Here is a 72089-nt window from a genome sequence, read left to right on the forward strand (position 1 = left end):
GCAGAAATCAGGCAGGCCCAGGCTATTTTAACTCCCGGGCATCATTAACACGCTGCCGCTCCACTTCCTGCATGGAATGGGCAGGGAGCGGCTTCTGGCCTGTGGAATATCGGCTGAGGTGCAGATAGGTGTGGGCAAGAAGGGAGGGGCTCAGGAAGGTCTTGCGGGAGAGAAGGGGATCGGGGAGGGGTTGGGGAACTTCTGCTCCTCCTGGGCCCGCAGACAAAAGTGACTTCCCCGTTCAGGCCAGTGTTAAAATTGCAGCCGGGGCCCGGTGACGTCATCTGACCTTAATCTACATATTTAAAGAAGGACCCCGCTAGCTTTGGCGGCTTAGCCACCCATCCAGACGCCTGCATACAAATCGCGGTTTCAGGTATCGAGGCTCCTCAAGGGCAGGTGAGTAATCTGGCCGATTTCACCTGCCCAGTATCAGCTCCCCCTCCCAACTTTTTATTCAGAGTCCAAATGGAAAAAAAAATAGCAGACAACTTGGGAAGAAAATGTGAAACAGTAATTTCAAATAGGTATTAGATGTGCAAAATGGGCCCTAGATATTAATGTCGCGAGGATGTGAAGCATAATTGTGAAAATGTTTTCTTGATATAATTTTTCAGCAGAGGAAGTTAAAAACCTAACAGGTAGAGATACTTAAAAGCTAGGGAGGACTTAAGACGAACAAATCCCCTGAGCCAGATGGTGCACAACCGAGAGTAATGAAGGAGATTAAGGAGGAAATTTCGAGCATTTTGTTTGCCACCATGAAGGAATCTTTAGGCACAAGGGAATTTCCACAGAACTGGAAGCAGGGGCCAACATAACACCTATATTTGAATAGGCCACAAATTGCATCCAGGCAACCATAGGCCCATTAGCCCAAACTGATAAAATACTGGAAAGCATTTTGAGGAGGAGGATGGAGAGAAATTTGTAGAGGAATAATTTAATAAGATACGGCCAGCATGGATTTAAATGGAGAAGACCTGTTGCAAAAAAACCTCTGTGACTTCTTTGAGGACATTATAAATGAAAGAGTTTGTACAACTCGTCGTTACATCATTTTGTTTCAACGTTCAGGAAACTTTTTACAATGTTCCACGCGAAAGGCTTCAAATTCAACTATTAGCCGTAGGGAATCCATGGTGAAGATGGGACTGAATAAGGAGTTGGTTGAAAAAATAGTTAACGGAGAGTAATTGTGAGAGGTCTAATGTTACACTGGGGGAAAGTGTTGAGTGGCGTCTCACAAGGGGCCTGTCCTGCTGTTTCTAGTCCACATAAATGAGCTGACTACTGAAACTAATGTAACCGTACCAATTTATCGACTACACTAAGATAGGGAGAACAATGAGGCAGAGGACACGGTAAAAGATTTGCAGAAGGATTTCGATCAGTTACGCAACGGAGAAAAAAGCAAATTAAATGCGTTCCTTAGAAATGTAAATTATTGCCCATCGATCAAATATTGGACAAGTTCGGTAGACAGTGAATGGAACTGAAATATGATAGGAAGTAACATTCGACTCATCACATTCAATGTCCCAAGACAGATAAGCAATTAAACAACCAAATTGGTTCCTACATTACAACAATGTATACACTTTAAAAAGTACTTCATTGGCTGTAAAGCACTTTGGGACCTCCTGATGTCACGAAAGGCGCTATATAAATGCAAATCCTTTCTTTCTTTAGCAATCAAAGCCGGAACCTACCTCAGTACCGCACGCTGACTGAAAACAAGCAAGATGTCGGATAACTCAGACATTTCATCGCCCTTTAAATAACCTGAACGGTGCAATTACATATTATTTGCTCCCGGCCCATGTTTGAGGGCTTCCGGATCGAGATCTGAGGGAGGGAGGAGTGTGCGGAATTCTTGGCAAAACTCTCTAAAATCCCCGACAGCACGGAGCGCCAATCATGCAGCTCATTGTCGAGGAGCACATCTTACCTAATTAGCACTCAAAGCATCGGAGGAGAGAGCGGGCACGGCTGGAGAAGAGGGCACAGCTGTGGATGTGTCAGATTTTTAATTGGTTCCTTTGCCCACCAGCTGAGATTTTAACTACAGCTACAACAAGTCAACTTAAGGTCTTGATGTGCTTGTGCCCGTTTACCAGATTTTCTTTGCCTTCCGAGCAAAAACGCTCCTTTCTTTGCTTTTGCAGCTCTCTCTCCCTCCCTTCCTAAAAGGAGCTGACACAGCCCACGGTCCAGCTTCGCCAGGGTGCCCGCTGTCTCACCCGATTTACCGTTCATTTGTGAGCCTAAACAGCTGAGTGCCGGCAAGCTATTCGACCGCAGGGGTCATTACAACCGAGCCTGCTCGTGTCCTCTCTCAATATCTGCGCATTCTGCAGCAGGGAGATGCTGGATAGAGATCAGGAGGTGGGGGGAGTTGGAATCCTGTCTGATTTCTCCCTCCTTTAGCCCACCGTAGCATCCAACTGCTGTCCCCAACTGAGATGAGCAAACTCGAAACAGAATGGGCATGGGCTCTGCGGTTCAGTGCCACAAGGAGTGGCACATTCACACACCGATCCACGGGGCATGCTTTCACAGGCTGCCAAAACGCCAGCCAAAAGAACAGTGACTTGTGCTCCCGCATTTTATGGTTTATGTAATCGCCTCCTCTCTTTGACTCAGTTCATTAGCCGTCATCATAACTTGTGCAATCTTGGGCATTCTCTCAATTTCATTACCTGTCAACGGTGTCATTTACATACCAAGTACCAATTAATCCTCTCCTGCAGTAACAAAGGACTTAAGTACCTGTTAATCGTCCTTTTGCATCACACCAGAGAACTCTCTGGTGCATCATTTTTATCCCCAATTTCACACATTTACTGGGATTGATAATCTCTGCCCACGCAAATCCTCTTCACTTCCTGCTGCTCGGAGTTGCAAGCTCAAGATTTGGTTTTTGCCACATTTATGTGAATTTATTGAAAGAAACAACATGTACTCACATACAATCCAGTTCTGACGAAAGGTCATCGACCTGAAACGTTAACTCTTGTTTCCCTCTCCACAGCTGCTGCCTGACCTGCTGAGTGTTTCCAGCGTTTTCTGTTTTTATTTCAAATTTCCAGCGTCTGCAGTATTTTGCTTTTGTTCACGTACAATCAGTCAGCGAAAGAATTCACACCTCTTTCGCCCAGACGACCGAGGCCAATGATATCAGCTCACTCAGCATCGACAGGGCACCAAACCTTGAATCTTCATGGTCTGTGTGGCTCAGCCCTTCGCTGCTATTACCAGCTGAGCCACTAGGGAGGAGAAGGGGGGGGTTTGAGTGCCCCTCCCCCCACAACTCAACGTCTTCGCCACTTTTCCAATGGCAGGAGTACAATGTCCTGCAAGAGACCCGGATGTAACATAGAAAAACTGATGGGAATTGGCACTTTTGCTGTAAAGCATATTCTCTGAAAGTTATGACTAATCTTTTGAAGAATAAAAAGATATATATATCGCCTGCCTCGGTGTTGACTTTGAGCTATTGGCGTTCTTTCATGGGAGTGGAAGTACCATAATTCAGCCACAAATGACTTATGACAGCCTTCGGGCCTGGTGAGAGGAGGCCACTCACTCACTGTCACTGGCAAGTTATTCTGTTTATTCTATGGGAGTGAATGTTCCCGGGAATCTTAGCTCAGCATTCCAATAAATCCCAGAGCGTTCTGGACCAGCAACATGCAGGTGATAACTCAGACCAGTGATAATCAGTGTGGGATGAATTATCACTTCATCAGGGCACTGAATATATTGTTCGCCCTCACAGAGGCACATGAAAAATGTCATTTCTATTGAATGTGGTTTCTTACAGCACACCAGTAGGCTCCGTGTCCTCGGGACCGGCAACCACACCAAGGTAGGAAGGATTTTTAAAATCAAATACATTTATCTAGGTACTTTAACCACTAAACTTTCACCTCTTGATCCCTGGATTCAAATCCAGCCCAGATTGATAAGATGTCAGATGAAAGTTTCCATTTTTCTAAGGTTGAAGTTGGGGCTGAAGCACATTGTTGGGACAGTGTAGAGGGAGGTTAACTCTGTATCTAACCCGTGCTGTACCTGACATGGGAGTGTTTCATGGGACAGTGTAGGGGGAGCTTTACTCTGTATCTAACCCGTGCTGTACCTGGCCTGGGAGTGTTTGATGGGACAGGGTAGAGGGAGGTTAACTCTGTATCTAACCCGTGCTGTACCTGACATGGGAGTGTTTGATGGGACAGTGTAGAGGGAGCTTTACTCTGTATCTAACCCGTGCTGTACCTGGCCTGGGAGTGTTTGATGGGATAGTGCAGAGAGAGCTTTAATCTGTATCTAACCTGTCCTGTACCTGACCTGGGAGTGTTTGATGGGATAGTGTAGAGGGAGCTTTACTCTGTATCTAACCCGTGCTGTACCTGGCCTGGGAGTGTTTGATGGGACAGTGTAGGGGGAGCTTAACTCTGTATCGAACCCGTGCTGTACCTGGCCTGGGAGTGTTTGATGGGACAGTGTAGAGGGAGCTTAACTCTGTATCTAACCCGTGCTGTACCTGACCTGGGAGTGTTTGATGGGACAGTGCAGAGGGAGTTTTACTCTGTATCTAACCTGTCCTGTACCTGCCCTGGGAGTATTTGACGGACAGTGTAGAGGGAGCTTTACTCTGTATCTAACCCATGCTGTACCTGCCCTGGGAGTGTTTGATGGGACAGTGTGGAGGGAGCTTTACTTTGTATCTAACCAGCCCTGGAAGTGTTTGATGGGATAATGTAGAGGGAGTTTCACTCTCTATCTAACCCATGCTGTACCTGGTAAGTATATCCTCTCAGTTCTGGTGTCATCTTTGTGAATCCTTTTGCACCTTCACCAATGCCCCGATATCCTTTTTATAATATGGAGACCAGAATTGCGCACACTACTCCAGATGTGGTCTAACCAAGGTTCTTTACAAGTTTAACATAATTTCTCTGCTTTTCAATTCTATCCCTCTAGAAATGAACCCCAGTTTGCCTTTTTTATGGCCTTACTGCGTCGCTACTTTTAGTGATTTGTACATTTGTACCCGAGGTCCCTTTGCTTCACTGCTCCACTAAGATTCGGATTATCCAAGCAGTATGTGCCCCCTTATTCTTCCTACCAAAATGCACCACTCACTCTTAACTATATTGAAATTAATTTGCCAATTGCAGGCCCAATGTTGGATTAGCTTTGTTCATGTGAGCACAGTCGGCCGTGGGGGGGAATTGCTGCCAGGAAAGCCCTCGCCTCGGAGAGCAATGGCTGGTTTGATTGGCAGATCAAGTAGACAATCCCTGGACATAGAGAGCTTGAGATAAGCTCTTGAATTTATGCTGACAAGTTTCAGAGAATTATAAGTCAGACAAGTGAATTTAACCCACGAACAGGGATAATTACATGGAATGTACAGCACAGAAATGGGCCATTCAGCCCAATAGGTCAATACCGATGTTTATGCTCCACACGAGCCTTCTCCCTCCCTATTCCATCTACCCCTATCAGCGTATCATCCTTCTAATCCTTTCTCCCTCGTGTTTATCGATGTGGCACGCTTTGTTATTTGCTCTGTTATGAGGAATGTTACAAAATAGATTAAAATTCACCAAACATCATTCTGCTCATTTACGCATTAAACGTAAAATAAATCAGCTTGTTGTTTATTAATTGGCCTCGTCTCACAACAGTGTGTATCAGTCCACCTTCAGGAAAATAGAAGAAATGCAAGTGGGAGATGACAAGATTGAGTATACATAACGAGGGGGTTTCATTCTTACGGTCCCCGGGTCAAGCTAACGTACGTCTAGATACTGGACAGTAAAGGTTAAACACCTGATCGTAAGGGACATGGGACCTACTTACAGGAGAGACTGGCAATACCTAGCCCAACAGATATCCAGTACAAATCTGTTATAGTTGGTGATGTTCCCCTCCAATAAATCTCCCTGTTGTAAGTTAAACATTAGAATGGAGTGTATTAGTGGAGCTAGAGTGGAATGTATTTTTGCTGATGAATGTATCCTTTGATTTTTTTTTTCTTAAGAATTATAAAAATTTTATTTAAACTGAAATTTGCTGATGGGTTAAAAGGTTGGAGTAGCTGTGGGATATTCCTGCCTGAATCAGATCAGTAGGAATTGTGCTGTGCTTAGAGCTACAGAATTTGCTTAAAGGTTTAGCTTGTCAGAGTGAGAAAAAGGGAAACAGAAAATACAACGACAGATCTGGAGCTTTGCAAATGTACTTTAAGTATTCTGAGCAGAGCTGTCAAACATTGGGAAAGTCCTCCGTCTGAGAGCTCAAGTTATGAGCCAAATTCCTAAAGGATCACCCTGTGCTTGAAACATAAACATGGTTAAAATATGGGGGGATGGCCAAATGGTATTAATTGATCTTACCGACAGTCCAGTGCAGTACTGAGGGAGTGCTGCACTGTCAGAGGGGCCGCCTTTCAGATGAAATGTTAAACCGAGGCCCCGTCTGCCCTCTCAGGTGGACGTGAAAGATCACACGGCACTATTTCGAAGAAAAACAGGGCAGTTCTCCTGACCAATAATTATCCCTCAACCAACATCACTAAAGAACAGGTTATCTGGCCATGATCACATTGCTGTTTGTGGGACCTTGCTGTGTGAAAATTGGCTGCCACTTTTCCTACATTACAACAGTGACTACACTTCAAAAATACTTCAATGGCTGTAAAGCGCTTTGGGACATCTTCAGGTCATGAAAGGCACCATCCAGGACAAAGCAGCCCGCTTGATTGGCACCCCATCCACCACCCTAAACATTCACTCCCTTCACCACCGGCGCTCTACAAGATGCACTGCAACAACTCGCCAAGGCTTCTTCGACAGCACCTCCCAAACCCGCCACCTCTACCACCTAGAAGGACAAGGGCAGTAGGCACATGGGAACACCACCACCTGCACGTTCCCCTCCAAGTCACACACCATCCTGACTTGGAAATATATCGCCGTTCCTTCATCGTCGCTGGGTCAAAATCCTGGAACTCCCTTCCTAACAGCACTGTGGGAGAACCTTCACCACACGGACTGCAGCGGTTCAAGAAGGCGGCTCACCACCACCTTCTCAAGGGCAATTAGGGATGGGCAATAAATTCTGGCCTTGCCAGCGATGACCACATCCCGTGAACAAATAATAAAAAAAGGAGCAGGAGCAGGAGGAAGAGAAGGAGCAGGAGCAAGAGCAGGAGTAGGGACAGCAGCAGGAGTAGGAGCAGCAGCAGGAGTAGGAGTAGGAGCAAGAGCAAGAGCAAGAGCAGGAGCAAGAGCAAGAGCAGGAGCAGGAGCAGGAGCAGGAGCAGGAGCAGGAGCAGGAGCAGGAGTAAGAGCAGGAGCAGGAGTAAGAGCAGGAGCAGGAGTAAGAGCATGAGCAGGAGTAAGAGCAGGAGCAGGAGTAGGGGCAGGAGCAGTAGTAAGAGCAGGAGCAGGCGTTGGAGCAGGCGTAGGAGTAGGAGCAGGAGCAGGAGAAGAGCAGGAGCAGCAGCAGCAGGAGCAGGAGCAGAAGCAGGAGCAGGAGTAAGAGCAGGGGCAGGAGAAGAGCAGGAGCAGCAGCAGCAGGAGCAGGAGCAGAAGCAGGAGCAGGAGTAAGAGCAGGGGCAGGAGAAGAGCAGGGGCAGGAGAAGAGCAGGAGCAGCAGCAGCAGGAGCAGGAGCAAAAGCAGGAGCAGGAGTAAGAGCAGGGGCAGGAGCAGGAGCAGGACCAGCAGCAGCAGCAGAAGTAGGAGCAGGAGCAGGAGCAAGAGCAGGAGCAGCAGCAGGAGCAGGAGCAGTAGTAAGAGCAGGAGCAGGCGTAGGAGCAGGCGTAGGAGTAGGAGCAGGAGTAGGAGCAGCAGCAGGAGCAGGAGTAAGAGCAGGGGCAGGAGTAAGAGCAGGGGCAGGAGTAAGAGCAGGGGCAGGAGTAAGAGCAGGGGCAGGAGCAGGACCAGCAGCAGGAATAGGAGCAGCAGCAGCAGAAGTAGGAGCAGGAGCAAGAGCAGGAGCAGCAGCAGGAGTAAGAGCAGGAGCAGCAGCAGGAGCAGGAGTACGAGTAAGAGCAGGAGCAGGAGCAGGAGCAGCAGCAGCAGCAGAAGTAGGAGCAAGAGCAGGAGCAGGAGTAAGAGCAGGAGCAGGAGTAAGAGCAGGAGCAGGAGTAAGAGCAGCAGGAGCAGGAGTAAGAGCAGGGGCAGGAGCAGGAGTAGGAGCAGCAGCAGGAGCAAGGGTAGGAGCAGGGGTAGGAGCAGGAGGAAGAGTAGCAATAGGAGCAGGAGTAAGAGCAGGAGCAGGAGCAGGAGTAAGAGCAGGAGCAGGAGCAGAAGCAGGAGTAGGAGTAGGAGCAGGAGCAGCAGCAGAAGCAGGAGTAGGAGCAGGAGTAGGAGCAGCAGCAGGGGTATGAGTATGAGTAAGAGCAGGAGCAGGAGTAGGAGTAAGAACAGGAGCAGGAGTAAGAGTAAGAACAGGAGCAGGAGTAAGAGCAGGAGCAGGAGTAGGAGCAGCAGCAGAAGTATGAGTAAGAGCAGGAGCAGGAGCAGGAGCAAGAGTAAGAGTAAGAGCAGGAGTAAGAGTAAGAGTAAGAGTAATAGCAGGAGTAGGAGCAGCAGGAGTAAGAGCAGCAGGAGTAAGAGCAGGAGTAGGAGTAGGAGCAGCAGGAGTAAGAGCAGGAGTAGGAGTAGGAGCAGCAGCCGCTCCAAGGAAGTTCCCAGCCAGAGATTTTCATCCCACCAGTCTGGGCTGAATTTGAGCCCAGCTTCCAGCAAGCTAAACTCTACCCCACTCACTCGTACTCATCTCTTCCAATAAACCTGAAAGCAACTGAAGAAAATCCCTCAGTGCCCCCACGAAGCTAAGGTGCTGTGTATTGTCTGAACTCATGTCCATATTCTGAGATGTAATTGCCTTGTGCTCTGGTGGTACCCTGGGTAATTACGTGTTATTCAGCACTCCATTATTTATTAATGTGAATTTTCACTTTGCATTATTAATGCTAACTATTATGACTAGCTAAACATTGCCACGGGGACCTGAGAAAATCTGTGCATATGGCATTGCATCAAACTGTTTGATGCCATTTCATCAACAGAGGTAAATTAAGTTTGTGTCTCTGGCTTTTCCTGTTCTCTTTTGGCAGACTGCGTCAGAAAGGATAGAACACGATGAAACGCCCGAGGCCCATTCCCAGGACTAACGCACTGAGTCATGAAGAAAGGCGAGACACACTCAGGCTCTTCATCTTTGAAAAGGAGTTCAAGTGACAGGGGACTCTACAGAAGATGCCAAGTGGAACAGGAAAAGGTAATTTCAGGGCACTGTTTAAAGTTAATCCATGAGTTTAGGAACACGGAGAGGCAGGCACGAATTGGTAAAAGGGCAAGCTCAGGGCTGATGCCAGGGAGCAGTCCTTCAGGCACAAGAGTGATCAATACCTGGGATGGTCGTCTGGCTGGAAGAGTGGAGCCAGAAACTCTGGAATGATTCATTACTCACCGAGAGCCTGTGATGTAGCGGGGGAAGGACGGGGAACTGTAAATTTCCATCCAAGGATGAGCATGATGGGCCAAATGGCCTTCCTCTGCTCTGCTTATCTTTATCACCACAGAGTGTAATATGAAACAGTGACATGCAGCTTTGCAATATCTGTTGTCTTTTCTCTTTCTGCTGGCTCCTTGTTGGAAGGTGCTTCTATGGGTGCCACCTCCTCTGGGGTACCTCACCCAATTAATGATGTATAAGATTAGACTGCGAGTGTTGACCAGCTATTTAACTATGGGGGGCATCACAGACTAGCCTGATGCTGTCCACGCACCCAGGCTGGATTTTCCTTTCAGGGATGGAGTCGTGTTCAGGAGGGGACCTCCGCCCACCCCTCCAACTTCACCTCATCACCCCCCCACCCCGACCCATTTTGCTGGGTCGGGGATAGTTAATTTACCACGCCCCCCCCACCGGTGCGATTCCCGTCACCAGGAGGGGAGCCCACCGGTGCAACCGAGGAAAACCCGGTGCTCCTGCACCAGGGACCCGAAGAGGCGGCGAGGGACCTTCAAGGGGCCGAGGGGTCCCGAAGGAGGTCAGCTGTCGGCCTGGGCGGAAAATTCAGCCCCCCGCCCAGCGCCCCCCCCCACCGCCGAACTGGAATGGAAGCTGGGGCTTTCTGTATGGTTTAGGGCTACAACAGTTGGCATCTTAGTCCATTCGGTCGTCGTGGAACATCGAGTTATTTTGAAGTCACTTTGAAGTTATTTTGTTTACCACTTCCTCTTCTGAGAAATTAGATCCGAAGGATAGAACACAGAATAGATGTAAAGACAGGTTCCTCCTTCTTTCTTTTGACTCCTGACATGCTGGTATTCTGCTCCCGTCACTCCACCACTGCTGGCTACTGTTACAGCCCTCTGGAACGCCCTTCCTAAGCACCTCTGCCTTGCCACCTCCCTCCTTGCTTCCTAAAGACTCATCTCTCAGACCTGGCTTCCAGCCACTTTGAACCACTCTGTTCCTCCTTCCCCTCTAGCTCAGATTCCATTTTTATGCTCCGATACATCCTTCCGATACGTAGGTGTCAGCCGTGGTTCAGTGGGTAGCACTATCTCCGACTGAGCTAGAAGGTCGTGGGTTCAGGCCCCACTCCAGTGATTTGAACACAGAAATCCAGGTCAACACTTCCGTGCAGTACCGAGGGAGCGCTGCACTGTCGAAGGTGCCGTCTTTCAGATGAAACATTAAGCCGAGGCCCCGTCTGCCCTATCGGGTAGATGTAAAAGATCCCATTGCAATATGCACAGAAGACAAGGGGAGATCAATATTTAATCCCTCAACCAACATCACTAAAACAGACTATCTGGTCATTATCACACACTCTTTGTGGGACCTTGCTACGTGCAAATTGGCTGCCACGTTTCCTACATTACAATAATGACCACACTTCAAAAGTACTGCATTGGTTGTGAAGCCTTTTGGGACGTCCTGAAGTCGTGAAAGGCGCTATATAAATGCAAGTCTTTCTTTCTTTCATGTGAAGAGAGCTCTAGAAACAGAAGCTGTTCCTGTTGAATTTGGAGAGATGATTCTCCCCACCATTTGCCATTAAAATTCAACGAACCTGTCATCAATTAACGCTCACGAAAAGCCCGTTAAAATAAAGCAGAGAGCGGAAACTTCATTTATAAGGAAAACAAAACACAATGAGCTTAAGATAACGCCTTTCTATCACCAAAGTCAATATATGCTCAATCAACAGGAGAAAAATAAAATACCTTCAAACCATCAATAAAATATCTTGTAACAAACAGCAAGATGACACAGTTGAATGAATTTGTAATCTCCTGCATCACTGACTAGTTATCAATAGGTTACTGTACCACACATGCTAGGTAGACAGAGGTTAAATTGTAATAGAGTCGGGCCTTCCCTGGAGGCTTTGCTTGATCTACAAATGCCTAGCTGCAATCACATTCTTTTTCTTGCAAGCACGACAAGGAAGAAAGTGCTGAATTTAAACCTGTCGGCTGCCCTTGGTTCGGACTCGACAGCAGGAAGGTGACCGAGTGGACAGGCTGCATTCTGGGTAGGTCGCCCGGTGACACGTCCGAACAGAAGTCGGTTTCCATTTGATGCATTTTTTTTGAAAAAACCCTGCTGTTTGCCGGCGTTTCAAGTTTGTCTATTCCAAAGAGTTGCACAGAATCCCCCTCTTCGTCTAACTTTCCTACATCCCAACACTGACCGCACCTCAAAAATACTTCATTGGCTGTAAAGCACTTTAGGACGTCCTGAGGAGGTGAGAGGCACTATATAAATGCAAGTCTTTCTTTCTTTCTTTTAGTTCTATCTGCATACCCTTATATCCTTTCTCCCCCTTCTACTTATCTAGCTTCCCCTTATGTGTGAGCAGGCCCATTTCACATTGGCCTTTGCACGTTCGGGCCAGTTTTGTGCAGTTTTTTCTAAAAACCAGCTCAGCAACCTGTTCTGCCCTGCTCCAGTTTTGCCTTAGGGAAAAGGGCAGGGCGGACCACTCCCCTTCACAGGATACAAAATTCATGACTCACAATTTAATGTTATAAGCTGACTGATCTCCCATGGACGGCACTGGGCACGGCTCGGGACTCTCTGCTGCTGAATAGATGATTATATTAAAATCTTTTAAGGTTATTGGGGGAGATCTTCAGCTAAAGCAGAGCGTTGGAGCCCCGAAAATGGTGCAGAATGACTTAAGGCCCTGTTCCCGGCATTGCTCCAGCCTCCGGAGTCAGCTGGAAGGCTGAATCGTGCGGTAGGCCCTTTCAACAACCAAAACAGGGCCCTACGATGTACCTAAGACTCCGTTAGCTGTTTTATGGCACTGCCAGCTGATGGAGCAGCCCAATAGGAGCCCACAGCTCAGCTTTACTGTATTTCTGTGACGCTGGGGAGATTTGAAGTGCCAAATGAAGTAACAATAAAAGTTAAAAGAAATGACTTAAATTAAAACAAATTCTACATCAAAATGAAAGTTTATGCTTAAACTTTAATCAGCATAAAATGACCTACATTGGCTCCCAATCCTCCAAAGTGGCCAGTTTAAAATTCTTGTCTGCGTGTTTACATCCTTCCATGGCCTCACCCTTCTCTGTCTCTCTAACTTCCTCCACCCTTCCAACTCCTCCCTCCGAACTTACCGTTCCTCTGACTCCGGCCTCTTGTGTATCCCCCCTCTCCTTCGCCCCAACATTGGCAGCTTTAACCGCCTAGGTCCCACACTTTAGAATTCCCTCCCTAAACCTTTCCACCTCTCCCACCTCCTTTAAGACCCTGCTTAAAACCCACCTGTTGGACCAAGCTTTTGGTCACCCCTCCTAATCTCTTCGTCTTTGGCTCGGTATCTATTTTCTTCCCACACCTCTGAGAAACAATGTGAGACTTTTTTTTACATTAAGGGCACTATAATAAATGCAAGTTGTTGTTGCAGGAACAGGAACAGGTCATTAGGCCAACAAGATATGGTCAGTAACATGGAGCGCTGACTGGAGTAAATCACTGGGCCCAAGAGTGTGAGGGAGCTGGATTAACATCAGTAGAGGTACAGTCAGTAAATCAGAGTGCTTCAGGATCAACTATGTATCTTAATTTATCCCTCTCAAATACAGACCCATGACCTAGAATCATAGAATCATAGAACCATAGAAGTTCACAACATGGAAACAGGCCCTTCGGCCCAACATGTCCATGTCGCCCAGTTTATACCACTAAGCTAGTCCCAATTGCCTGCACTTGGCCCATATCCCTCTATACCCATCTTACCCATGTAACTGTCCAAATGCTTTTTAAAAGACAAAATTGTACCCGCCTCTACTACTGCCTCTGGCAGCTCGTTCCAGACACTCACCACCCTTTGAGTGAAAAAATTGCCCCTCTGGACCCTTTTGTAGCTCTCCCCTCTCACCTTAAATCTATGCCCCCTCGTTATAGTCTCCCCTACCTTTGGGAAAAGATTTTGACTATCGACCTTATCTATGCCCCTCATTATTTTATAGACTTCTATAAGATCACCCTGAAACCTCCTACTCTCCAGGGAAAAAAGTCTCAGTCTATCCAACCTCTCCCTATAAGTCAAACCATCAAGTCCCGGTAGCATCCTAGTAAATCTTTTCTGCACTCTTTCTAGTTTAATAATATCCTATTCAGGGGTCCCACTCTCTCGGTGTTTGCTCTTTTGGGACTGTTGGAAGCCCAATAGGGATGGAAGCCCAGGCTTTGCACTGTCTCCAATGGCTTCTCTCTATACCCACAAAAATCTGGGCCCTTGTCTTCAGTGGGGACGTAGAGTATATCTCAGGTATCTGGAGGGTATCATTGTTAATAGGCGTGCTTACTTTATGGGTAGTGTCACAGGGCGAATTATCAGCATTAAAACTACCATTTGCAACCCTTCCAAATTATTAGTCTCGACAATGACAGCAGCAGTCACTGTGGGAACAAAAAGATTCCGAAAAATTCCCCAACATGGAGGAAAACAAAGCTGAAAATGTTCAAGTTAAGCACATTTCTTGCAACAATTTGACCGCTGATTGTAAGAAACCCGCTTTAAAGGGGGGAATACAGTCTGGGGGGGCTGGGGGTCAAGAGTTCTATTTTACTCCCAATGATATATTGAAAAAAGATAAATGCTCATAAAATATTGCAAGATATTTTTTAAGGACTGGCAATTTGTCACCACTGTACTGGATCTCCTTGCCTGCGTTCAGCTCTGATCGTCGTCAATAGAGGGGAGCGTCCGAGTCGTGGAGAGGTTCCAATTTTTGCAAAGGGGGCTGATCTGCAGCCAGCTAACTCTGGCAAGGCACATCACTAGCTGGCTGCTCAGTTGGTAGCAGGCGTTTTCCAGGGTCAGGTAGGTCAGGATCAGCTATTTGCCTAGGCCTGTATCACCACCCTTATTACTTTCAATCGAACTACTATGGAACATGACCCCATCAGTAATGTCACAGAGTATCCTAGAGGTGTGGAGATCCGAGACGGCAGGTCTCACAGAGGGGGGGATGAGTAACGTTAAACTATCAATTTGTATTTTTTGAAAGTATATGTGCTATTGTAATAAAGAATGGGGAATATTTTGGATAAATACTGCTTGCCTAGATGCTTCCTTCTCTTCACTTACCAGTTCATCACTACAACAGGCACCCTATCTGAATAGAAGGCTTGCATTTTGAATGAACCGGTTACACACTAAAACCAGTATGTGGCAAAAGGAGGCTTGTGCATCTTCAAAAGACTGTCCCAACTAAATATCTGCCAGATTATTGAACTGCGTAAGGAATATGGTCCAAAGAAGATATTATAACCTTTGTGGAATGATACTAACTTACTTCTTTTCTAGGTATTTGTACTCTCAGCAATTTGCTGTGTCTTTCTGTTTCTGTATAATTAACTTATCGGTAAATAAATCTATTCATTTTAACCTGAGTTTAACAATCTAATTGTGTGGTGGTTGTTGCTTTTCAGAGAAGATGGGAGACCATGGTGGATATGCCACTTCATCTCAAGTGCGTTATACCAGAATTGCACAGTAACTGCTCGTCCTGAGGCACACCAGCCCACTCACAGCATGTATAAAGACACACATTTCAATTCAGAAGAGATTTAGTCTACTTGGGGAAAGTTCCAATATGCTGAGAGCCCAAGTCAAAAGACTTGGGTAAAGGCCCAAACTCTAACACGATACATTAGTCATAGAGTCATAGAAGTTTACAACATGGAAACAGGCCCTTCGGCCCAACATGTCCATGTCGCCCAGTTTATACCACTAAGCTAGTCCCAGTTGCCTGCATTTGGCCCATATCCCTCTATACCCATCTTACCCATGTAACTGTCCAAATGCTTTTTAAAAGACAAAATTGTACCCGCCTCTACTACTGCCTCTGGCAGCTCGTTCCAGACACTCACCACCCTTTGAGTGAAAAAATTGCCCCTCTGGACCCTTTTGTATCTCTCCCCTCTCACCTTAAATCTATGCCCCCTCGTTATAGTCTCCCCTACCTTTGGGAAAAGATTTTGACTATCTACCTTATCTATGCCCCTCATTATTTTATAGACTTCTATAAGATCACCCCGTAACCTCCTACTCTCCAGGGAAAAAAGTCTCAGTCTATCCAACCTCTCCCTATAAGTCAAACCATCAAGTCCCGGTAGCATCCTAGTAAATCTTTTCTGCACTCTTTCTAGTTTAATAATATCCTTTCCATAATAGGGTGACCAGAACTGTACACAGTATTCCAAGTGTGGCCTTACTAATGTCTTGTACAACTTCAACAAGACATCCCAACTCCTGTATTCAATGTTCTGACCAATGAAACCAAGCATGCTGAATGCAGTGATTTCTCATTTTTTTCTGTAAAAGTTAAGACTATCCCAGGGGCCACCATTAGATTCTGACACACTCCTGTCCTAGCTTCTGAAAGACAGTGCCAGTCACCCAATAGAAGGCAATGCTATCATTGTAAACAACAAAAGGAATAATGCACTAGTTAAGTCAAGAAGTACAGAAAAAAGTATAGAATGCAAAATACTCGAGAGACCATGGATGTGTCTGGCCTTGGATAAAAGTTCACCATCTCTTGAGCACAAGTTTAAAAATATATGCATTACTTAATCTTAATCACTGAGAATGCAATGGTTACGGTTTGCCAGACTTTTCTATATCTCACAAAGTAAGTATATAGGAACAGGAGTAGGCCATTCAGCCCCTCGAGCCTGTTCTGCCATTCAATTAGATCATGGTTGATCTTAACTCCATCTACCCGCCTTCGTTCCATAACCTTTCACACCCTTGCCTAACAAAAATCTATCAATCTCGGTTTCGAAATTTTCAATTGAGCCCCAGGCTCAACAGCTGTTTGGGGCAAGAGAGTTCCAGATTTCCACTACCCTTTGTGTGAATCATAGAATCATAGAAAGGTTACAGCATGAAAGGAGGCCATTCGGCCCATTGAATTCGTGCCGGCTCGTGCAAGATCAATCCAGTTAGACCCACTCCCCCGCTCTATCCCGTAGCCTTGCAAAATTTTCCTTTCAAGTACTTATCCAGTTCCCTTATGAAAGCCATGATTGAATCTGCCTCCACCACCCTCCCTGGCAGTGCATTCCAGATCCTAACCACTCGCTGCATAAAAAAGTTTTTCCTCATGTCACCATTGGTGCCAACCACCTTAAATCCAAGTCCTGTGGTTCTTGACCCTTCCACCAATGGGAGCAGTTTCTCTCTATCTATTCTGTCTAAATCCTTCATGATTTTAAATACCTCTATCAAATCTCCTCGCAACCATCTCTGATCCAAGGAGAACAACCCCAGCTTCTCCAGTCTATCCACGTAACTAAAGTCCCTCATCACTGGAATCATTCTAGTAAATCTTTTCCGCACCCTCTCTAAGGCCTTCACATCTTTCCTAAAGTGCGGTGCCCAGAACTGGACACAATACTCCAGTTTTTAAGGTGATTAGCAAAAGAACCAAAGGTGACATGAGGAAAAACCTTTTTACACAGCAAGTGGTTAGGATCTGGAATGCACTGCCCGAGGGGGTGGAGGAGGCAGATTCAATCATGGCCTTCAAAAGGGAACTGGATAAGTACTTGAAAGGAAAAGAATTGCAGGGGAAAGGGCAGGGGGAGTGGGACCAGCTCGATGGGCTGAATAAGAACATAAGAACATAAGAAATAGGAGCAGGAGTAGGCCAATCGGCCCCTCGAGCCTGCTCCGCTATTCAAGAAGATCATGGCTGATCTGATCCTAACCTCAAATCTAAATTCATGTCCAATTTCCTGCCTGCTCCCCGTAACTCCTAATTCCCTTTACTTCTAGGAAACTGTCTATTTCTGTTTTAAATTTATTCAATGATGTAGCTTCCACAGCTTCCTGGGGCAGCAAATTCCACAGACCTACCACCCTCTGAGTGAAGAAGTTTCCCCTCATCTCAGTTTTGAAAGAGCAGCCCCTTATTCTAAGATTATGCCCCCTCGTTCTAGTTTCACCCATCCTTGGGAACATCCTCACCGCATCCACCCGATCAAGCCCCCTCACAATCTTATATGTTTCCTTCAGTGCTGTAACCATTCTATGATTCTATGATTGTGGTCGAACCAGTGTTTAATAAAAGTTCATCATGACTTCCTTGCTTTTGTACTCAGTGCCTCTATTTATAAAGCCCAGGATCCTGTATGCTTTTTTAACCGATTTCTCAACCTGCCCTGCCACTTTCAACGATTTGTGCACATATATCTCCAGATCTCTCTGTTCCTGTATCCCTTTTAAAATTTGTTCCCTCTAATTTATATTGCCTCTCCTCATTCTTCCGACCAAAATGTATCACTTCGCATTTTTCTGCGTTAAATTTCATCTGCCACATGTCCGCCCATTCCACCAGCCTGTCTATATTCTCTTGAAGTCTATCACTATCCTCCTCACTGTTCACTACACTTCCAAGTTTTGTGTCATCTCCAAATTTGGAAATTGTGCCCTGTACACCCAAGTTCAAGTCATTAACATATATCATGAAAAGCAGTGGTCCTAGTACCGACCCCTGGGCACTTTATCAAAGGCCTTTTGAAAGTCCATATACACCACACCAACCGCAATGCCCTCATCGACCCTCTCTGTTACCTCATCAAAAAACTCGATCAAGTTAGTTAAACTAACTTGTTTATCCAATGATGGAACAAAGTGTCCAAGGCCTGAAATATAAAAGAACTGCTCAGTAAACTGACATTTATGCCGCTCAAACAAAACAAAAGCAGAAAGTTGATTGTGTCGGTTACAGTTCTGGTGAGTGCAATTCCCTTCTTATTTAAGCAGCCTAAATTATTGGAAAAACTTTGATCGGCAATTATTGTTGATTTGCCTTAAACAAATTTGCCTTTAACAAATCCGTGCTGGCTTTCCAGTGAAGAAGTGCTTCCTGGCATCACCCCTGAATGGCCCAGCTCAAATTTTAAGGATATACCTCCTTGTTCTGGACTCCCCCACCAAAGTAGTTCTGATTCATTGCAACACAGTGAACTGCAACTTTCATGAAGTAAATTCCATGAAATATATAATTGCATTAAAAACTAAATAGTTTGTAATCATCTAATCATGTACAGATACGATTGTTCAATGCTCTAATGCCCTTTGAGTTGAGCACATCGCTGGCAACTGTATCCAAGAGATTAATCTTTCCATCAGCAACAACCAAAGTTTTTCCAATAATTTAGGCTGCTTAAATAAGAAGGGAATTGCTCTTACCAGAACTGTGACCAACACAATCAAACTTGTTTTGTTGGAGCGGCATAAATGTCAGTTTACTGAGCAGTTCTTCTATATTTCAGGCCTTGGACACTTTGTTCCATCATTGGATAAAAGGGTGAATGGAGTCTTTGTTTGGCACCTCCATGCACCATGGAACACGCAGTTATCTTTCCCAAGTCACACCACTTTGTGAGGAAGCCTAGGAACAGAATCACCACTGCCCAGAGATGATTGTACCTGCACGGCACGATGGCTTTCAACGTCACTTTGAAAAGCCTGGACCGTGGAAAGAAAGGAAGGCTGCGTGTCAGGAACAGCAAGTGAGGTGAAATATTAATAAGAGGTAGTGATTAGAGGGTTAATAGGCTCAAGACCAACCCCAGACCAGATAAAGATGTAAGACTGGGAACACAGTGAGCAGAGAAAGCTGAGAATGGAATGTGAAGTGAGGGTAAGGCACCAACTTGTCTACAAAAGGTGATAAAACTTTAGGGATGAACAAATGTTTGAGCGTCCGAAGAGATAAGAAAGCGATGACCCCCCCCCCCCCACTGCCCTGTCCCCGCCAAGGCCAGCCTGACCTCGCTCGGAGAACAATAAACAGATGGAATCGCAGTGTACACGCGCGATTTGACTGCTGGCGTGCTTGCTTATTAACAGCTCTGATGAAAGGTCGAGCTGAAATGTTTCTCTCTCCGCAGATGCTGCCTGACCTGCTGAGTATTTCCAGCATTTTCTATTTTTATTTCAGATTTCTAGCATCTGCAATATTTTACTTTTGTTGCGTATTAATGCGATATTAATAGTATAGTATTATATTACTATAAAATTAATGATATTAAGATATTCTATGACTATGGGTGTGCTTACGTACTCACCTTATGTATTGAATGGTATAAAGTTAGAAGACACTAGGAAACTGTAGGGACTCTAAATAGTCTTGAAGAGACTACCGTGAGTGGTCAGAGGGTTTAGTTCACGAATCCCCAATGAGTTCATTACTTGTGGGTATCAAGGTACCAATTTCATAAGCACTGCAAATGTTGGCTGTGTATTAATTTGATAAAGGTTATTGATCAGATGACTCTCTGTCCCTTGAGTCTACGAGCCTGCATTGAATTAAAAGGATAATTCAATCCCTTCTAGTATCACTGTCAATGTGGGTAGATCTCCTCAGCCCCCTCAAACAAGGCCACTTGAGTGTGTCTGGGCTGGAAGTCAAGTGGTTTTATGTAAGATAAAGTTTAATCACTCTCCCTGATGGCTATATGCATCATGTGAGCTCACACAGAATTACATAGTATTTACATTGCAGAAACAGGCCATTCGGACCAACTGGTCTGTGCTGGCGTTCATGCTCCACACAAGCCTCCTCCCACTCCTACTTCATCTGACCCTATCAGCATATCGTTCTACGCCTTACTCCCTCATGTACTTATCTAGTTTCCCCTTAAAGGTATCTATGTTATTCGTCTCAACTGCTCCTTATGGTAGCAAGTTCCATATTCTAACCACTGAGTGATACGGACGAGAAGCTCCAGGTTCAGCTCTCGGTCTGTCAGGATTCCTACTCCCGATTGTGATCCACTGCCCCACGCTACAAGGTGCAGGAGTACAGGATCGCCATTTGGGGGAAGACACTGGAGGGCAGCTGGCCAACTTGGATGATGAGTAGAAGAGATCATTGACATGAAGGAGGAAGAGTGGGAGAGAAGGCAGAGCCCCGGGGAGCACCTGAGTTGATGGAAAAAGAGTCAAAGTTTGTGTCATCGACTACAGCACAGATGAACCAATTTGACAGCAAACCAGATCGCCACAAAAGATGCTTTGGTGGGAGACCACGTGATGGTGACTTTAGAAGATGTGGTGCCAGATTCTTCCTCAGACTTTGCAGGTTTCCAAGGCAAATGAGTTCAACGTAGTGACGCTCAGAGGATGAGCTCGTTGGCAGATAATGCCAATACCATAGCGGTTCATGAAGGCAGCCCACCACCACCTTCTTAGGGCAACTAAGGAGGGGCAATAAATGCAGCCTTGCCAGTGTTAACCACCTCCCATGAACAAATAAAAAAAGCTTAAAAGCACTAATTTCAACAGGTATATCAAGTGACCTTTCTTCGCCAAATCGTATTCCCCCAAGTCTACCCACCCATTTAAAAATAAAACGCAGCCATAAATTGAAAAGGGCAATAGAAGACCTCTGTTCTCCAAATCAACAGGCAGATTTTCACACAGAATATGGTCCCAATTGGAGGGGGGGGAGCGGGGATGAGGGATTAATCCGAAAGGGACAGGCCTGCACAAAAATGATGATTCCAACATTCATACTGTGGCACAACAATTTTGTTGTGCTCAAAACAAGTTGGATCCCACAGAGGGTGAAGTACCATACACCACAGAGCCCATAAATCATCATGGTGAGCTAATTATAATGGTGTGAAACAAGGCTTAAAACATCTGCTTGGAGGATAATAGATGGGACTATTTAACACAACATTGCAAGCATATAACTAGAGAAATGTGCAATTTAGCTCACTACATGAGACATCTTACTGATTTACACCCAGTTAAACTATAAGACAGGGTATTTTTTTCTCTCCTCTCTACTCTTGATTGAATAGTTTATACTGGGATATAGTTCCACAGGCACAGACAGCCCTTCAGAACCTCCTCCAAGTAGTCATTCTTCATGCTTGAGCTCAGGCAGTGCGTGCGAGCAGGGTATATCAAGCATCACAGCCAAGTCCAATCCTCTCCTCACCTCAAGTGCACGTGTCTTCTCAGCTGGGATCATACTGACACCATGGGGGTAATTTTAACCCCAAAGAACAGTGGGGGGGGGGGGGGGTTGGGGGGTAAAAAACAGTTTTTTTGAAGTGGGACCGCAACCCGGCTCCAACGTGCCCACTTCCGTGTTTAATCCGTCTGCCCTCTCAGGTGGACGCAAAAGATCCCACGGCACTATTTCGAAGAAGGACAGGAGAGTTCTCCCCGGTGTCCTGGCCAATATTTGTCTCTCAACCAATATCACTAAAACAGATTGTCTGGTCATTTATCTCATTGCTGTTGGTGGGATCTTGCTGTGCGCAAATTGCCTCCCGCCTTTCCCCACATTACAACAGTGACGACATTTCAAAAGTACTTCATTGAGTGTAAGTGCTTTGGGAAGTCCTGAGGTCATGCAAGGCGCTATATAAATGAAAGTTCTTTCTTTGCACCAGTGTGAGATTTTTCCCTTTCCCACATCCTGTGGCCTGTCTGTGCTCTAGGTGGAAGTAAAAGATCCCATGATACTATTTCGCCCCGGTGTCCTGGCTAATATTTATTCCTCATCCAACATCACTGAAGCATATTATCTGGTCATTATCACCTTGCTGTTTGTGGGATCTTGCTGTGCGCAAATTGGCTGTCACGTTTCTACATTACAACAATCACTGCACTTCAAAAGCCCTTCATTAGCTTTCAAGCCCTTTGGGATGTCCTGAGGTTGTGAAAGGCGTGATATAAATGCAAATTCTTTCTTTCAATACAGAGATGCATCCGATTTCTCCAAAGCCAACAAATTCACAGCCAAGCTCAAACCATTATTGGCATACCTTTTAAAAATATTGGCTGCTAAATGTTGCCGAGATGCCCATCCAAGAATTCAATACCCATTCGGCTCCTCCTGTGATGTACTTGACAAATGCAATTATTAACTGTACGACATACTGTTTCAGGAAAGCATCATAGCTCAGCTCATCACCATTATCATCACTGTCTGCTGAAAGTAATTCCATAATGTTTTGCTGTCAGTCCAATATTTATTGGGGTGGGGTAGAGTATTCCAAGGATAATGGGAAGAGCTTATAGTTCCACATGAAAACCCTTCTGTCAACCCAAGTTCATCTCAACAATCTGAACAGGTAAAGCCTCTGTTATAAATGTCACCTGGAATATCCCAAGGATTATGTTCATCAACCAGAGACCCCGTTTTTTATTTACCAGGGTTTGCCTGTGCCATACAGGTCTTGAGGTTCCAGCCCCAGTCTATGTTGATCTTAGGGGGCGATGGTCGTAGGGATGCTACAGTTGGCCTAAGCCCCCTTGAACTAGATTGGGTAAAATTCATCAGGGTTTGCAATGTTAGGCACTATTCAACGATTCATTATTAGGAACTAAATGCGTGTGGACATCAGATGAGGACAGGATCAGGCTTGGCTGTGATGCCTTCACTGATAGATTAGCCTGTCGATATTAACTGTCAGGCCTATACATAAACAAAGGCCTATTTCTGAAGGACTCTAAGGTTGCCAGTATCTAAGGGGCTGTATCTCAGCAAGAGCCTTCATCTTCATCTTCAAGGGGAGAATTGAAAAAAAATCACAACAGGCAAACCCTAACCTCTATTAGGAATATTCTTTGGATTATGCCCACCAAAGAGAGATCATATTTCCGACCAATTGAATTATTTGGAGCTATCCCAGGTCAGATACAGCCTGGTTTAGATGTAAAGCTCCTTTCACTCAACCCAACAACGTGTCCCAAAGAAACACCACCTTTGGCACTAGTGTGTCACACCAATCACCCTGTGCCTTTCCCGAATGAGACTACCAATTTAGTGCCATCAGGTTGGACTGACACTCCCCAAACTCATTTTGCACAGGATTCATCGCCTGTACAGAGGAGGGTTTCATCCCACCAGTCTGCCTCAGAGTTGAGCACAGTTACCCAAGGTTGTCTAATTGTTTTTGCAGAATATTACAGGATGCGAGTTTAATTATTTTGAACATGAAGATAAGGAAGGCTTGCTTTCAGCATACATAATTAGAATAGGAAAAGAAACAAGAGCAGATCCCATGAACACTAATGAAGTAAATTAACTCCTTGCTTTTATAAAAAAAAACTCTTGTAAAAGAATTTGTAAAATATCTCCATTTATCCTGAGAATCACTTCCTTAGATACACCCAGTTGAATCAACTTTAATTAATAAGAGAAACCTCTCATTTTACAAACATGTTATTCTGCAATTAATTTGCAAGCACCCATGGTGCCTCTGATGAATTCTGTTAAAATCTTAACAGGATGAGCTTGGATTAGGAAAACATTTAGTTGGTCCAGTAAATAGTGACTAATAAGGCTCGTTGTGAACCTAAAAAAAGCTCTTCACCCCATCAAATCGAATCAATTTAACTCTCCTCTCTTATTGCTACTAAGCTCCAAGTGTCCTGTCCTCCACATTATTCCTCTCTCTATTTTCAGAGTTAAAATCAAAAGCCGTATGTTTTAACTCATTTTTTCCCAGGACCTCAAAACTGTGGAACCCTTTTACCTCCTTCGGGCTTTTCTTCCTTCTACAATTGTCAGCCTTTTAAAACTCCAAACTTGGTGTCACCTGTTGTGTGTGCGCGGAACTGGATTCAAATAAGATCGAAGAGGAGCCATTCGTTTTTCAAGATCACTCTTTCCAACACTGTTTCAGTAGCCCTGTTCGAATTGCTGATGCTCCACATTCCCAGCCAAGCACTTCGCAAATGAATGACAGCATCACTTCCAAGACCAGGCCCCATCTGCTGGATCCGTATGCAATTACATGATCTGCTCTTTATGTGCAGTTTAGCTTTTTTTTCAATTTCCTATATATTGGGCCAGAATTTGCTGTCAAAATAACGAAGAGGCAAGTGGCACTCGCCGTTATTTATGTGTAAATGCTACAGCAACTTCAGGCGAAGGGCAGGTGCGCGGTTAAATGTGGAAATCCGAAGGTCACCGATCCGCCGCTAGCTTTGTGAAAGCAGCATCTCGCTGTCTGCTTCACCGTTGAAATGCATTGATTGGGGTGAAGTTGCCGTATTTGCACAATAGACATGAACGAAGCTCGCCACAGAAAGTTATGTCTTGTCCATTTCAGTCGAAGTACCCTTTTAACAACGTGATAAGTGTTAATTACTGCCGGTCCACCTCTCTGGCACTGGAAATTAACAATACATGTGTTGGGTCTCACTCCTTCAGGTTTTAATTGTTGGAGATTTTAAAAATGTGAAATTTTAAATTTTACATTTTTCTTTTAACTTTTCCTTTCTCAATGTGTTTTCTCTCTTAATCCAAACTTTCTTTCCCACTCTTTATTTCTATTTCTGTACCTGATTTGACATTGAATTCACCCACTCTAATTTACACTTCTTGCTCAGTCCTTGCGCTGTTAATTTCACAATCCTTCAGTCTGACTGGTTAAGGAGATACACAGTTACTTGTCCTGTTCACTCAGGACCCAGATGCCCTGTTTCCCCCCCGCTGTGACGTTATCAGCTCGCGCTTTCAGCAACTTGCCACACAAAAAATATAAAAACCTAAACTTGCATGGGTAGGTCGAACAAATTATGGCCCATTGTATTTTCAAGAATTTGCATTCAAATACAGATTTTATGAAGCCCCTGCTCATTTTGATCATACTATGCTTGATGGAGATGCCCATTGATACATCTAGCTTCCTTATAGTTGTCCTTGTGCTGGGAGAAGTAACGGTTTATGGTTTGAAGCAATTTATTTGCTCGTGATCTCTGGCAATGAGTTGGGTAGGGGAAGGGGAGAGGTCCCAGCTAACAGCGAGCCGTTTGGTTGGGTTTGCTGTCCTTGGCGAGAGTTGGATTTCCAATGCTGCTCAGCTTTTTCCCCTTGCAGTTTGGGTGCTGATGGGGGAGAGGGGTTGTACCAAATGAGCCTCCAAAAAGAGATCCCAGTTCCAGGTCGATGCAAACATCGTTTGCTTGTTGCGGGGAGGGTAGTCCTCTACCACAGTGTTGGGATAGACCTTGCATCCAACAATGAGAGTTGCACTAGATTCCAGGGATGAGGGACTTTAGTTACGTGGATAGACTGGACAAGCTGGGGTTGTTCTCCTTGGAACAAAGACGGTTGCGAGGAGATTTGATAGAGGTATTCAAAATCATGAAGGGTCTAGACAGAGTAGATAGAGAGAAACTGTTCCCATTGGCGGAACGGTCAAGGACCAGAGGACATAGATTTGAGGTGATTGGTAAAAGAACCAAAGGTGACATGAGGAAAAACTTTTTTACACAGCAAGTGGTTAGGATCTGGAATGCACCGCCTGAGGGGGTGGTGGAGGCAGATTCAATCATGGCCTTCAAAAGGGAACTGGATAAGTACTTGAAAGGATAAAATTTGCAGGGCTACAGGGAAAGGGCGGGGGAGTGGGACTAGCTGGATTGCTCCTGCATAGAGCCGGGGCGGACTCGACGGGCCAAATGGCCTCCTTCTGTGCTGTAACCTTTCTAAGATTCTATGATTCATTGTGCTGCAGGGACCCCTGCTGTCCTCACAGTAGGCCCAGCAATGATTAGGCTAGGTTACAGTCGCCAACACTGGTTGGACGTATTCCTGGAGGTTTCATCACATGACCTCCCGCCTCCAACCACCCCGCCCCCGATATCGGCCGCCCGAAATGTCCATCCTCGCGGCGCCTCGCCTTCCCACGCCCATTGGGAAGCGAACAGTCTCTAATATTTTTATAATTAATAAACAAACAAAATGAACACACAATTTTTTCTCATGCCCATGTAAGTTTTCTCCCTGGTTGCTCACAGCAGTGTCCTGGAGATTAATCTTTAATTCCCGGAGAGTCCAGGACAATCCTGGAGGGTTGGCAACCCTTACGCTAGGTCCTACACCAACTAATTACTACTTCCTGATTTGTCCTGTCTTCTGTTTTGCTCTTTTGAACCTTGTTAGTGTGCCGCCTGATGGCCCTTGGCTCTTCGCCAAGATTCTCAACACTAATAAAAAGACAACATGTCGAACGGGAAAAAAAACAAGCTATGGGTGAGTTTCAAGAAGAATTTTCTTTCCCTCTTCTCCCCTCCTCTCCTAAAGGAGCTAAATGGGTTGGGCTACGGTTCTACCAGTGCCTGCAATCTTTTGCCCAAGTGACCACTCTTCACGTGCGATCAAGCCAGTGAGCGTTATCAGGCTCATCACCTGTTGGGGGGAATCACAGCCAAGTCTGATCCTGTACTCCTGAAACTGCATCTGCTCGATTTCCAGCAGGAGTCACTGCACACTGACCAGGAGCAAGGACTCTGGGCAACTTGTTCACCCTCACTCGCCTTGGAGAGTTGAAGCCGATTGCTACGCAGACTTACATCAAAGACTGGGTATCAAGTTTGGTATCCTCCTTATCTCTATTGCTCAGTAATGCACTCCAGGTTAAAAGAGATATCAGAGGTGTAAAAACAGACCCTGGAGATTACTGCAGCAAAATATACTAAACACAGTGTTCTTCCTGTATCAGAATTCTAAAGGACAAAAGTGCCAAGACTGCAGCAAAATATACTAAACACAGTGTTCTTCCTGTATCAGAATTCTAAAGGACAAAAGTGCCAAGACTGAAGCAAATAAAATGGTCAAAATCTTAAATGAATATTTTCTCGAAGTATTCACTAGAGAGATAAACACAAACTTGTTATCCAAATTCTGTTGTCCATCCAGTATTGTAGAGGATTTTCAAATCAGTGTGGCAGATGCGCTTGACAAATTAAAGGGATTTCTTTTTCATTCTCGAGATATGGGTATCGCTGGCAACACCTTCAATTATTGCCCATCCCTAGTTGCCCTTGAGTAGGTGGTGGTGGGCCTTCTTCTTGGACCGCTGCAGTCCGTGTGGTGAAGGTGCTCCCACAGTGCTGTTAGGAGTGTCAGGATTTTGACCCAGCGACAGTGAAGGAACGGCCGATAGATGTGCAAGTCAGGATGGGGTGTGATTTGGAGGGGGTGTTGGAGGTAATTGTGTTCCCCTACACCTGCTGCCCTCGTCCTTCCAGTTGATGGAGGTTGCCAGTTTGCGAGGTGCTGCCGAAGAAGCCTGGGCGAATTGAATGTCGAGGGGAGGTGTCTGGGCTCTCTCTTGTTGGAGATGGCCATTGCCTGGCACTTGTGTTACTTGCCACTTATCAGCCCAAGCCTGGATGTTGTCCAGGTCTTGCTGCATGCGGGCACGGACTGCTTCATTATTTGAGGGGTTGCGAATGAAGCTGAACACTGTGCAATCATCAGCAAACAGCCCCACTTCTGACCATATGATGGAGGGAAGGTCATTGATGAAGTAGCTTAAGATAGTTGGGCCAAGAACGCTGCCCTGAGGAACTCCTGCAGCGAAGTCCTGGGGCTGAGATGATTGGCCTCCAACAACCACTACCATCTTCCTTTGTGCTAGGTATGATTCCAGCCACTGGAGAGTTTTCCCCGTGATCCCCATTGACTTCGGTTTTACTGGAGTTTCTCGGTGCAATGCTCGGCCAAATGCTGCCGTGATGTCAAGAGTAGTTACATTCACTACCAAAGACTAACAAATCTCCCAATCTAGGTGGTATATATTCTGGGACGCTGAGTAGACTAGGCCAATGGCCACTGTCATGAAAGAATCATTGGATATTGCTAATATTGCACATAACAGGAAGGAAGCAAACACAGTAACTGTAGGTAAACACAGCAACTACTGGTAACTACATCAGCCTGAGATCAGTATCAAGTAATGGAATGGAATGCATTCCATGGAGCGATAGTTTAAGAAGGAACAGTGAATGTAGATATAGAAGGGAACGGCCCCACCTGATCAAATAGTGTTGAGTTCTTTGAGGACGCCACAGAGAAAATAGAACGTTTTGACGAAAAGTCATCGACCTGAAACGTTAACTCTGTTTCTCTCTCCACAGATGCTGCCTGATTTGCTGAATGTTTCCAGCATTGTCTGTTTTTATTTCAGATTTCCAGCATCCGCAGTATTTCGTTTTTGTTTTTGTAAAGTAGAAAGTGGAAGTCCCTACGATACTTGGACTTCCTGAAAGGATTTGACAAAGTTCCACCTGGAAGCTTTGAATTAAACTAAAAGCCAGGGTAGAATACGGGAACGAATATAAAGTTGTTTAAAAAAATGGAAGGCACTCGTGAGAGGTGCAGTTTCAAACTGGGCGGAGAGGTGTTGAGCAGAGTCCTGCGGGGTCAATGCTGGGACAACTGAAACAGTAGAGAGGATGAAGTGAAAAGATGTCCCAAGTTTTTGCTCAGTTGTGCAACGAAGCAGATAAATGAAGTTCATGGTTGAAAAACTGCATCAAAAGTGAATACATTCAACGAGTGGAATTCAGAAAACACAGGAAGACGTAGAACGACGAACACATGACTTTTGCGGTTGGATTGTCCTTCAGGGAGGTTTATCACCGGGCCCTAACCCTGACACTTTCTCCTGGTTTGAAACTCATTTCACAAGCAGGCTGGGCAACACCAAGAGGGAGCCACTGGGAAACGTCAGTGGTGCTGCAGCACCCAGGAGCAGAGGAGGCATCTTAGAGGGGCAGAATACTTTTTAATTCAGTTTAAACGATGGGTCCCCATGAACTGACTGGTCGGGAAGAGGAGGTAAGGGCTTAACGGGAGGTATTGAAGCCTACTGCTAGGCCCTCTCTCCCCAACAATCTGCTGAGCGGGATTGCTGCCACCATCCCAGGGCGTAACGCCACCTCTCTCCTGGCAGTCCATGGAGGCTAATGGTCGAAATGGCGGTAAAAAGAGGTATCCAGGCCCTCACACCCATCATCGTTTACGTGGGCTTGGTGGCAGAGCAGGGAAGGAAATCCAAGTCAGGGGTGTTAAGGACTGGGATTCAGTGGTAGACATTCCCGCCTGGCATTCCTTCATTTCACGATGCTGTAATGCCCGATGTGTGACAGTGGGCAATCCAGCCCTCAATGTCTTGAGAATGGTGCAAAGCAATTAATAAAGCTAAGGACTGCTGGGATATATAGCCAGGCAGGGGATCACATTAGAAGCACCGTGTTCAGCTCTGATCGCCACACGAAATACAGGCATTGGAAAGGATGCAGAGGAGAGCAAAAAATCCCACGTGCAAAGGGAACAATCTGGCACAATCGCAGTTAATGGGGCACCTTATCGATGTATGTAATTTAGTAAATGATAGTTCCTAAAGTGGAAATTGAAGAGACATGAAAATGGATTACGCACTGCCGGCTAAAGAATAAATGAAAAAGGGGAATAAAAAGACAAAATAGATATCAGTATTTCATCGTTCTGGCACCACCTTCCCATCTGAAAGAACGTGCATTTATAAAACACCTTATCACATTTCTCCGCACATCCCCAAGTGCTACTGATGCAACGATTTACTCTGAAGGGCAGCCACTGCTGACATCCAGGTGAATGTGGCAGCCATGAGATGGTTTACATTGAAGGAGGAGTGCTGATCAGGACACCAGGAGAACTCCCACGTCTTCTTAAAATGGGATCTTTATCAATCATCTCGGTTTAAATCCCTCGTCCACAGGGCAGCATCTCTGCCAATGCAGATTGTCCCGGCAACAGCCCCCCTCATTCTCACCATGGGGCAGAGCTGTTCTGTGACTGCACCCATTCTTGCCCTTGAATGTGTGAATTGGGGTTTTGGTTTGAAATGCTAAATGGTGTCTCCTAAATAGTAAATATTCTGAATGGCTACTTCTTCCAAGTATTCACAAGGGGAGACTTAAGCAGCATTCTCTTCTCGTAACAAAGTTAACTCAAAGTGAATTCAATATTTGTGAGGCATTGACAACTATTATGAGGGAATTACTGCACACTGGGGAGGTACCAGTCGACAGGAAACAGACTAATATGGTGCCCATCTTCAAAAACGAGAACAAAACATGCATAGGTAACTACGGACCCATTAGACTAACCTCCATTCCATGTAAAATAATGGAACTGATTATCAGTGTAAGCTTGAGAATTATTTGCACAATAATGACCTAGTTAACAGTAGTCAGTGTGGATTCAGAGGGGAAGGATTCTGCCTGACCAATCTCCACAACTTCCTTGAGGAAGTGGCAACCCAAGTGGACTGTGGGAAGCCTTATGACATGGTGAACCTTGACTTCCAAAAGGCATTTGACAAAGTTCCACATGAAAGGCTTTTAGTTAAACTCAAAGCTGTAGGGAGTCCAGGTCTACTCAGGGAATGAATAAGAAGTTGGTTGAAGGGAAGAAAACAATGAGTACTTATTAAAGGAGTTATGTTGTGGTCTCCAAGCCATCAGTTTTGGGACAACTATTGTTTCTAATTTACATCAACATCAAATTCTAAAACTTAATTCAAAGTGGCCAAATTTACAGATTACACCAAACTAAAAGGGTCAGTGGAATCGTAGGTGGGAGCTCAGAAATTACAGAATATGTTGGACAAAATACATTAAGTAGGCAGTACAATGTCAGATGAAATTTACTGCTTACAGCACGCAGAAATGGTCTTGAAATAGCGAAAGTCAAAGCGGAAATAGACCGAGGAGGCTGAATAGACTCGATGCTCAACGTATGGAACCAAATGCAGAGCAGGAATCAACAAAGCCAATGGGACATTGGACTAAAGAGGCAAAACAGTAAAAACTTAAGTCAGGGGAAGCTGTGGCCAAACTATACAGTGCTCTGTTCTGACCAGACCTTGGGCTCTGTTGTCCAGTTCTGATCTCTGAGACTTAAGAAAGAATTCAAGTGCTGGAAGCAATGATGTGAAAAGTCATGAGGCTGATCCTCAGTCTCAAAGCGCTGAGCTAGGAAGAAAGATTGGAGAGTCTTAGGCTTCCAGACTGGATCGGAAGTGTCGGAGAGGTGATCTTATAGCAGGACATAAGATTATTAAGGGAATGCAAAAGGCAAATCTGGAATGCTGATTTAAATTAAACTGTGAGGGGCAGGACAAAAAGACCCACATTCAAACGAGGAAGAGATAACTTTAGAACTGATGTCAGGAAATTCTTTACACAAAGAGAGGTCAGCACACGCAATAGACTTCCAGGAAAAACATGTAGAGGTAAACAGCCCAGACTTTTTGAAGAACCAAATGGATGCTGAAATGGAGTATTCTGGGATCTTTCTGTTGGATGAATTAAGAGAGGTTGAATGGCCTTCCCCATCTGTAATTCTCTTGTGAACGAGAATCTGACTTGATAGTCACTGTATGCCTCTGATCCTAGTCACAATTTAAGGGCACACAGAACCACAGGAAACAGGCAGGACTAAAGAGTACACTTTACAACACCAAATTATAACTTCTACTATTTGTAATTTGCAATGGGGATATTTCTCAGCTCCAGGTCATAAAAACATGCAAAAAGACAGTTTGGTTCATGAAGTCTGCTACGTGCAGACTTGATGCAGCCAGGTACCCCACTGACCTACCCTCTAATCAAGCAATCTCCTGGCACAGGCCAAAAAGAGGGAGGGGGAGGGGGAGGGGGAAGTTCTGGCAATTTTGGGAAAAACTTCAGGAAATTCCTCTCTGACTCCCTATGGCAATCAGACAGAGCTCCAGGAGACCCTGGTAACCCACACTCCTCAATATGCCTGCCATTCTGCAAAGTACCCCCTATAACTGGAAGTGTGTTCCTCTCTTAATGAGGACTGCAGGAAATCCATTATCAATGTGTACTTTAGCAATGACTCTGTTATCAGAAATACTCCCTATTATTTAACTGAACCCTTTGCATCACGTCCCCTCGTCCAACCATCTCTATCCATCGCAAATAATCTATCTAACTGGACAGAATCAAATCTCTTCATCATTTTAAAAAGCTCAATCATATCCCTTCCAAAACTGCATTTTTTAAAATAAGAGGGCCCGACTCCTGGAGCCTAACCTGATAACTAAGAGCCCGAAGACTAGGGATCATTTTGGTGGCCCTCCTTTGTACGTACTTCAGGGCCTCAATATGTCCCACCATGTATGAGGACTAAAAGTGGATACTCTACTCCAAAAGTGGTTGTATCCAAGTCTTGTGCTGCCTAAGTGTAGTGATTTTAGTTTTATATTGTATTATTCTAGCAATACAACTTGAAACCTGATTTGTTTTCCCCAGTAGCCTCATCACACTGCTTGTGCATCTTTAATGATTTATCAGCTATGATCCCCTGGTACCTCTCTTGATCTATAACTTTTATTGAGTGTCCCTGCACGGTATGAACATGCTGTGCATTTCCCAGACCTGAATGCATAATAATATACTCGGTAAGTTAGTGGGTTAGTGCTTGGTAAGTTAGTGGGTTAATATAGATCTATGGGGTGGCGAGTACGGTATGGTTCACTGCTCTGAGCCTTTTCTGGGCCATTATGTATTGCAGTGACTAGCACATAACCCAGTGCCACAGGACTAAAGCACAGCCTGGCTTCCCCTGAACAAAGCCAGCCTGCTGGATGTGGCAAGTCTCGGCTGTTCAGTTCTGCGCATCAGGCTCCTCCTCTTTCGGTACCTTTTGGACGAGGAGAACCAATAATCTGGCCGCAGTTTACAAAGCTCATCTTCCTTTGTGGCTGCTCGTTTCTGATCTCTTCTGGTCTGTCTTGTTCCTTCCAACTTCACCTTGCAAGAAAGAACTCACATTTATACAGGGCCTTTCATAACCTCAGGTCGTCCCAAAGTGCCTTACAGCCAATGAGGTACTTTTGAAGTGTACTCACTGTTGTAATGTAGGCAGACCCAGCAGCCAATTTGCGCACAGCAAGGTCCCTCAGACAGCAATGTGATAATGACCAGATAATCTGTTTTTTAGTGATGTTGGTTGAGGGATAAATATTGGCCAGGGCACCGGGGAGAACTCTCCTGCTCTTCCTACTAAGGTTGTTCTCCTTAGAGCAGAGAAGGATGAGAGGAAATTTGATAGAAGTGTTCAGAATCGTGAGGGGTCTGGGTGGAGTAAATAGAGAGAAACTGTTCCCATTGGCAGGGGGGTCAAGAACCAGAGGACACAGATTTAAGGTGATTGGCAAAAGAACCAAAGGCGACATGAGGAGAAACTGTTTTACACAGTGAATGATTGTAATCTGGAATGCGCTGCCAGAGGGGGTGGTGGAGGCAGATTCAATCATGGCTTTCAAAAGGGAACTGGATAAATACTTAAAGGGAAAAGATTTGCAGGGATACGGGGATAGGGCGGGGGAGTGGGACTAGCTGGATTGCTCTTGCAGAGAGCTGGCACGGACTTGATGGGCCGAATAGCCTCCTTCCGTGCTGTAACCATGCTATGATTCTATGATTCCACATCAAAGAGCATCTAGGAAAGAAAGACTTGCATTTATATAGCACATTTTACGACCTCAGGACTTCCCAAAGCGCTTTACAACTAATTGAGTATATTCAAGGCTGAGATTTTTGGACTCTAGGGGAATCAAGTGATATGGTGATCAGGCAGGAAAGTGGAGTTGAGGTCAAAGATCTGCCGGGGCCCCTCGAGCCTGTTCCGCCATTCAATTAGTTCATGCAGCACTCCCTCAGTGTCAGCCTAGATTTTGTACTCAAGTCTCTGGAGTGGGGCTTGAACCCATGACCTTCTGACTCAGAGGCGAGAATGCTACCCACTGAGTACCTAAGGCTAACACCTAATCCCCTACCATTTCTAAATTAGACTCTAACCTACTGGTTTGGTCAAAGTGTCCTCATCCATATCATTAATGAACGTGACGAACAGTTATGATCCCAGTACGGAGCCCTCTGTGACTCCATGCCTGGCCAGACCGTCATCATACAGAACAACTCCCAATAATGACATCCCTCCATCTACCAGTATCGTGTAACCTCTGCCCACTTTGCATTGAAAACTGTACATCAGCATCCTTGATTATGAATAAATACTGTTGTTATTTTAGCCGTTAAAGTTCTTCAAGGGCAGCTCATATGAAACATGCAACTTCCAGATTGTAACGGATGAGATCTGCTTATGGAAATAGCTGTGAAATGTTGAAAGGGAACGTTGTTCTTTAAAACCTTGAGTTGTAACAGGTAGCTTTTCTTTTATGTTCAGCATTCTGCAGATGACATTTTGCATTTAAATATATATTTCAAAATAATTAGCATGGCCTTATATATATAGTACGGTGATAACCAGCAGATCTGTTCAAATCAATGTCAAATATCAAATTTGTTTGTTCTTAAGATTGGTGTGCAAGATGTTAGTCGAGATTCTTTCAGTCAAAGCATTGTGACCTTCAGATCAACATACATCTGATGAGTTCCTTTTATCTCCAAGGTGCTTCGAAACAATTGTGCTGCAGGGTGCATTAATCTAAGAAACGTACATCACAGTAATACCAAGCAATGATATGTGTGCAACATTTCATCTTGAAGGGCTCCGTGATGAACAGAGACTTCAAAAGTCAAATCCTGTTTACTTAGTTGGGTTGTGAGTGTTGCTTTGCTCAGATAGAATAATATCATTCTTCCATTCCATGCTTGTCAAGATTTTCTTATCTGATGGGAAATGCTGAAAATGGGAAACTATGTCTCTATTACACTGACAAGAAGTTTCAAAACTATCACAAAATGGGGCAAAAATTAATGCTAGGGAAATGATAAATTTTCCCAAGTTTGGCCCCAAATGTCAACATCAAACACTCCCAGGGCAGGCACAGCACGGGTTAGATACAGAGTAAAGCTGTCTCGACACTGTCCCATCAAACACTCCCAGGGAAGGCGCAGCACGGGTTAGATACAGAGTAAAGCTCCCTCTACACTGTCCCATCAAACACTCCCAGGGCAGGCACAGCACGGGTTAGATACAGAGTAAAACTCTCTCGACACTGTCCCATCAAACACCCCCAGGGCAGGCGCAGCATGGGTTAGATACTGAGTAAAGCCCCCACTAACTGTCTCATCAAACATTCCCAGGGCACGTACAGCACGAGTTTGATAGTGTAAAGCTCCCTCCACATTGTCCCATCAAACACTTGCAGGTCATGTTAGATAGAGGGCTCAGCTTCCTCTAAGTAGTCCAATCAAACGCTCCTCGGTCAGGCACAGCATGAATTAGATAGAGAGTAAATCTCCCTCTACATTGCTTCATCGCAATCCCAGGACAGGTATGGAACAGGCGTAGAGTAAATCTCCCTCTACATTGCTCCATCGCACTCCCAGGACAGGTATGGAACAGGCGTAGAGTAAATCTCCCTCTACATTGCTCCATCGCAATCCCAGGACATGTATGGAACAGGCGTAGAGTAAATCTCCCTCTACATTGCTCCATCGCACTCCCAGGACAGGTATGGAACAGGCGTAGAGTAAATCTCCCTCTACATTGCTCCATCGCACTCCCAGGACAGGTATGGAACAGGCGTAGAGTAAATCTCCCTCTACATTGCCTCATCACATTCCAAGGTTAGGTATGGAACAGGCGTAGAGTAAATCTCCCTCTACATTGCCTCATCGCATTCCAAGGTTAGGTAAGAAACTGGTTCGGTGCAGAGTAAAGGTCCCTAAACACTATAATAATGTGCCCAAATAATTTTGGGCCATGTCTATATTCTGAACCTGTACACTGTGAAACTTCCTGAACTTGTTTCACATCGGACCATTACATCCAATGGAGAGAGAGAGAGAGGAGACATTCACTCCATCGGTCTGGGTTGGATTTGGCCTCAGATGCTGAAGATAAAAAGCAGCGTTGTCAAGTCTTTCCAAAAGGCTCCACAGAATGTCGCTCGGACTGATTGGATGAAAGTTCTCTTTTTGTTTTGGCTTTGAGAACCTGAAGGGAAGTGCTCAATTCCCTAAGGGTATTGCTCAAAGTTTGAAGTGGGGCTTGAACCCACAAATTTACGAGATTAGTACCAACTGAGTCAAACAAACACCCAAAATGAGAGGCAAAGAATAACATGCATTAAGTTACTCGGTGCACTATTCCTACATGAATGGAGAAATATACATACAGTCCAGATGTGCAACCTTCATAAACCCTGCTTTATAAACCTGCATTACTAAACATTTTACGCCGAGAATAAAGGGAGGAGGAACGGCACATGGACAGCGTATTGGAGCTTAGAAGGAGCAAGAGATCAAAGTTCACAGGTGCACTGATCAAAATAGAACCAATAAAATTGGGAGAGACAAGAAAAGTCGTCTGTACATGTTGGTGTGTAAAATCCTGAGTAACTGTTGCCCTTTTTCAATTACTTTTCTTTTTATTAGCATTCATGTAGGAGGCAGCAGAGATCAATACTTGTGGTTGCGGACAAACAATTTTACTCACTTTAGTATAAAAAAAAATAAGAAAAAGTTCTTTCGACACGATTGATGTCACAATCTATCAAGGTCAGATTCATCCTCAGACGCCTCCACAGCCAATCAAGAAGAGCTAGCTCCAGTAAAGCAAGATTCTATTCTTCAAGTGGAACGAATACCAGATCTATGTCTGCACACTGGAATCTAATTTCTGGTCAGTACAGTTTATGAGAAACCAAGGCGAGCGGTCACGGTCCATGCTGCAGGATAAAAACCAAATTTGCAAAGAGCAGGAGAGAAGATGAGGTAGATCGGGAAAGCAGGGAGACGAGAGCTCTGGTCTCTGAGTAACTGGGTTGACATCCAGAGAGGTACTCACGTCCGTTGGAAGTGGAGTGGTCCTCCCGCCCCTCCCATCGTGGCCCCGGCAAGCGGAGGTGAGAGTTCCAGTCTATGAATAACAGGGTTAACATCTCGTGGGATACTCACGTACGATGTGAGTGAAGTAATGACACCCCCCTCACCACTCCTCCCCCATCTTCCTGGTAGCGAGTTGTGAGTCAGGGTAACTACTGGTCCAAATAGAGAAGAAGAAGAAGATTGTAGCAGGAAGACTGAGGGAGGTAAGAAGTTCTCGTTTTGAGGTCCAAGGTAACAATGAGTTAAGAGTAGGAAGGGGTATCATGAGTCTCGACTTCAACACAGTGAGGAAGCAGGGGGAAGGAAGAAGATGTACATTTGGAGCAGGGGAGGAATCAGAGGCCAAAGATCAGAGGGACAGTGACCATTGCACCAACGAGAAAATAAAGGTTGTCAATACACTGGGATCGTAGGACCTTGTGCTCGTTTGTAAATTTTAACAACTTTACACAAAATCAGATGCTAAAGTTTCTCCCTCATCTTCCGTCAGAGGAAGCATTGTGATAGGTTTCCCTCTTTGCCACAATTGTGGTGCTTCTTTGGCAGGGTGGGACTAATGCCGATACCCCCGACCCTGGTCAATTTCCCGGGTCAGGGTAATTTAAATCATTGTCGCAGGCAATTGGGCCCATTGCAGGAGTTCCAGGGGTCTGAGGAACATCAGAACAGGATGAGGCCATTCAGCCCCTCGAGCCTGTTCCACCATTCAATGAGATCATGGCTGAACTGTATCCTATCTCCATTTACCCGCCCTATCTCCCTAATCCTTAATACCCTTGGTTAGCAAAAATCTATCAATGTCAGATTTAAAACTATTAGTTGAGCTAGCACCTGCTGCTTTTAGTGGGAGAGAGTCCAACACTTCTCTCATTCTTTGTGTGAAGAAGTATTTCTTAGCTTCTCTCCAGAATGGCCTGGCTCTGATTTTAAGGTTACGCCCCCTTGTCCTAGACTCCCCCGCCAACGGAAAAAGTTTCTCTCTATCGACCCTATCAATTCCTTTCAAAATCCTAAAAACCTCAACGAAATCACCCCGTAAATTTCTATATTTCCAGGGAATACAAGCCTAGTTTGTGGAATCTCTCCTCATAATCTAACCCTTGGAACCCTGGTCATATTCTGGTGAATCTACGCTGCACTCCTTCCAAGGCCAATATATCCTTTCTGAGGGGCAGTGCCCAGAACTGTACACAGTACTCCAGGTGTGGTCTAACCAGGGCTTTGTATAGCGGATGTAGAATATGTCTTGCCATAACTTTTGGAGCAAAGCTGTGGAAGTGGTATTGGGTAGCGAGGAACCAGTGGACTGACTTCCTGGCCCATTTTCTTCCCCCACCTGCCCAGGTTACATCCAAAATTGGGCAGAATGGCGGAGGAAAATATTCTGTACTGCATATGCAATCTTGTGGTCACAGTACACAGAGAGTGATTGTATAATTTATCATCAATAATCCAATATCCGAAGATTGTGTCTGGAACTGGGATTGAATAACAATGAAGGGAAAACTATTCCTTTGATAAGATCAGCATTTCCTGTCTGTATTCTTTCAGAAGGTCATGGTCTGTCTTGCTGACAATCAACATTACATCCAAGAGCTCATCCACTGAATGGCGCTTTACCTCCATGACTCGCGCCCTCTGCTGGCTTCAACCAAAGCTTACATTTCTTTTGCAACTCCTCTCATTTCCGAGAGCTTTGCAGGGATGTGGTAATTGGTCATAATATCATCATAAGTGCACCTGTGAGGTCCTAAATAACAGGAGATGGAGTCACTAAATTGGAGGCAGCGATCCAATCTCAGCATTGAGCTGATGAGCAATTACGCAAGTGATGCCAGTTGTTTAATGACACCTACTGGAGCATGACCACTTTAGCACATGCCAGCTCCCACAGCGCTCTGAAATTAAATGAGAAGGAAAGGCTGGAGCAAGTACTTACTTATCCAATTTTCTTCCCTCCTCTCCTGAAGGAGCTGACTCATGTCGCGATACAGTTCCCTGGGTGTTGGGCACTCTTCAGTACATTCCCAAATAGCCATTCCAGAAAGTGGTAATCGGCCGGATATTTGACAGTGCAACATCACTTCAGGGCCTGAGCCTGTCCTCATCTCATATCCACATATTTCGCATATGCATTTTCCAGCAGCAAACAGAGAGGGATCAGGAGCAGCAACCCTGGCTGACTTCTCCCTCCCGAGCCCAGTGGTAAGGACAACTGCAGGGACCTGATTGTCACGCCAGCTGAAATCTGTTGACTTAATATGGGTTAATAAAGTATTCTGCCAGTTGGTTAATGAGGTGTTGTGCCAATTGGTTAATGAGGTATTGTGCCAGTTGGTTAATGAGGGATTGTACCAATTGGTTAATGAGGTATTGTGCCAGTTGGTTAATGACATATTGTGCCAATTGTTTAATGACATATTGTGCCCATGTGTAATGAGGGATTGTGCCAGGTGGTTAATGAGGTACTGTGCCAATTGGTTAATGAGGGATTGGACCAATTGGTTAATGAGGTGTTGTGCCAGTTGGTTAATGAGGTACTGTGCCAGTTGGTTAATGAGGTGTTGTGCCAGTTGGTTAATGAGGTGTTGTGCCAATTGGTTAATGAGGGATTGTACCAATTGGTTAATGAGGTACTGTGCCAGTTGGTTAATGAGATATGGTGCCAGTGGGTAATGAGGAATTGTGCCAGTTGGATGATGAAGTACTGTGCTATGTGGTTAATGAGGTATTGTGCCAGTGGGTAGTGAGGTATTGAGCTATTTGGTTAATGAGGTGCTGTACCAGTTGGTTATTGGAATACAGTGTCAGTTGGTTATTGGAATACTGTGCCAGTTGGTTATTGGAATACTGTGCCAGTTGGTTATTGGAATACTGTGCCAGTTGGTTATTGGAATACTGTGCCAGTTGGTTATTGGAATATTGTGCCAGTTGGTTATTGGAATACTGTGCCAGTTGGTTATTGGAATACTGTGCCAGTTGGTTATTGGAATACAGTGCCAGTTGGTTAATGGAATACTGTGCCAGTTGGTTATTGGAATACTGTGCCAGTTGGTTATTGGAATACCGTGCCAGTTGGTTATTGGAATACTGTGCCAGTTGGTTATTGGAATACTGTGCCAGTTGGTTATTGGAATACAGTGCCAGTTGGTTAATGGAATACTGTGCCAGTTGGTTATTGGAATACTGTGCCAGTTGGTTATTGGAATACTGTGCCAGTTGGTTATTGGAACACTGTGCCAGTTGGTTATTGGAATACTGTGCCAGTTGGTTATTGGAACACTGTGCCAGTTGGTTATTGGAACACTGTGCCAGTTGGTTATTGGAATACTGTGCCAGTTGGTTATTGGAACACTGTGCCAGTTGGTTATTGGAACACTGTGCCAGTTGGTTATTGGAATACTGTGCCAGTTGGTTATTGGAATACTGTGCCAGTTGGTTATTGGAATACTGTGCCAGTTGGTTATTGGAACACTGTGCCAGTTGGTTATTGGAATACTGTGCCAATTGGTTATTGGAATACTGTGCCAGTTGGTTATTGGAATACTGTGCCAGTTGATTATTGGAATACTGTGCCGGTTGTTTATTGGAATACTGTGCCGGTTGGTTATTGGAATACTGTGCCAGTTGTTTATTGGAATACTGTGCCAGTTGGTTAGTGGAATACAGTGCCAGTTGGTTATTGGAATACTGTGCCAGTTGGTTATTGGAATATTGTGCCAGTTGGTTATTGGAATACTGTGCCAGTTGGTTATTGGAATATTGTGCCAGTTGGTTAGTGGAATACTGTGCCAGTTGGTTAGTGGAATACAGTGCCAGTTGTTTATTGGAATACAGTGCCAGTTGGTTAGTGGAATACTGTGCCAGTTGTTTATTGGAATACAGTGCCAGTTGTTTATTGGAATACTGTGCCGGTTGGTTATTGGAATACTGTGCCAGTTGGTTATTGGAATACTGTGCCAGTTGGTTAGTGGAATACAGTGCCAGTTGGTTATTGGAATACTGTGCCAGTTGGTTATTGGAATATTGTGCCAGTTGGTTATTGGAATACTGTGCCAGTTGGTTATTGGAATATTGTGCCAGTTGGTTAGTGGAATACTGTGCCGGTTGGTTATTGGAATACTGTGCCGGTTGGTTATTGGAATACTGTGCCAGTTGTTTATTGGAATACTGTGCCAGTTGGTTATTGGAATACTGTGCCGGTTGGTTATTGGAATACTGTGCCAGTTGGTTATTGGAATACTGTGCCGGTTGGTTATTGGAATACTGTGCCGGTTGGTTATTGGAATACTGTGCCAGTTGGTTATTGGAATACTGTGCCAGTTGGTTATTGGAATACTGTGCCAGTTGGTTATTGGAATACTGTGCCAGTTGGTTATTGGAATACTGTGCCAGTTGGTTATTGGAATACTGTGCCAGTTGGTTATTGGAATACTGTGCCAGTTGGTTATTGGAATACTGTGCCAGTTGGTTATTGGAATACTGTGCCAGTTGGTTATTGGAATACTGTGCCTGTTGGTTATTGGAATACTGTGCCAGTTGGTTATTGGAATACTGTGCCAGTTGGTTATTGGAATACTGTGCCAGTTGGTTATTGGAATACTGTGCCGGTTGGTTATTGGAATACTGTGCCGGTTGGTTATTGGAATACTGTGCCAGTTGGTTATTGGAATACTGTGCCGGTTGTTTATTGGAATACTGTGCCGGTTGGTTATTGGAATACTGTGCCGGTTGGTTATTGGAATACTGTGCCGGTTGGTTATTGGAATACTGTGCCAGTTGGTTATTGGAATACTGTGCCAGTTGGTTATTGGAATACTGTGCCAGTTGGTTATTGGAATACTGTGCCAGTTGGTTATTGGAATACTGTGCCGGTTGGTTATTGGAATATTGTGCCAGTTGGTTATTGGAATACTGTGCCAGTTGGTTATTGGAATACTGTGCCGGTTGGTTATTGGAATATTGTGCCAGTTGGTTGTTGGAATACTGTGCCAGTTGGTTATTGGAATACTGTGCCAGTTGGTTATTGGAATACTGTGCCAGTTGGTTATTGGAATACTGTGCCGGTTGGTTATTGGAATATTGTGCCAGTTGGTTATTGGAATACTGTGCCAGTTGGTTATTGGAATACTGTGCCAGTTGGTTATTGGAATACTGTGCCAGTTCATTATTGACAAAAGCTGTTTGAAGCTCAGGTTCCAAAATGGCAGTCCTGGCAATTTTGGAGAAAAATCAGGCCAATAAAATAAGTGCTTTTTTAAATGATTATTTTTTCCCATGCCTCCCTCTTCTGGAAGCCATTGGTTCTTGTTGGGCTCCAGTTCCACCAGACCTTCGCAGCTGTTCCTCTACCTTGTCCAAGTGGCCATTCTTCATGTGTGATCCTGCACAGTGACTGCAAGATATTCAACCATAAGGAGCATCACAGTCAAGCCTGATCCTGCCCTCGTCTGATGACCATACACACACATCCTGTGGCGGGAGGTCACTGGACAGTGATCAGGAGCAAGAATGTCGACTCAGATAGTTGAAACACATAAAGCATGATTTTAACAGCACTGCATGGTTCCTTCAACAAACTAAACAGGGTGCGCCACAGAGCTCTGTTCCTTGTGCATATCACTAACTGATTCTAACTCAGGAGCAGACTGTAGGTATGCTATAATATAGTCGAGTCCACATGCTGCTCCATGCACAGAATTATAATGCACCAAATCAACTCCCTTTCGATCCCATTATACCAAATTACTGATCCAGACATGACACTTCAATGTATAATCCAGGCATGAAATTGTCCCCAATTACGAATGTTTTCAGCGCTCAATACATTGAATACTGTAGGGTTTAGAGAATCTACTGCCTAATTTCAGCTAAAGACCCTGGCACAGATCAGACCTTTTGTACTTTAACAAGAGAATTACCTTTCCCATATTTTAATTTTGATGCAGATGCTTCTCTGTTTGTGAAATTGGTCCTTTTGTGGTTTAATTGGTAATGAAAGGCTTGTGTTTATATCGAGCCTTATCAGGTCTCTCAGAAATGCCTCTGAGCGCTTCACATAACATTACACTGGAGAGCACTGACTGTTAATATGTGAGGAAAGTGGCAACCATTTTGCACACAGCAAGACCCTGCAGCACCCGTTCAATATTGTAATGGAATGTCAACTTGGACTGCCAGCTCAAATATTCTGACCCAGAGACTTAGCATTGGATCATCTGCTTTCAATATTGCTCACATTGCTTCATCTCATCAGCCATACATATGACATGAAAAAGACATGTTGTGACATTGAGTTTCCTACACTGGATTGCCTCTCTCAGCAGAGGTCGACTGTGGGGCTGCCATGGGTCAAGATTGGTATTGAGGAGACCAAACTGCCAGTAACCTTTCACTCAAAACATCGTTCAGCACTCTGAGCATTGTGCATCCTTGCTTTCCCCTCCCTTTCCCAATTTTCTCCCCTTTCTCCTGAGGGCTCGGACTCTTGCCTAAATATGGTATCATGGGCTCCCTAACTGCTGCCTTGTCCACAGCACCCAAGTGAGCACAGATTGAACCCGAGTTCTGATCTGTATGGCTTAGCACCACACCATATGGATACTTACTATAGTGGCATTATACTCAGCAACATCTCGATAATTCACTACCCATAGCTTGTATCCACATCAAAGAACAGGCTTCTTTCACAGCATGGAGCTCTTCCCTTTTATTCTCTCTATTCCACATACATATGTTCCATGAATTACCATTGCATTACACCAGCTGATCCTCTTTCTGTAGTAATGTTATACAGATACACATTCATCAACGCTTTCAGGAAGAAAATTACAGTACATTTCAGCTAAAGTCCCTTTTAACTGCTTCTGCAAGACACCATTTGCTACACGGAGCAGTCATTCTCCAGTAAAATAGTGCATGAAGGGAGCTGGTGGTGCAGTGCCTTTGATACAGGCATTTCATCTCTGTGATCTCGGTTCAAATCTAAGCCAGACTACTATGTGTTGAAAGTCAGTTAGTTGTAAGGGTTCTATATTGAGGCAGTCTCAATCCAGTTCTTAGCGGGCATGGACCCACAGTGCAAAATTGCTTTTAATTTAGCAATCTCACTCACAGGGTTTCTGTTATTCTATTTATTATATATAAACCACCCAAACTGTTCGATTCCAGCGTGTAACTCACTCCCAGATATCTATTACTCCATATATAAACCATCTGAACCCCTCGATTAGATTCCAGCCTGTAACTCACTCCCAGATATCTATTACTCCATATATAAATCAGCTGAACCCCTTGATTAGATTCCAGCCTGTAACTCACTCCCAGGTATCCATTATTCTATATATAAATCAGCTGAATCCCTCGATTAGATTCCAGCCTGTAACTCACTCCCGGGTATCCATTATTCTATATATAAATCAGCTGAATCCCTCGATTAGATTCCAGCCTGTAACTCACTCCCAGGTATCCATTATTCTATATATAAACCATCTGAATCCCTCGATTAGATTCCAGCCTGTAACTCACTCCCAGGTATCCATTATTCTATATATAAACCAACTGAACCCCTCGATTAGATTCCAGCCTGTAACTCACTCCCAGGTATCCATTATTCTATATATAAACCACCCGAACCCCTCGATTAGATTCCAGCCTGTAACTCACCCCCAGGTATCCATTATTCTATATATAAACCATCTGAACCCCTCGATTAGATTCCAGCCTGTACCTCACTCCCGGGTATCCATTATTCTATATATAAATCAGCTGAATCCCTCGATTAGATTCCAGCCTGTAACTCACCCCCAGGTATCCATTATTCTATACATAAACCATCTGAACCCCTTGATTAGATTCCAGCCTGTAACTCACTCCCAGGTATCCATTATTCTATGTATAAACCATCTGAACCCCTCGATTAGATTCCAGCCTGTAACTCACCCCCAGGTATCCATTATTCTATATATAAACCATCTGAACCCCTCAATTAGATTCCAGCCTGTAACTCACCCCCAGGTATCCATTATTCTATATATAAATCAGCTGAATCCCTCGATTAGATTCCAGCCTGTAACTCACCCCCAGGTATCCATTATTCTATATATAAACCATCTGAACCCCTCGATTAGATTCCAGCCTGTACCTCACTCCCGGGTATCCATTATTCTATATATAAATCAGCTGAATCCCTCGATTAGATTCCAGCCTGTAACTCACTCCCGGGTATCCATTATTCTATATATAAATCAGCTGAATCCCTCGATTAGATTCCAACCTGTAACTCACTCCCAGGTATCCATTATTCTATACATAAACCATCTGAACCCCTTGATTAGATTCCAGCCTGTAACTCACTCCCAGGTATCCATTATTCTATGTATAAACCATCTGAACCCCTCGATTAGATTCCAGCCTGTAACTCACCCCCAGGTATCCATTATTCTATATATAAACCATCTGAACCCCTCGATTAGATTCCAGCCTGTAACTCACTCCCGGGTATCCATTATTCTATATATAAACCATCTGAACCCCTCGATTAGATTCCAGCCTGTAACTCACTCCCGGGTATCCATTATTCTATATATAAACCATCTGAACCCCTTGATTAGATTCCAGCCTGTAACTCACTCCCAGGTATCCATTATTCTATATATAAACCACCCGAACCCCTCGATTAGATTCCAGCCTGTAACTCACTCCCAGGTATCCGTTATTCTATATATAAACCATCTGAACCCCTCGATTAGATTCCAGCCTGTAACTCACTCCCAGGTATCCATTATTCTATATATAAACCATCTGAACCCCTCGATTAGATTCCAGCCTGTAGCTCACTCCCAGATATCCATTATTCTATATATAAACCATCTGAACCCCTTGATTAGATTCCAGCCTGTAACTCACTCCCAGGTATCCATTATTCTATATATAAACCACCCGAACCCCTCGATTAGATTCCAGCCTGTAACTCACTCCCAGGTATCCATTATACTATATATAAACCACCCGAACCCCTCGATTAGATTCCAGCCTGTAACTCACTCCCAGGTATCCATTATTCTATATATAAACCATCTGAACCCCTCGATTAGATTCCAGCCTGTAGCTCACTCCCAGATATCCATTATTCTATATATAAACCATCTGAACGGCCTTGATTTGAAAGTGCTCTTACCTGGAATATTCTCTCTAACGTATGAATCAGCGGAGCATGAAACGCAGTGATATCAGCTCACCGAAAAGGCATCACTACCCGTGGCCTCCATTTTACACCCCATCTGTCACTCCACAAGTTAAGCATCAGCTGTTAACACATCAAAACAAAAAGTCAATCAGCGACACGGAAGCAGAGCTTGATGTCGGCACTCCTCCTCCCATAGAATTCTGCCAGAGAACGGTTGCGAGCACAACAGGGATACATCACGTACTGGTCCCCCTCATTTTTTTTTTAGAAATCCAAGTATCAAGTTGCACAGTGCAGGACAGCTCCAAAATTGAAAAGAGTAGGCGAGATGAGGAGGCCAAACAGGAAGTAGTCATTGGGTTGATACCGAGCTTAGATGTGAAAGCCTGCAAATTTTTAGTAGGAAGGGACGTTTGAGGGAACTGTGGATCCTCACAGTTCTGAGGTCCCGTAAAAGAATGAGTTAGAAGAGGAGACAGAGTGACAAATCTTGATTTCAGCAGAGTAAGGATGCAGGGAGGAGGAAGAGGGTGTAGGAAGGTGTATTTGGAGCTTAGGAGGCACAAGGCAGGAAAGTTCAAAGGGAACACTGACCTTAACGGTATCGATATGAGACAGAAAGGTTGCAGTAGATTGAGAGGGCAGAGGCGAGATCTGAAAGGATTGCCTGTCTGACAGCAAGTTTTCTCTTGTAAACTAATAGAGTGCAAAGTTCTTTAGCTCATTAACTCACAGCAAGACTGCAACATTTCTGTTTAGTTACATGTTTAATGAGGCATTTGTCAAAAATAAAATGTCTATAGAAAAAACAGCGTGAAGTATCTGAGGGTGGAAAATACCTTCACTGCTTCATGCAAAACTGATTGCCTCAAAAACCTATCAATGATTTTTAATTAGATCTGCAGAAAGATTTTACATAGCCATTAGGGAACGAATTATAAATACAGCAGCAACTTTTGTGGACCATACTAGATCCAAGAATTCAGTCATTTTCATAGTATCATATCATAATATCATAGTAGGTACAGCACAGGAGGAGGCCATTCAGCCCATCATGCCTATGCCGGCTCTTTGAAAGAACTATCCAATTAGACTCATTCCTTTGCTCTTTCCCCATAGCCCTGTAATTTTTTTTCCCTTCAAGTATTTATCCAATTCCCTTTTTATTCATAATTCCATTTCTGGACATCTTCAGTTATTTGTTTTTTTTTGGTGAATTCTATGCTTAGACAAGAAATGTTACACAAGGAATGTTAACGCTAGATGAGGAAACACTTCTTGTTTCAGGAGACCCAGCTCAGGGATAACACAGCTTAATTGCAGAGTGAAGCTCCCTCTACGCAATCTTATAAAGCTTTCCCACTCAGGTATGGAATGAATTAGATACAGATAACGTTCCCTCTACATTGTCCCTTCAAAAACTCCCAGGTCAGGTCGGAGCCCTGTAACCAGCAGACAGAGGAGACTTTCATCCCATCAGTCTGGGCTGCATTTGAACCTTGGATCCCAGAGGTGAAAGGCGAGCGTTTACCCCACTGACCAAACATCAGGAATGAGAGTTGGTAACAGAATGAGTGACAACATTGAATTTGTGATCGACAGAATAAGGAGCAAAAATGTACACTTTACAAATGTGATACTGTAACAAAATGTTTTGATTTATAATACGTACCGATATGGCTTTGAGGAATGGTGTTATTTAAGGAGCTAACGGGGCAATTAATAGGAGATCTTCACTTGATATGCAGGCAGATGGCATAAAATGGCTGCCACCATCCACTATCTCTGTAGCTATTGCCACAGTAAGTGTTTGATGAACATTTGGCATAAGAGAGACAGACTGGGCTCGTGTATTGATTGACGTTTCACTACTGCTATTTCAAGTGGGATGACCATATCTCCACAGCATTTTCTTGCTTTTATTGCCTCTCCCTCTCCAGCAAGGGGAATGATGGGAACTATCAACACATGTTAGCCTAACATCTGTGGTGGGTAAAATTTTGGAATCTATTATTAAGGAGACAGTAGCGGAACATTTGGATAAACATAATTTAATAGGACAAAGTCAGCATGGCTTTACGAAGGGGAAGTCATGTCTGACAAATTTGCTTGAGTTCTTTGAGGACATAACGTACAGGGTGGATAAAGGGGAACCAGTGGACGTAGTGTATTTAGACTTCCAGAAGGCATTCGACAAGGTGCCACATAAAAGATTATTGCTCAAGATAAAGAATCACTGGATTGGGGGTAATATTCTGGCATGGGTGGAGGATTGGTTATCTAACAGGAAGCAGAGAGTTGGGATAAATGGTTCATTCTCGGACTGGCAACCAGTGGCCAGTGGTGTTCTGCAGGGGTCGGTGCTGGGTCCCCAACTCTTTACAATCTATATTAACAATTTGGAGGAGGGGACCGAGTGTAACATATCAAAGTTTGCAGATGATACAAAGATGGGAGGGAAAGTGGAGAGTGAGGAGGACATAAAAAACCTACAAGGTGATATCGACAGGCTGGGTGAGTGGGCGGAGATTTGGCAGATGCAATACAATATTGGAAAATGTGAGGTTATGCACTTTGGCAGGAAAAATCAGAGAGCAAGTTATTATCTTAATGGCGAGAAACTGGAAAGTACTGCAGTACAAAGGGATCTGGGGGTCCTAGTGCAAGAAAATCAAAAAGTTAGTATGCAGGTGCGGCAGGTGATCAAGAAGGCCAACGGAATGTTGGCTTTTATTGCTTGGGGGATAGAATATAAAAACAGGGAGGTTTTGCTGCACTTATATAAGGTATTGGTGAGACCGCACCTGGAATACTGCATACAGTTTTGGTCTCCGTACTTAAGAAAAGACATTCTTGCTCTCGAGGCAGTACAAAGAAGGTTCACTCGGTTAATCCCGGGGATGAGGGGGCGGACATATGAGGAGAGGTTGAGTAGATTGGGACTCTACTCGTTGGAGTTCAGAAGAATGAGAGGCGATCTTATTGAAACATATAAGAATGTGAAGGGGCTTGATCGGGTGGATGCGGTAAGGATGTTCCCAAGGATGGGTGAAACTAGAACTAGGGGGCATAATCTTAGAATAAGGGCTGCTCTTTCAAAACTGAGATGAGGAGAAACTTCTTCACTCAGAGGGTAGTAGGTCTGTGGAATTTGCTGCCCCAGGAAGCTGTGGAAGCTACATCATTAAATAAATTTAAAACAGAAATCGACAGTTTCCTAGAAGTAAAGGGAATTAGGGGTTACGGGGAGCGGGCAGGAAATTGAACATGAATTTAGATTTGAGGTTGATCTTATTGAATGGTGGAACAGGCTCGAGGGGCCAATTGGCCTACTCCTGCTCCTATTTCTTATGTTCTTATGTTAAAAAAAGCGAGAAATGCTTACACTTATATAGTACCTCGTCATATCTTCAAAATATCTCAAAACACTTCACAAAATGAATTCCTTTTGAACTACAGTCACCATTAGGTTGGCATTCTGTGTCATCAACATCCCACAAACAACAATGAGATACAAGAGTTGGGTTGCCAACCCTCCAGGATGCCCTGGAGTCTCCAGGATGCCCTGGAGTCTCCAGGAATTAAAGATTAATCTCCAGGACACTGCTGTGAGCAATCCCAGGAGTAAAATTATCAGGGCATTAAAAAAGATTGTGTTTTTAAAAAACATTTCTTTGAACACTTTTGTTTATTAGTTATAAAAATATTGGAGAGAGGGGGGAAATGGCTGGTTGACTGACAGTCAAGAATCATCCAATTGGGTAATAAAGATTCTATTCGCTTTCCAATTGGCGTGGGAAGGAGGGACGCCACGAGGATGGACATGTTGGGCGACCAATGGCGGGAGTGTGGGGGTGCAGCAGTTGGAGGGCATGTGATGACACCTCCATGAATATGTCCGACCAGAGTTGGCAACCCTAAGCATGTGGAATGAATCAGTTCTTCTTTGGTGCACTGACTGAGGGAAGAATTTTGGTGGGGACTCCAGGAGAGCTCACTTCTCTTCTTCCAATAATGTCGAGAAGCCTTTAGTTTGACGTCTCGCTCAAAGGACGACACCTCTGATAATGCCGCATTTCCTCAATACAGCACTGAAGGGTCAGTCTAGATCATGCGCTTGATAGCACTTGAAACTACAACTTTGGCCCAGAAGTGAAGGAATCCACGAACAGGGCCAAGCGATTGTCTTGAGTTGACATTGCTGATGTGGGAGCGGTAGATGGCAGTCTTACGAGGGAGACTCCACTGAATGTGAGAGTATAGGTATTAGTCGCACAAGTGCCAACACGACCCTGGCCCAAAGATTGTGAAGTCTTCAGTGCAGCTTTGACTCATTCCTTTGATGTGCTGTTGACAATTTCTTCAGAAAGGACCCCACTCTTTCTTTCACCCCCATCAGCCTCTAACCATGCTCTCTTTTGTTGCAGCCTTTCGTGCCCCTCTCAATTTTCACAATACTACAATGTTCAGTGCTCCTTCAAGCATTCCTCTCTCGTCCCCTCTAAGCTCCCAAAAACACCATTCTTCACACAGCTGCTCCTCCCTGTGGTCTCTCTAAGTTGAAATCAAGACACATTATGCCCACTCCTCCTCAAACTCAAATCTTCCCCAGGACCTCAAACGCTCCTTCAGTAGTGCTCCTACAATATACAGGTTTATGAAGGGCAAGTTTGATATCACCGAATATCATAGCTTCACCATTAATCTCATCTTCTCAACCTTCATGGTCTCCTGCACTGTGGGACTTGGGGTTTCACCTAGGCTTCTTATTTTAAAAAAAATTAAAATGCAAGGACACACGCTGACTTTACAATCAGACTTAAAGCCTGTGGTTCTGTATTCCTGACCAGACTCCCCACCTGAAAAATGCATGAAAGGTTCAACCACAAGTTCACATTAATTAATAACAAACAAAAAAGGTTCTCAATCACAAGAATTAAAGGATAGTCGCCATGGCGACAGAACACAATGGATGTGAATGCACATTCCTCTTGCTCCAGAGAGTCTTTTGAAGCCAAGATGTGACACCCTTGATTGGGGAGAGAAATTGGGCTAATATATAATGGCACTATAAATATCAGAATCTGAAGCGGAGAGAACTCTGCTGTGGCCCAGTATCCTCTGCTCCTCAATCTACTACCGTCGACTAGTCATCAAATCATTATTACTGTGATTTCACCTGCTAAAGAGGAACAATCATATGATGTCCCTCTCAATTTTCTGCTTTTTATTTCCCCATCCTCTAATTTTCTCTCTCCTTTTCCTGTCAGCATTGACTCTTGATGATGTACAGGAAAGCTCCCTCTACACTGTCCTATCAAACACTTCCAGATCACAGACAGCACAGGTTAGATACAGAGTAAAGCTCCCTCTATACTGTCCCATCAAACATTCCCAGATCACAGACAGCACAGGTTAGATACATAGTAAAGCTCTCTCTACACTGTCCCATCAAACACTTCCAGATCACAGACAGCACAGTTTAGATACAGAGTAAAGCTCCCTCTATACTGTCCCATCAAACATTCCCAGATCACATACAGCACAGGTTACATACCTAGTAAAGCTCTCTCTACACTGTCCCATCAAACATTCCCAGATCAGGTACAGCATGAGTTAGATACAGAGTAAAGCTCCCTCTACACTGCCCCATCAAACACTCCCAGGTCAGGTACAGCATGGGTTAGATACAGAGTAAAGCTCCCTCTACACTATCCCATCAAACATTCCCAGGTCAGGTACAGCATGGGTTAGATACAGAGTAAAGCTCCCTCTACACTGCCCCATCAAACACTCCCAGGTCAGGTACAGCATGGGTTAGATACAGAGTAAAGCTCCCTCTACACTGTCCCATCAAGCACTCCCAGGTCAGGTACAGCATGGGTTAGATACAGAGTAAAGCTCCCTCTACACTGCTCCATCAAACACTCCCAGGTCAGGTACAGCATGGGTTAGATACAGAGTAAAGCTCCCTCTACACTGCCCCATCAAACACTCCCAGGTCAGGTACAGCACGGGTTAGATACAGAGTAAAGCTCCCTCTACACTGCCCCGTCAAATACTCTCAGGGCAGTACAGCATGGGTTAGATAGAGAGTAAAGCTCCCTCTACACTGTCCCATCAAACACTCCCAGGTCAGGTACAGCATGGGTTAGATACAGAGTAAAGCTCCCTCTACACTGCTCCATCAAACACTCCCAGGTCAGGTACAGCATGGGTTAGATACAGAGTAAAGCTCCCTCTACACTGCCCCATCAAACACTCCCAGGTCAGGTACAGCATGGGTTAGATACAGAGTAAAGCTCCCTCTACACTGCCCCGTCAAATACTCTCAGGGCAGTACAGCATGGGTTAGATACAGAGTAAAGCTCCCTCTACACTGCCCCGTCAAATACTCTCAGGGCAGTTACAGCACGGGTTAGTTGCAGAGTAAAAAAGGAGAACGGAAGGGAATGAAAAATTCGCAGGGCTATGAAGAAAGAGCAGTTGAGTGGGACTAATTGGACAGCTCTTTCAAAGAGCTGGCATAGGCACGACGGGCCGAATGGCCTCCTTCTGTGCTGTAAGATTCTATAATTCTATGAACTTGGCTGCATGTTAGAAGGAATTTCCATGCAGATTTTATTGTGCAACTTTTCCCAACATCATTTAGGTGAAAGAGCAAAGATTATTGGGTCCAGATTAAGGAGACTGTGCTCTTTATCTAGACAGGAGGACAGATGGTGCCCTTCCAGCTATTTATAAAAAGCAATCTTCTTTCTTTCATCCAGCTGTCCACAACCAAAAAGAACATTTTTTTTATGATCTCTGCGGGAAATCCTCTTAAACTTAAGTTTGTAATTAAAAATGCCACGGCCCTTGAATTGGGGCCAATTGTGCATGACGCAGATTTAATTAAATTTTCAGCTTACCTTCAGAATTGCTGCTTCAGTGTGAGAAGATAAAAATGATCTAGAGGACAGAAGCTGTTTTACTTCTGCACAGTGGACCATTGAGAGGGTGGGATGGAGACCTGTTGCCCATGGCGCTATGTAAACAGAGGCCTTGACCGACTCCAATGCCTCACACCATGTGTACATGGCATACGGGGACCCCTGGCCTGTAGGTTGCACTGGTGACGTTACCGACTCGAAGCTCCTGCGAGTGGCTATATTGATTATAATAGGGGCTGTGACTTTCGACTGGCCTGAGAGACAGCCAGAGAGCCAGGTCATCATCTGAAGTCACGGCCCCCAATTCCAATCAGCACATCCATTCTGGTGCAACTCCTCATCAAAGGCCTTACTGGGGTGACCTGGAGTAAGAGGAGACCCAACATGGTGGGTCTGATTCGGTTGTGAAATGTGACCATTTAAAAACAATTCTGTAGTCATATTTTTCGAACGCAATATAGGGGCATACAACGATCAAAAATTGACCTCCCATGCCTCTTCCTCTTTTTAGGCGTGTCAAAATGATCGCACACCTGGATTTCACTCTTCTTCCGAAAAGCAGCCAAGGCCGATTATCTTCCCTCCTACTCTTGAATCAATCCCTCCAGCCCCTTTGAGCTGACTGAGTGATTCCGCCACTGATCGATGCGGCCACACAGTAGGTGTTGGGGGACGGGTTCAGCTTCAGCCGGATATTCCTCTTGTTTACCGCCTGATTTCAGGCTGTACTGGGGCGGGTTGGGAACGACAAACGGCACAGCCAGAACTTTATCCATTTCTACATTCAACATATTGCCCAGCGTCATTTCCGTCAGATGCGTAGTGCCCGCTGAAATATTTCAGGAAGGCGGTCATGACAGAGTGACGTCAATTTTCATAGCTACTGCTTCAGTGACCCCGGTCTGTATTCACGTCAGCGTGCAACAGGCCTCCAGTGTTATTAGGCATTGGGAAATGGAGCAGAAACCTTGAAGCGCTCACGGCAGGCACTGTAATGGAGCGAGGGACTCACCTTATTGCTGGCATGTGGCAGCAGTGGGAAAGCCAACAACATGGTACCCGTTGGGGAGGCAGCTTGGCCCTTTTAAGCTTCTGCAGGAATACGATTCCTACAGCAGCAGCAGCCAATTCCCATCCCCTTCTCCTGACGGTGAGACCCCAAGTTCAGGCAGAAAGACCCCTGGGAGCCTGCCGCAGATAATTCCCTGAGGCTGACCTGCGCATTTTCTGCACAGATCTAGAACATTGTTCTAGTTCACAGAACGTGACGTTTCTAAAACAAAGAAGAAGACAACTTTTTTATTTAATTATCTGTCACTTTTATTTGGGGTAAGCCGGTGGCAGGGATGGTGGGGGGGGGCGCATAAATAAATGAAAAGGTAAGGAAGTTCCACACACCAGTGCTGGGTCAGATCATAGAATCTTACAGCACAGACGGAGGCCATTCGGCCCATCATGTCTGTGCCAGCTCTTTGAAAGAGCTATCCAATTAGTCCTATTCCCCTGCTTTTTCCCCTTAGACCTGCAATTTTCCCCCCTTCAAGTATTTATCCAATTCCTTTTTGAAAGTTGTGACTGAATCTGCCTCCACCACCCTTTCAGGCAGTGCGTTCCAGATCATCTCTGCTCGCTGAGTAAAAATGTTTTCCTCATCTCATCTCTGGCTCTTTTGCCAATTACCTTAAATCTGCCAATTGCCAGTTATCTTGTGTCCTCTGGTTACCGACCCTTCTGCTACTGGAAACACTTTCTCCATATTTACTCCATCAAAACCCTTCATAATTTTGAACGCGTCTATTAAATCTCCCCTTGACCTTCTTTGCTGGAAGGAGAACAATCCCAGCTTCTCTAGTCTCTCCACGTAACTGAAGTCCCTCATCCCTGGTACCGTTCTAGTGGGTAGACGGAGATCCCATCTTGCCACAACTCTTAGCGTTATGGTACTGAAGGAAACCTGGGTTACCATCCCTTCTGACTTTTACTATTTTGCACCCTCTCATATTCTGCAATTTTCAAAAGGTAACTATTTAAATATCATTATCGGGACTGGGTGTTGCTGTGGATTAACCACTGTTTACCTCTCAAACCAATCTCCAATCCAGCTGAGCCTGGCAGGGTGAGGCTGGCTCTATGGGCCCTGAGAGAAATGAGTTTGAGCAGCCCCAATCCTGTTCCTAGTGGGCACTGGACGCTGTACCCAATTGCATAACTGGCACTCATTGAGGTGATATTAGCAATCTAAGCCATAAAGGTATAATTCGTGTGGAAAATGCAAAAATATCAGGTGCAGTAAGGGGTGTTGTTTTGAGGTTGGGGTTCAAGCACGTTGTTGGGACACACTGTGGGGAAGTTTTACTCTGTATCTGACACACCATGTATGCAGCTGAGAGCGCTTGATGCTGACACTGGGTGCCCGAAATTCCCCAGCACCTTGATGACCAGTGAGACATTGAAAGTGTGGAAAGCATCTCAACAATCCTGGAGTCAGACCAGCATTATAAAGAATGACTTCAGCCAGCAGAATCTGTGACAAGATCTTCGAGAGTCAGTAAAATCCCGTTAAATGAGTGTGTCACACAAGCTGCAACATGTCAGTGGGACTTATTTAAAGGTACAGTTTCCCCAGGCACTCAAAGTGTTGTTGCTGCTGGTAAACTATAAGGCTGCAATTCAGTTTGGCACTGCTTCTCCAATCTCACAAAACAAATGTCACTGTGTCAGCAACACAGTCTCAGCAGGAGAATGCTTCTGACTCCAGCCCAAGAAAATGCCACAGAGACCAACCATAATAAATTAAACAGGTAATACTGACCAACAGGCTGAGGCCCAGAACTCCTGGAGGTGAAGGCCCAGCCTGACTTGCAGTCACTGTGACGCAAATTGCATTGAACGTGCCTGTGCCCAAAGCATTGATCCGATGCCCTTTTATTGCCCATGCCAGGCCTTGATGGCAATTGTGCTTAATACCTTTGACAAGCTGCAGGATCCGGCTGTACTGGCTGCTGATACAACAGGAGGGTAGTGTTGGCCCAAACCTAGATCAGGCTTACTGTGAGATAAACGGTCACTACATGCAATGTATTAGGACACACTTGTTCGACAAGGAACTGATTGCTTCATGCCGGTTGGTAAAAGGACTTTGCAGTGAAAGACAGACTTCCATTTATATAGCGACTTTCACAATCTCGGGATGTCCCAAAGCGCTTTATACTCAATGTTGTATTGTAGGAAACATGGCAGCCAATTTGTGCACAGTTAGGTCGCACAAACAGCAATGAGTTAACATCCAGATAATCTGTTCTTTAGATGTTGGCTGAAGAATAAATACTGGCTAGGATACCAGGGAGAACTCACCTGCTCTTCTTGAGATTGAATTGTTTACGTCCACCTGAGAGAGCAGATGAGACGTCAATTTAACATCTCATCTGCCCCTCCAACAGTGCAGTACTGCACTGGGAGTGTCGACTTAGAATTTGTGCTCAAGTCCCTGCAGTAGCATTCGAACCCACAACCTTCTGACTCAGAGGCAAGAATGCTACCCACAGCTGACACTGAAATATTGAAAAGTCTATGAAATGGTGACACTAGGGCACAAGTTGAACAAATACAGACTGGCACATGTATCAAAAGATAATGGGGGGAAAATTGGATCGGGCCTGTTTTTGGGCGGGAGTAGCATGATCCGCTATTACCCCGCGCCCAATGGTCCGTGCGCAGGCAGGACGTGATTTTTGTCACGCCTGAGGACTTACTGCAATCTGCGTTGGAAATCAGCGTTGAACGAGGATTCCATGCAATTCGCACTTTCCACCAGCAGAGGGAAGCTCCAATCTCTTAAAGGCAGCTGGTACTTGTTACTTGCTGAATCTTACAGCCTGTTTTCTGCACGGAGCCTGAACGGAGATCAGACATCGCACACGTAAAGCACAGATGCAGGACCCATCCCTATTTTTACATACTGATGAGTTATGTTAAATTATTGAATAAAGGTTGCGCACCACTAAATCCCACATCCTCCAATCTGCATGCCAGACCTCACCAATCTGCCGATCTGAGAGTCCGTGCACCAAGTTCTCTGCTGATGCACCAGAGGCCTTGGTGCAAGAGGTGGACAGAAGGAGGGACATCCTCTATCCGCGGGGGAGCAAGAGGCCCTCCAGACATACACCCAAAAGGTAGCAGGAGGCAGTAGGGGATGAAGTCAATGCCAGGCACACAGCATCATGAACATGGATGCAGAACAGGAAGAAGTTCAATGCTTTGACATGAGTGGTCAAGATGAGTGAGGTCAACTGTCAAGTGGCGTCTCCTACCAACTACACCACTAGCCGCATCCATTGCTCCACGCACTACACCCCCCAACACCCACATACCAACAAACTCCCTCCATCAGTACTCAACCCTCTCACCCTTACACATTACCACCGTTGCCCACCCACAACTCACAGGCCACACACACTGGCAGCTATTCAATCATGATAGGCACATCACCCAGACACACGTCCCACTTTCCTGCAGGAGAAGCTGGCACATATCAGGAGGCAGCAAGTGGCAGTGGCATTTTGCCCCTTGAGCCTGTTCCACCATTCGATCAGATCAGGTTGGACCTGTGACCTAACTCCACGTACCCGCCTTAGCCCCATAACCCTTAATGCCCTTGGTTCACAGAAACCATCAATCTCAGATTTAGAATTCTCAATTGAGCTAGCATTAACTGCCATTTGCAGAAGAGCGTTCCAAACGTCTCTCACCCTTTGCGTGTAGAAGCATTTCCTAACCTCACTCCTGCAGGTCCTGGCTCTAAATGTTAGGCCATGTCCCCTGTTCCTAGTATTCAAGTCCAGGAGACCTCCAAAAACAGTTAGAAATGTCTGGGCAGCCAGAAGCAATAATCCAGCCACTAACCTGTAAATCCTGCATGGTCCCTTTAAATAGCGTCGGCGAGAGGGGTCCTCCAGGCACTCTAAGACATGTTCGGATGGTCGGGGTTAAGACTGTACGTTGAGTTGAGTGTTAAGTCCCAAAATGGGGTCTATCACTTTAAATCAGCGTTGTACACTGATTGAAGCCATTTTCTCCCTACTTTACATGATTTCAGTGTTCGTTATCTGCGCCTGCGCTAACCCCAATACCAAAATGGTGTCTGACGCATGTCACTGTGGAAACGTGCGTGCGCATCCAAGACGCCATCTTGAATGTCGAAGAGGTCGTTTAGTGTCGAAACAACGGGCGCGACACGGCCCAATTTAGCGCCCAACGTGTTGAGTTGCTGCATCCAATTACAGCCTTCCCAATGAACCCAAAAAAACAATATTAAAGCCCCCGTCACGATGGCTCAGTTGGTAAATGTCCAACTTTATGTGCAACTCAGCTATATGTAGGAACAGGAGTAGGCCATTCAGCCCCTCCAGCCTGTCAATGAGATCATGGATGATCTGCATCCTAACTCCATTAGGCTCCATGCCCCTTACTAGCAAAGATCTATCTATCTCAGATTTAAAATTATTGATTGAGCTAGCATCTACTGCTTTTTGTGGGAGAGAGTTCCATATGTCTATCATTCTTTATGTGACGAAATGTTTCCCAATTTCCCTCCTGAAAGGCCTGGCTCTGATTTTAAGGTTATGTCCCCGAGTCTTAGACTCCCCCAACAGCGGAAAAAGTTTCTCTCCATCGACCCTATGAAATTCCTTTTAAAATCCTAAAAACCTCAATCAAATCACCCTTGACCTTCTATATTCCAGGGACTACGAGCCTGGTTTGTGGAATCTCTCCTCATAATCTCACCCTTGGAGCCCTGGTCATATTCTGATGAATCTGCACTGCACTCCTTCCAGGACCAGGAACTTATTTGATTCCTGGTCCCCGCTGAGTTCGCTGATCTCAGGCCAGGCACAATAATTCACAGCAAACTAGGATGTGAAACATCTGCAAGGATTGTCCAGTCAACACGGCTGGAAAAGTGCAGAAGTAGACATGGGCCGAGGGCTGGCATGCGATGACGCTACAGTTGAATAGCTTGTAGAAACTTATTGTCTGGGAAAGGATAGACGAGGTACGAGAGAGGGAGCGAAGGCATCCGTCAAATCGTAGCGTAGCAAGACACAGTGCCTTCAGGAGCGGAAGAACGAAAAGGCAAACAGCAGGAAGAAGTGCCGCCACTGAAATAATTCAGAGCTGGATTCTGCTGTTTTGCTGTAAGTGCTGAAAATATAGATGCTGCTTGAGCTGAATCAGTTACTGCCTTTGAACACACACTCACTCACCATCTTCTCATAATCCTGCCAGCTGCAGTACAGCTTGCCATTATGATCTCCTGGTTAATCTCAGACACACCTGAATTCAGGCTGAGAGCATTTCATGTGCCCGCGATTCTGCACTCTGGAAAATGCAAGGCGTGCAGAAAAAAGATGCAAGGAACAAAAGATGTTCGACACAGAGATGAACGTCTGACTCTCTGCTTCCGTGCTAAAAAAAAAAATTCCGTGCGCGCCCCAGTTTTCTCCGTTCCCTTTTCTGTTGTCTTCCTCATTTCAGGCGGAAAACAAAACCTGAGGGAATCAAAGCACTTCTTTCCAACCAGGGATTTAAACGGCTGCAAGACGGAAGACTGAAAACGTTTTGCCCTTTTGCGGGCCAATCAGAACTACCCCTTCCCCTGAGACGTACAATCAAATCCACCTCCTGAGCACTGCTCACGCGGAGAGGCATCCCGGAGGGCTCTTCGTGCATTGGACACGGAGCAAGAGGGAGAGAAAGGTGGGTTGGGGGGTTGGTGGAGGGAAGCAATAGCATGTTCACAGAGATGGGTCTTTGTGAGGGTTTTGATGGGAGAAAAGGAAGTGACAAGATAGAAGTGACGAGGGAGGGAGTTCAGAGGGTGGGGGTGCTGTGGCTGAAGGCGGGGGCTGTCGATGATGGAGCAAAGGGAATCACAAGATCGTAATTATGGATGAGGAAGGTCCCATTCAGCCCAACTTAGTTCCTCCATCCAGGAAGATACGAATGTGCCCCCAGTGTAGAATCCAAGTCTTTCTGAAATGGGCTTTTATCTCCATTAATCTATCTGGAAGTTTATTTCACTCTTTGTGTGAAGAAGAATTTCCTGATTTCAGTCCTCAAATTACCTTTCACTGTGTCCTCTAGTTCGACTCCTGCAGTTTACTTTAAAATAATGTTTCCTATACCCATAACAATCTTCTACAGCTCTACAAGTTCTCCTCCCAGGCACCTCCTTTCCAGACCAAAATGCCGGCGCTCCGCCAGGTTTTTCCTCATAACTCAGACCCCTAACATTGGGAATCAGCCGAGTGCCTCTTCTCTGCACCGCCTCTTGGCCACCAGAACTGGATGCAGTATTCAAGGTGCGGCCTGACCAGAGCACTATGAAATGTAATCATTACCTCCTCTGACTTGTTGTCTTCTGTTTTGGCTGTGTAGCTCAATATTCTATTGGCTTTGTTGATTGCTGCTCTCCATTGGTTGGACATGTTGAGCGCCAAGTCTACGAAGACTCCAAGGTCTCTTTAGCTTCATCCTTAGCCACTTGGACACCATTCTTGGAGTATACGGGTCATATATCTTTCCTCACTGTGTGTCGTTTTCTACGTTTGCCTGCATTAAATTTCGTTCTGCCCGCTTGGATATTTTGTACAACTCATTCTGTACTTTCCGGGCTGCCTCTTCTGATTCCACTCTCCCATCTCATTTGATGTCATCTGCAAATGTGTCCACCTCGCATTGCGTCTGTAAATTCATCTCATTTCTGTAAATTAGAATCAGCAGTCGCCCCAACACCGAGCCCTGAGGTACCCCACTCAGTACTTCCTCCCCCACTCCGACGTAACTCCTCTACCGTGCAGTGTTTCCTACCCTTCAGCCCATTTCTTATACATTCCCGGGGGTTTACACTGGATTTCCACAGCACTGAGTTTAATTAAAAGCCTTTCATGTGGAACTTTATCAAAAGCCTTTTGGAAATCGAGGCAGGAACGAGGAGTAGACTGGCGTTGGAAAAGTGAAGCAGGGCTTGCGGAGATTACTGAAATAGAATCGGCTCAGGGTACAGACGGATTTAAAAGGGAGGACAAGCATCTTAAAATCAATTCGCTGAGGGAGAGATGGTGGAAGTGGTGAGGACAGGGGTGAAGGGAGCTGAAGACAAAAAAACAATTAATAAAAAATAGGAATTCATAGGACAACATAAACCGAACGGCACTATTCTCAGACAGTCACAAAAATCAAAACAGACTAATAGCCAGCTCTCAAGAGACTTATGTCTCTAATAGATAAAAATCCTGCAGCCTGCAGTTCAGGAGTGAATGTGTGCATGCATCTCAGCACCCTCATTAAGGAAAGGTGCCTTTTATCAATGTGCTGTCAACAATTCTTAGCTCTGTATATAGTCCAAGACTTCAATGCTGCTCACATATCTGGGAGAATCTATTAACCCCTCTCTCGCATTCCCGTGCAGGATATCAGAAAATGGCTATCATCTGGCGGACAATCTTTCTCTCATCTCCAACCTCTCTCTTCATCACACCCTTTCTTGTCTCTCTATTTATCACTGCTACAGTCAGTGCTGCTCTGAACCTGCCCACCTTGTTCCTCCTAATGTTCTAATAATACTGCCCTTACACACCCTTCAACCTGCTGCATGCTCGCTGCATGGAAACCAAGACTCATTCCTGCTCAACCAGGGTTTCAACATCCCTCACTACCCTCAAGCTTCCTTTCCTGCTGTAATCTATAGCTTTTTTAAAATCAAAGCTTCGACTCACCTTAATCACTACTTCCTGAATTACCTCATCTTCTCTTCTGCTCTTTTCATTCTTGGTCCTGCACTGTGGGCCCAGGTTGCCTTACCCGTTTATTCCAGGTCAACAAAAAAACCCTGTTTCTCTATTTGCTTTACTGTTGATGGCATCAACTACATCGGCTCGGGCAGCCCTACAGTGCCTCACCCGTGTGACCACTCGTTGAGAGAGTTGGCATGCTATTCAACCGTGGGGAGTATCACAGCCAATCATGATGCTGTACTTGAGCAAGCTCCGTCAATACACCCACTTCCCAGCCACTGGATTGTGATCAGGAGCAGGAATATTGACTGACGTTTCCCCTCTCCAGTCTAGAGGCACTGGGGCCGATTGTAGCAGGTTAATTTCACACGGGAAATTGAACCCGGGATGTTCCTGACTCAGCACTAGACCAAGGGTGCCGTTAGCTACTGAGTCGCAAGGGGAGTTAACTCACTCGACTTTTAACAAGTGTCACACAGGCTACGTTCTCTAATATTATTCTACTGTCTCAGCATCGCTGGACTAGAAAGCAGTGCACCAGCCAATGTTTCTGCGAATGGTCACAATGCAGTGACTGCTGCTGTACAGACATCAGCCAAGGGCAGGACAGGACTTGGCTGTGATCCTCTCCATGGGTTGAATAGCTTGTTGACAAAGAAAGAAAGACTTGCATTTATATAGCACCTTTCACGACCTCAGGACGTCCCAAAGCGCTTTACAGCCAATTAAGTACTTTTGAAGTGTAGTCGCTGTTGTAATGTTGGAAATGCGACAGCCAAATTGCGCACAGCAAGATCCCACAAACAGCAATGAGATAATGACCAGATAATCTGTTTTAGTGATGTTGGTTGAGGGATAAACATTGGCCAGGACACCGGGGAGAACATCCCTGCTCTTCTTCAAAATAGAGCCATGGGATCTTTTACGTCCACCTGAGAGGGCAGACGGGAACTTGGTTTAACATCACATCCGAAAGACGGCATCTCCGACAGTGCAGCACTCAAACAGTACTATACTTGAGTGTCAGCATGGATTGTGTGCTCAAGTCTCTGGAGCGGGCCTCACTGTCTAGCCTCAAACATGTAGAATGCTAACTTGGGCAAGCTACTGGAGGGCTCCCGTCGAACTGTATCCCAGAAGGAGTCAGCACCTTTGGGAGAAGAGGCGAGAAATTGGACAAACAAAAAAAAGGCACTCTAATAGATAGGAAATGACTCGTGTCAGAGTACTTGGAGTGATGGCAAGTGACTAATACATACTCAAATATAAATGATTAAGCTAACAACTACGTTAAGTGCAGGCATTATTCATGTATCACCTTTTTAACTGTACAAATCATGCATGTCAATGAGGTTAATCTGATTTCTAAGGATCAATGGAGTCAGCTGTCACCACCCCGAATCTCGTCGACAATTAACGGCAAATGAAATTAAAATTTCCACTGACATAGCATATTGAAAGCACTGTGATTTCTATGAATGCAGGAAATGAAAGGGGAAGTCTGAGGTCTAATCCCCCAGACACACATACAGCCCAGCAATGGACAAAACACTCAGGAAAGTACACTAATTATACTTAATGGCTGCAGTAAAAAAATAATTAAGATGCACTTCTCAGGTTCAGCAGAGTTCGAGGCTCTCCCTGCCTTTGACTTCCCTTTCGGGTCCACTTGCATTTTTCCCCATAACTCCTGAAAGCACTGACTCGCACCTGGCTATGGTTTCACTGGGAGCCCTCTGGTACATCACCCAAATGTTCACTGTTTATGTGTAAATCTGGATGAGAGGCTATTTGACCAGGGGGAGCCTTACGCCCGAATGTGTCCACAGCTGAGATTGCACATTCCAGGAAAACGATGGACAGCAGGAACTCTTCTCCAAGCTAGCCCAGGGACACTTGGGGTCAATTGTACAAGATTGCACTAATGCCTCGGCTGAAATCAACTAACTCAACGTGGACCAGGGACGGAAACTGTTACTTTTTCTGGGTCTGCGTGGCTCCACAAAGTGTGCACTTGCCAACTGAGCCACTGGGCGAGCTCTTTACGTGGCTTCGGGTGGGGTAAAACCACCCAAACTCATTGTGTGTTGAATCTTTCTGGCTGCCAGTGAGGCGATCATCTCCTCCATTTGGCCTGGATTCAAACTCATGCTCTGGTACATGGCTCAGCGAGATTTTATTAAAGTACAAAAGCCCCACTCTGCGAACAAGTAGAACATAAAATCTACAAGTGTTAGGAGCAGGAAAATGCCATTTAGCCAACGATATCATCCCTTTTCAATGGATCAACCTCACCGACCCACCCTCTCGGCATATCTCACATGCTCTTCGGAACATCGGAATTGCGAGACAAAAAAAGACTAAGGTCCATGCGGCGAAGAAGAGGTCCATCTAGTTCTCCTACCATCCCGGTAGTCACATGATGCGACGATAATGGAGTTACTGACTAATAATCATAGCCATCAATTGTCTCGCTCCATTTACATGTTGGCGTCAATGTTTTCCCCTGGCAACTTATTCCATGACATTAACCTGCCTTTTCTCTTCACAGATATTGACGAACCTGCTTTGTAATTCCAGCACCTGCAGTTGCTTCTTTCCATATCTGGACTGTGGGGACATTTTTTTTTGTATCGTTCACTGTTAAAAACAAAATGGGGTCCTTTAAAGCCCATCAGCACAAACATGCTGCCATGTGAGGTCCTTCAACAAAAGCTAGTTTAGGCCCACTTGAGATGGCAAGCATGACTCAAGCTTGCAAGCAACCAGAAGAGAGGCCATGGTCCAGTTCTGGGCACTCTCCTGCTGGCTTGGAAAACCAGAAGCAACATACAGCAAGTCACTGAATTTTCTATATTTCTTGCGTCCTCTGCCATAAAACGTTGTGCTCATGGATAGGTCTTACCTACACTTTAACAATCTCCTGAGCTGTCCAGGAGGATCTCAGATCGCCTGTACCAGTTCCCAGTGTATCAGGTAAAGCTCCCGTCTGCTCTGCTCCATCGCCTTTTCCGAAGCAGATTTGATGGGTACGGTAGCACAGTGGTTATGCTACTGGATGAGTACTCCAGAGGCCTAGACTAATAATCCCGGAGTTATGAGTTCAAATCCCACCACGACAGCTGGGGAATTTAAATTCAATTAATTAAATAAAATCTGAAATTTAAAAAAAGCTCATATCAGTAATGGTGGCAATGAAACTACCGGATTGTCGTAAAAACCCATCTGGTTCACTAATGTCCTTTAGGGAAGGAAACCTGCCGTCCTTACCTGGTCTGGCCTACATGTGACTCTAGACCCACAGCAATGTGGTTGATTCTTAATTGCCCTCTGAAATGGCCCAGCAAGCCACTCAGTTATACAATCTCACGAGAAAAAGTCATAATAAGAATAAAACCGGACGGACCACTAGGCACCGGACACGACAAAGGCAAACCAAGCCCAGTCGATCCTGCAAAGTTCTCCTTACTAACATCTGGGGACTTGTGCCAAAATTGGGAGAGCTGTCCCACAGACTAGTCAAGCAACAGCCTGACATAGCCATACTCACAGAATCATATCTTTCAGCCAACTTCCCAGACTCTTCCATCACCATCCCTAGGTATGTCCTGTCCCACGGGCAGGACAGACCCACCAGAGGTGGCGGTACAGTGATATACAGTCAGGAGGGAGTGGCCCTGGGAGTCCTCAACATTGACTCCGGACCCCATGAAATCTCATGGCATCAGGTCAAACATGGACAAGGAAAGCTCCTGTTGATTACCACCTACCGCCCTCCCTCAGCTGATGAATCAGTCCTCCTCCATGTTGAGCACCACTTGGAGGAAGCACTGAGGGTAGCAAGGGCACAGAATGTACTCTGGGCGGGGGACTTCAATGTCCATCCAAGAGCTGGCTGAGTCCTGAAGGACAGAGCTGCCAGACTGGGCCTGCGGCAGGCGGTGAGCGAACCAACATGAGGGAAAAACCTACTTGACCTCGTCCTCACCAATCCACCTGTTGCAGATGCATCTGTCCATGTCAGTATTGGTAGGAGTGACCACCGCATAGTCCTTGTGGAGATGAAGTCCCGTCTTCACACCAACGATACCATTCAAAGTGTTGTGTGGCACTAAATGGGATAGATTCAGAATAGATCAAAACTGGGTATCCGTGAGCCATCAACAGCAGCAGAATTGTATTCCAGCACAATCTGTAACCTCATGGCCTGACATGTTCCTCACTCTACCATTACCAACAAGCCAGGGGATCAATCCTGGTTCAATGAGGAATGTAGAAGAGCATGCCAGGAGCAGCACCAGGCGTACCTAAAAATGAGGTGCCAACCTGGTGAAGCTACAACTCAGGACTACATGCATGCTAAACGGCAGAAGCAACATGCTATAGACAGAGCTAAGCGATTCCACAACCAACGGATCAGATCAAAGCTCTGCAGTCCTGACACATCCAGTCGTGAATGGTGGTGGGCAATTAAACAACTAACGGGAGGAGTAGGCTCTGTAAACATCCCCATTCTCAATGAGGGAAGAGTCCAGAATGTGAGTGCAAAAGACATGGCTGTAGTGTTTGCAAGCATCTTCAGCCAGAAGTGCCGAGTGGATGATCCATCTCGGCCCCCTCCTGATATCCCCACCATCCCTGAAGCCAGTCTTCAGCCAATTCGATTCACTCCACATCATATCAAGAAACGGCTGAGTGCACTGGATACAACAAAGGCTATGGGCCCCGACAACATCCCGGCTGTAGTGCTGAAGACTTGTGCTCCAGAACTAGCCGCGCCTCTAGCCAAACTGTTCCAGTACAGCTAAAATACTGGCATCTACCTGACAATGTGGAAAATTGCCCAGGTATGTCCTGTCCACAAAAAGCAGGACAAATCCAATCCGGCCAATTACCGCCACATCAGTCTACTCTCAATCATCAGCAAAGTGATGGAAGGTGTCGTCGACAGTGCTATCAAGCGGCACTTACTCACCAATAACCTGCTCACCGATGCTCAGTTTGAGTTCCACCAGGACCACTTGGCTCCAGACCTCATTACAGCCTTGGTCCAAACATGGACAAAAGAGCTGAATTCCAGAGGTGAGGTGAGAGTGACTGCCCTCGACATCAAGGCAGCATTTGACCGAGTGTGGCACCAAGGAGCCCGAGTAAAATTGAAGTCAATAGGAATCAGGGGAAAATTCTCCAGTGGCTGGAGTCATACCTAGCACAAAGGAAGATGGTAGTGGTTGTTGGAGGCCAATCATCTCAGCCCCAGGGCATTGCTGTAGGAGTTCCTCAGGGCAGTGTCCTAGGCCCAACCATCTTCAGCTGCTTCATCAATGACCTTCCCTCCATCATAAGGTCAGAAATGGGGATGTTCACTGATGATTGCACAGTGTTCAGTTCCATTCGCAACCCCTCGGATAATGAAGCAGTCCGAGCCTGCATGCAGCAAGACCTGGAGAACATCCAGGCTTGGGCTGATAAGTGGCAAGCAACGTTCGCGACAGATAAGTGCCAGGCAATGACCATCTCCAACAAGAGAGAGTCTAACCACCTCCCCTTCACATTCAATGGCATTACCATCGCCAAAACCCCACCATCAACATCCTGGGTGTCACCGTTGACCTGAAACTTAACTGGACCAGCCATATAAATACTGTGGCTACAAGAGCAGGTCAGAGGCTGGGTATTCTGCGGCGAGGGATTCACCTCCTGACTCCCCAAAGCCTTTCCGCCATCTACAAGGCACAAGTCAGGAGTGTGATGGAATACTCTCCATTTGCCTGGATGAGTGCAGCTCCAACAACACTCAAGAAGCTCGACACCATCCAGGACAAAGCAGCCCACTTGATTGGCACCCCATCCACCACCCTAAACATTCACTCCCTTCACCACCTGCACACTGTGGCTGCAGTGTGCACCATCCACAGGATGCACTGCAGCAACTCGCCAAGGCTTCTTCGACAGCACCTCCCAAACCCGTGACCTCTATCACCTAGAAGGACAAGAGCAGCAGGCACATGGGAACACCACCCGCACGTTCCCCTCCAAGTCACACACCATCCCGACTTGGAAATATATCGCCGTTCCTTCATGGTCGCTGGGTCAAAATCCTGGAACTCCCTTCCTAACAGCACTGTGGGAGAACCGTCACCACACGGACTGCAGCGGTTCAAGAAGGCGGCTCACCAGCACCTTCTCAAGGGCAATTAGGGATGGGCAATAAATGCTGGTCTTGCCAGCAACGCCCACATCCCATGAACAAATAAAAAGAAACCTCTTATAAACCAACGCAATGTAGGTTTAGTCGAGTATAGAAGATCTGATTGAGGTCCTTACAGTGTTAAAGGGATTTGATAGATACAGAGAAACTATTTCCTCTGGTGGGGGAATCAAGAACAAGGGGACATAAAATTAAAATTTGAGCTCGGCCATTTAGGAAATCAGGAAGCACTTTTTCACACAAATACAATACAAATAGTACAAACAGTTGTTCAAGAACAAGTGAAAGGGAAAAGCATAGAGCAGCGGAAAGAAAGTGTACTTTAGGCACGACAGATAAAATAAAAACTAGAAGGCGTGAGGCGATTAACCCAGCATCAAAGCTGTGGCAGGGGGTTGGGAACCTGAGCAGGGAGACAGAGGAAAGCGTGTCAGGAAGGGACAGAACGTATGGAGTAAAAGGTAAAGTGTTAAAAAAGGAAAAAGCAGGAACTAAGTGTCACAAAACATATTTGAAAGTTCTTTATCTGAATGCACTTAGCATTCGTAACAAAATGGACGAGTTAACAGCACAAATAACTACGTATGGGTATGATCTTGTGGCCATTACAGAAACATGGCTGCAGGGTGACAACGACTGGGAATTAAATATGCCAGGGTATTTAACAGTCAGGAAGGACAGGCAGGAAGGAAGGGGAGGTGGGGTGGCTATGTTAATAAAGGAAGGAATCACTGTAATACAGAGAAATGATATTGGGACAAAGGATCAGGATAATTAAACAGTTTGGGTAGAGATAAGGAATAATAAGGGGAAAAAGACACTAGTGGGCGTAGTATATAGGCCTCCTAATAGTTGCAACTCTGCTGGAAGAAGTATTAATCAGGAAATAGTCGGGGCATGTAATAAGGGAACAGTGATAATTATGGGGGATTTTAACTATCATATCAACTGGACAAATCAAATTGGGCAGGGCAGCCTTGAGGAAGAGTTTATTGAGTGTATTAGGGATGGATTTCTTGAGCAGTATGTAACTGATCCTACAAGGGGGCAAGCAACCTTGGACCTGGTCCTGTGTAATGAGCCAGGATTAATTAATAATGTCCTAGTTAAGGATCCCCTTGGAATGAGTGACCATAACATGGTTACATTCCATATCCAATTAGAGGGTGAGAAGGTTGGTTTTCAAACAAGCGTACTGAGCTTGAATAAAGGAGACTATGATGGTATGAGAGCAGAATTGATTAAAGTGGACTGGGAAAATAGATTAAAGGGTAAGACGGTACATGAACAGTGGTGTTCATTTAAGGAGTTATTTTACAACTTTCAAAAAAAATATATTCCACTGAGGAAAAAAGGGTGTAAAAGAAATGACAGCCATCCATGGCTAAGTAAAGAAATTAAGGATAGTATCTGACTAAAAACAAGGACATATAAGGCAGCCAAACTTAGTGGGAGGATAGAAGATTGGGAAGTCTTCAAAAGACAGCAAAAAGTAACGAAAGGATTGATTAAGAAAGGGAAGATAGATTATGAAAATAAATTAGCAAAAAATATAAAAACAGACAGCAAGATTTTCTATAGTTATATAAAAAGAAAAAGGGTGGCTAAGGCAAACGTAGGTCGCTTAGAGGATGAGACCGGGAAATTAATGGTGGGAAACATGGAGATGGCAAAAATGCTGAACAAATATTTTGTTTCAGTCTTTACGGTAGAGGACACTAAGAATATCCCAGCACTGGACAAACAGGGGGCTCTACGGGGGGAGGAGCTAAATACGATTAAAATTACTAAGAAATTGGTACTCAGTAAATTAATGGGACTCAAGGCGGATAAATCCCCTGGACCTGATGGCTTACATCCTAGGGTCTTGAGGGAAGTGGCTGTAGGGATTGTGGATGCTTTGGTAATAATTTTCCAAAATTCTCTGGACTCGGCAAAGGTCCCGGCAGATTGGAAAACTGCAAATGTAACACCCTTATTTAAAAAGGGTAGTAGGCAGAATCATAGAATCATAGAATCATAGAATCATAGAAGTTACAACATGGAAACAGGCCCTTCGGCCCAACATGTCCATGTCGCCCAGTTTATACCACTAAGCTAGTCCCAATTGCCTGCACTTGGCCCATATCCCTCTATACCCATCTTACCCATGTAACTGTCCAAATGCTTTTTAAAAGACAAAATTGTACCCGCCTCTACTACTGCCTCTGGCAGCTCGTTCCAGACACTCACCACCCTTTGAGTGAAAAAATTGCCCCTCTGGACCCTTTTGTATCTCTCCCCTCTCACCTTAAATCTATGCCCCCTCGTTATAGACTCCCCTACCTTTGGGAAAAGATTTTGACTATCGACCTTATCTATGCCCCTCATTATTTTATAGACTTCTATAAGATCACCCCTTAACCTCCTACTCTCCAGGGAAAAAAGTCCCAGTCTGTCTAACCTCTCCCTGTAAGTCAAACCATCAAGTCCCGGTAGCATCCTAGTAAATCTTTTGTGCACTCTTTCTAGTTTAATAATATCCTTTCTATAATAGGGTGACCAGAACTGTACACAGTACTCCAAGTGTGGCCTCACCAATGCCCTGTACAACTTCAACAAGACATCCCAACTCCTGCATTCAATGTTCTGACCAATGAAACCAAGCATGCCGAATGCCTTCTTCACCACCCTATCCACCTGTGACTCCACTTTCAAGGAGCTATGAACCTGTACTCCTAGATCTCTTTGTTCTATAACTCTCCCCAACGCCCTACCATTAACGGAGTAGGTCCTGGCCCGATTCGATCTACTCCTGGCCCGATTCGATCTACTGGAAATTATAGACCAGTTAGCCTAACATCTGTGCTGGGTAAAATTTTGGAGTCTATTATTAAGGAGACAGTAGCGGAATATTTGGATAAACATAATTTGATAGGACAAAGTCAGCATGGCTTTACGAAGGGGAAGTCATGTCTGACAAATTTGCTTGAGTTCTTTGAGGACATAACGTACAGGGTGGATAAAGGGGAACCAGTGGACGTAGTGTATTTAGACTTCCAGAAGGCATTCGACAAGGTGCCACATAAAAGATTATTGCTCAAACCCGCGACCTCTACCACCTCGAAGGACAAGAGCAGCAGGCGCATGGGAACAACACCACCTGCACGTTCCCCTCCAAGTCACACACCATCCCGACTTGGAACTATATCGCCGTTCCTTCATTGTCGCTGGGTCAAAATCCTGGAACTCCCTTCCTAACAGCACTGTGGGAGAACCGTCACCACACGGACTGCAGCGGTTCAAGAAGGCGGCTCACCACCACCTTCTCGAGGGCAATTAGGGATGGGCAATAAATGCCGGCCTTGCCAGCGACGCCCACATCCCGTGAACGAATAAAAAAAAAAGATAAAGAATCACTGGATTGGGGGTAATATTCTGGCATGGGTGGAGAATTGGTTATCTAACAGGAAGCAGAGAGTTGGGATAAATGGTTCATTCTCGGACTGGCAACCAGTGGCCAGTGGTGTTCCGCAGGGGTCGGTGCTGGGTCCCCAGCTCTTTACAATCTATATTAACGATTTAGAGGAGGGGACCGAGTGTAACGTATTAAAGTTTGCCGATGATACAAAGATGGGAGGTAAAGTAGAGAGTGAGGAGGACATAAAAAGCCTACAAGGGGATATAGACAGGCTGGGTGAGTGGGCGGAGATTTGGCAGATGCACTATAATATTGGAAAATGTGAGGTTATGCACTTTGGCAGGAAAAAT

At 45.1% G+C, this 72089-nt stretch overlaps 1 protein-coding gene and 1 long non-coding RNA gene across 2 annotated transcripts; one reads left to right on the top strand and one right to left on the bottom strand.

Annotated features, from left to right (window-relative positions):
• The first annotated feature begins 11421 nt into the window (after positions 1 to 11421).
• On the top strand, positions 11422 to 14916 carry LOC137336131 (uncharacterized). The gene is made up of 3 exons (XR_010966580.1): positions 11422 to 11786; positions 12957 to 13067; positions 14649 to 14916. It is a non-coding gene; the product is annotated as an uncharacterized lncRNA (long non-coding RNA).
• A 14854-nt stretch (positions 14917 to 29770) lies between these two features.
• On the bottom strand, positions 29771 to 54136 carry LOC137336034 (dynein heavy chain-like). Its single transcript, XM_068001536.1, has 4 exons — positions 53919 to 54136; positions 39996 to 42423; positions 31039 to 31168; positions 29771 to 29784 (listed from the first exon to the last, which is right to left on the bottom strand). The coding sequence occupies exons 1-4, from the start codon at positions 54134 to 54136 to the stop codon at positions 29771 to 29773; spliced, it is 2790 nt and encodes a 929-aa protein (XP_067857637.1).
• Positions 54137 to 72089: the final 17953 nt, after the last annotated feature.

Source organism: Heptranchias perlo, chromosome 20 (assembly GCF_035084215.1).
Source record: "Heptranchias perlo isolate sHepPer1 chromosome 20, sHepPer1.hap1, whole genome shotgun sequence".
Lineage (NCBI taxonomy): Eukaryota > Metazoa > Chordata > Chondrichthyes > Hexanchiformes > Hexanchidae > Heptranchias > Heptranchias perlo.

Excerpts from the sequence above, each read along its gene's own strand:
- LOC137336034 (XM_068001536.1), bottom strand. The coding sequence starts at position 54,136 with ATGACGCTGGGCAATATGTTGAATGTAGAAATGGATAAAGTTCTGGCT. Across the intron at positions 42,424-53,918 it reads CTGGAGGGATTGATTCAAGA|GACTGCCATTTTGGAACCTG; the intron begins GTAGGAGGGAAG and ends CAAAATTGCCAG. Across the intron at positions 31,169-39,995 it reads TGTATTCCAATAACCAACTG|TCCAATGTCCCATTGGCTTT; the intron begins GTACAGCACCTC and ends TTGCCTCTTTAG.